The sequence below is a fragment of the Brachyhypopomus gauderio genome, unplaced genomic scaffold, assembly GCF_052324685.1.
Source record: "Brachyhypopomus gauderio isolate BG-103 unplaced genomic scaffold, BGAUD_0.2 sc37, whole genome shotgun sequence".
Classification (NCBI taxonomy): domain Eukaryota; kingdom Metazoa; phylum Chordata; class Actinopteri; order Gymnotiformes; family Hypopomidae; genus Brachyhypopomus; species Brachyhypopomus gauderio.
This window is the reverse complement of record NW_027506867.1, coordinates 3,295,324-3,367,412: the sequence shown is the minus strand read 5'-3', so window position 1 is coordinate 3,367,412 and position 72,089 is coordinate 3,295,324. Positions and strand designations below refer to the sequence as shown.

At 42.6% G+C, this 72,089-nt stretch overlaps 1 protein-coding gene and 3 long non-coding RNA genes across 8 annotated transcripts in view; 2 read left to right on the top strand and 2 right to left on the bottom strand.

Annotated features, from left to right (window-relative positions):
• Positions 1-13,630: 13,630 nt before the first annotated feature.
• On the bottom strand, positions 13,631-37,754 carry LOC143485641 (beta-1,3-galactosyltransferase 2-like). Of its 5 annotated transcripts, XM_076985138.1 has the most exons (5): positions 37,615-37,754; positions 29,094-29,205; positions 16,883-17,032; positions 15,783-15,885; positions 13,631-15,323 (listed from the first exon to the last, which is right to left on the bottom strand). In XM_076985138.1, exon 5 carries the CDS (start codon positions 15,308-15,310, stop codon positions 14,174-14,176), a length of 1,137 nt encoding a protein of 378 aa, XP_076841253.1. In that variant the 5' UTR covers positions 15,311-15,323; positions 15,783-15,885; positions 16,883-17,032; positions 29,094-29,205; positions 37,615-37,754; the 3' UTR covers positions 13,631-14,173. The 5 variants fall into 5 exon arrangements, with proteins under 5 accessions (XP_076841253.1, XP_076841251.1, XP_076841254.1 ...); XM_076985136.1 differs by having other exon boundaries at positions 15,783-17,032; XM_076985139.1 differs by lacking the exon at positions 16,883-17,032.
• A 10,813-nt stretch (positions 37,755-48,567) lies between these two features.
• On the bottom strand, positions 48,568-49,069 carry LOC143485545 (uncharacterized). Its single transcript, XR_013122918.1, has 2 exons — positions 48,919-49,069; positions 48,568-48,601 (listed from the first exon to the last, which is right to left on the bottom strand). It is a non-coding gene; the product is annotated as an uncharacterized LOC143485545 (long non-coding RNA).
• A 1,060-nt stretch (positions 49,070-50,129) lies between these two features.
• Positions 50,130-53,955, top strand: LOC143485640 (uncharacterized). The gene is made up of 4 exons (XR_013122966.1): positions 50,130-50,372; positions 51,528-51,621; positions 51,777-51,865; positions 53,634-53,955. It is a non-coding gene; the product is annotated as an uncharacterized LOC143485640 (long non-coding RNA).
• A 13,246-nt stretch (positions 53,956-67,201) lies between these two features.
• LOC143485688 (uncharacterized) overlaps positions 67,202-72,089 on the top strand; it is a 15,779-nt gene continuing 10,891 nt past the window's right edge. The window contains exons 1-2 of the long non-coding RNA XR_013122984.1: positions 67,202-67,571; positions 68,811-68,913. This is a non-coding gene — a long non-coding RNA (uncharacterized LOC143485688). The remainder of the gene's footprint in view (positions 67,572-68,810; positions 68,914-72,089) is intronic.

Genomic DNA, 72,089 nt, shown 5'->3' with positions numbered 1-72,089 from the left:
GGGTGGGTAGCGGGCCCAGGTTTAATGGTCACGGTTCGCTACTGCAGTATATATGTCAAGGGAAAAACACAGATTCAAAGCAAAGATTTCTAATTTTGACATTTTGAGAGCAATCAGTGAGTGGCATAAAAACAGTATTTTTTTAATGGAGTATCTGTACTTTTACTTAAGTCAGGGGATTTTGTCCTACCTCTGGTATGGACACAATGTATCTGTCATACATCAATACCCAGATGACTCCAACACCCAGAATTCCCCAGTCCGCCTCAGTAGTTACTCTTTCTCTCATTACTAAACATCACCTGGAACTCATTTCATACACACTATATATACAATGACATTCACTTACCTTTGTGAAGTAGGTTATTGCCAACTTCACACACAGTATTGTTTGTTGGAGAGCAAAAAACAAGGATTGTTTCACTGTGCCTGCGACTTAGTTTGACCTGGTTTGTTCTCAATTTTTTTGTCTTTTGGATTGCTTCTGTACCTGATCTACATGTGTCTGCCTCATCGCTCACTGATGCCCTGGCGTTACAGTAACACTATACCTTTGCACCGCTGTTGTTGCACCTCCCTCTCATCATCTCTACCTGATTACTCTGGGTTTACTGATGCTTGCTGGTGTAACGAATTGACCAGACGGAGAGGGATCCAACTGCGGAAGTATACCGCTTTTATTCAAATAGCTCACGTGTACAGAATACGACAGATAGTACTAGTAGACAGATCACTAGTATTAAGGTCTGTAGCAACATTGTCTTCTTGGGGTAGTCGGGTCGGTCCAGGAGGTACAGAGGGGCTAGGCAGGAGGCAAAGTCTGGGGAGTAAGCAAGGATCAAAACACAGGAGATCGAACAGGCAATGGAAACGCTCACTACGCGGCATGAGTCGGCAATACTTTGCGAGTAGGAAGTGGTAGGAGGGTGTATAAGTATGACTGAGAGGGGGCGTGGTGATGAGTGACAGGCGAGGCTGGTTAAGGGAAGATCAGGTGACATTCCTTACATCTGGGCTTTTTTGTTTGTTTTTTGCTGTTATTTTTTATATCCTTATAAATAAAATGTGTAGCAATGCAGTTGGAATAAAAAAATCAAAAATTAATCTTAAAGCTACTGAGATTAAATCCTTAATTCCCATAATTTCTGAACACTTCAATGATCTATGTATTGGAAGCAGATTGAGATAATGGAGTTTATGTTGAATTTTTCCTTTTGCTTTTTGCTTTTGCTTTTTGGGAAAATATTGAAATGAAAAGAATGAAAACAGGCTTGATAGCCTTAATAACTAGACCCAACAAAGGTACTTTATTGATAGATAACAGAACACCAATTACACTACTGAATATAATGTTTAGAATATTTACACTATAACATATTAGTATGGGTATGTGCTAAACATTTAAATACAGATCTAAATAAAATTATAGATGAAACAAACTGGATTTATGGCCAAACACTATATTAGCTGTATTATTAGATTGGTTCTGGATTTCCTGCATTAATCAATTAATCTTGAATCTGTTCCCATCTTTATTTTTTGATAAAATTGGGCACTAATTCTTACTCGATACTGGAAAACCTTGAGATAGTTAATGTTAAAATATTTCAGAAAGACATCAGTGGTTACATCCCCATACTTCTGGAAGATTGTCCATATCAGGAGGGGTGACTCAAGGTTGCTGTCAGGGACAGAGCACATGCAGAATAAAGGAAGTAAAAAAAGACACATCTTGTGAAACATGAATTTAATAAAGTGAAATGTGATCAAACATAACACGTGACACGTGTCATGTCTGTCCCTCTCCTATTGCTCAGGTGTTTCTGGTTTGGATTTGATTTGTTTGATACTTATACTGCCTGTGTTTCAGTCCCTCTTTGTAAGTTAATGTGTTAGTAACCCCTGGTTTATTGTATTCCTGCCCTGTAAGTTGTTCCTGTGTTTCTATGCACCTTGTTCTGAGTTCTTGTATTTGTTATATTTTCTAGTTTTTTGTTATTCGAGTTATCCTGTCTGGTTGATGGTTTCTTATTTTGTTATAGCTTTATTTGAATTAGTTATGCCTCACCGTTCTCGTACCCTCCATGTCCGCATCCCAGTTAATAAACCCTGCTCTCCTCAGCACTTGTGACCGCCTCTTAGCTCGCCAATGTTACAGGTATGCCGTGTGTGTGTGTGTTTTATATTGTATATTTGATTTATTGTAGTTGCCACTCTCCCTTGTTGGTCTTCCACCTATCTCTTGTCCCCTTTGTATATTTGTGCGTTTGTGTATTTAAAACTTTGTGTTTTGCTCTCTGTTGTCCTGTCACTGTTTGTAAATGTATTTCTTGTTATCATTGTTTGTTGTCAATAAATGCTCTGTGCACCACTCTCTTGACTTTCCTAAACATCAATGTTTTAGATACAAAAATGCAATTTAAACAAGGCAAATGTGTAATCCACATGTGGGAATGTTGTCTAATGCAGATTTCCATGCAAACTCTGGTCACTTCATACATATATGGGGCGCCAACAACGGGGGCGTTGCATTACTTCCAATGTGTAAGTGTTAATAATAAAACATCTAAATCTGTTCAGGTTAAATAAGGTGTCCCACAAGGGACAGTCCTAGGACCAGTTCTATTTACACTTTACATGTTACCCTTAGGCGAGATGCATAAGCACAACATCAGTTTCCACTCCTACGCAGACGACACCCAACTATATTTATCGGCTAAACCCGATGATTTAGGTGTAAGCAGTAAAATCGAGAAGTGTGTAGAAGAGATAAAACATTGGATGGCGTGTAACTTTCTAGCACTAAATCCAGATAAAACAGAGCTAATAATAGTTGGGTCTAGGGCAGCGAGAGACAAGATACGTAATGTAGCATTGAATCTACATTCCTTTACTATAACCCCCAGCGCAGAACCCTCTCGTTCAATACACACATTAATAATATAACTAGGGTAGCGTTCTTTCACTTACGCAGCATTGCTAAAATTAGAAATATATTAAATACTAGTGATACGGAAAAGCTAATCCATGCATTCATATCCTCTCGCCTAGATTATTGCAATAGTCTTCTAGCTGGATGTTCTGGTAAATCGATAAACAAACTTCAGCTTGTTCAGAACGCAGCAGCGCGAGTTTTAACGAAAACTAAAAAATTTGATCACATTAGTCCCGTACTATCGTCATTACATTGGCTGCCAGTTAGATTCCGTATTGACTATAAAATACTTTGCTGGATCATTACAATCCAGCACGTTCACTTCGTTCACAGGACGCAGGCTTATTAACTGTTCCTAGGATCAAAATGATCCCAGCAGGTGGAAGAGCCTTTTCTTTTAAAGCTCCACAACTGTGGAATAATCTTCCTGCCTTTATTCAGGACTCAGACACAGTCTCAATGTTTAAAACTCAACTAAAGACTTATCTGTTTAGTTTGGCCTTTGAATAATCTGTTACATATTTACCACATCACATATCTTTCTTCTCCGAGGTTCACTTGGGGAGTAACACTGCAGTTGGAGCCTACAATTCCAGTATCATCGCTCCGACACGGAATGAAAACCTGGCGTTCATCATAAGACATTTACATTGACAATATCAACACCCAGAACTTTCATTCTAGTTACCTTATACTTAGCCTGATTGTGTGATTTATTTGTAACTTGTGTATTAGTCTGTATAATTTGTTTTTGTGTAATTTGTGTGTTAACTGGCCGCCCAATGGAGGATGGGTTCCCTTTTGAGTCTTGGTCCTCCCAAGGTTTCTTCCTATTCCCCACCATCTAGGGAGTTTTTCCTTGCCACTGTTGCCTTTGGCTTGCTCATTAGGGATTTGGACCCATAGTATTGTTAACCTTGTAAATCCTGTAAAGCGCTTTGTGACAACATACAGTTGTGATCAAATTTATTCAACCCCCAATGCTGCGAAGGGTTTTATGGAATTCAGTGCACATTTGTAATTGTGTTCATAATGAAATCTTACAAGGACTTGTTAAAGAACTAAATGCAGCTAAGATAGCATCAATTTTTTTTGTCATAAAGTATTAAATGGCCTTTTTGTGATTTCTTCATTGACACAATTATTCAACCCCTTTACGACTACCACTCCTAAGAACAGAGGTTCATTCCAGTGTTTTCCATCAGGTATTGAAAACATCTGTGGATGTCAACGAGCAGCAATCAAGCATGATAAGCACCAATTAGGCAGATTTAAAAAGACTGTGATACTCAGCTCCTTCTAGACATCTACTGGTGTGTTTCCAAGCATGGTGAAGGCAAGAGAATGGTCCCAGAAGACAAGAGAAGAGGTTATTGCTCTTCACAAGAATGGCAATGGATATAAAAAGATTGCGAAGTTGTTAAATATTCCAAGAGACACTATCGGAAGTATCATTCGCAAGTTCAAGTTAAAGGGCACAGTGGAAACGTTACCTGGTCGTGGCAGAAATAAGATCCTGACCGCGACTGCTGTGCGCTACCTGAAGCGTAATGTGGAGAAAAATCCCCGCGTGACTGCTAAGGAACTGAAAAAAGACCTGTCAGATGTGGGCACTGAAGTTTCAGCTCAGACAATAAGGCGCGCACTGCATAACGAAGACCTCCATGCCAGAACGCCCAGACGCACCCCCTTGCTGACTCCAAAGAACAAGAAAAGTCGACTGCAGTATGCCAAAAGTCATGTGGACAAGCCACAAAGGTTTTGGAACAGTGTACTGTGGTCAGATGAAACTAAATTAGAACTGTTTGGGACAATGGACCAGCGCTATGTTTGGAGAAGGAAGAACCAGGCTTATGAACAAAAGAACACCTTGCCTACTGTCAAGCATGGTGGGGGGTCAATTATGCTTTGGGGCTGTTTTGCTTCTAATGGTACAGGAAAGCTTCAACGTGTGCAGGGTACCATGAATTCCCTTCAGTACCAGGAGATCTTGGAGGAAAATGTGATGGAGTCAGTCACAAACCTGCGGCTTGGGAGACGTTGGACCTTCCAACAGGACAATGATCCGAAGCACACATCCAAGTCCACTAGAGCATGGTTGAACATGAAAGGCTGGAACATTCTAGAGTGGCCATCGCAATCACCAGACTTAAATCCAATTGAGAACCTCTGGTGGGACCTAAAGAAGGCAGTTGCAGTGCGCAAGCCTAAGAATGTGACTGAACTGGAGGCTTTTGCCCATGAAGAATGGGCTAAGATACCCATAGGTCGCTGCAAGACACTTGTGTCAAGCTATGCTTCACGCTTGAAAGCTGTCATAACTGGAAAAGGATGTTGTACTAAGTACTAAAAAATAATGTCACTAGGGGGTTGAATAAAACTGATAATGATGTGAGCACAGTAAAGACATTTGTGGTTATTCCATCATAAATATTATGTTATGTTTGTCTAATTTATAAGTGCCTCTTTGATATAATTGTAAATAAGATGACTGAAATGATCAAAATCAATGTCAAACTGGCCAAAACACTTTATTTCAGTGGGGGTTGAATAAATTTGATCACAACTGTATGTTGTGAAAAGCGCTATACAAATATATTTGATTTGATTTGATTTGATATGAATAACCAGAAATTCCTGTCCACTTTGAAACACTCTAATGGTTTATTCTAAATTTAACCTGATGACTGTCTGAATAATTTTTTGATGTTTCTCATTATTTTTTCTTTCCATTTTAATTGTACCTTATTTGTATTGTGCAGAATTACAGTATGAAAAAATGCATTGTTGGGGCAGAGTTCTAAGTAAGGGGAACATTTATCATATTTATCATTACCTTGATGACATGATGAAGATGGCGCCACGGATGGCAGCCTCGGTGATAGCTCTGTGCGTTTTGTGTTTGTTTTTGTTTTTTGTTTGGTATTGCACGTCAAACACAGTCAGTTGGAGTAGAGAGCAGCTATTGTCCATCAGAGACAATGCTCCACCAACTTTAATTCCAGAGTTTATTGGAATACCTTCAGATTTTTTGGAAATCTTCGGGAGCACTGGCTTTGCTCAGTCTGGCTAGGAAAAGACGGAGAGGCAGGAGAGCCGGAGCGCTCATGCGCTTAACACATCGGGGTTTTCGCACACCGTTACCATCATTATTCCTCTCTAATCTACGATCCCTGCACAACAAAATGGATGAACTGCTTCTCATAAATCAAACCAACAAGGACTTTTCCAATGCATCTGCTCTCTGTTTCACGGAGACCTGGACCTCTGAACTGTGCCCGGACAGCGCGCTACACCTCCCCGGCTTCTAGCTGCACAGAGCGGACAGAGATGCGGAGCTAATCTCTCTAAAGAAATGCCAAAATACCGACAGCATGTCTCCTGTGCCACGAGAGATGGGAATATTCTGGATCACTGTTATACCACTATTAAAAATGCCTGCCGTGCTGTGACACGCGCAGCTCTCGGTCATTCCGACCACGCACTTCTCCACCTCATACCTACATATAGGCAAACACTTAAAACTAACAAACCTGTCATAACTACAGTGAAGAAGTGGACCAGTGACGATGTAGAGAAGCTACAGGGCTGCTTTGAGTCTACTGACTGGTCTGTCTTTGAAGAGGCAACAGGGAGCTTAGACGAATACACAGACACTGTAATGTCATACATCAGTTTCTGTGAAGACAGCTGCATCTCAACCTCAACACGGGTGAAATTCAGCAACAACAAACCATGGTTCTCAGCTGAACTCAAACAACTTCGTAAGGAGAAGGAGGCTGCATTTAGAAGTGGGGACAGAACTCTCTTTCGAGAGGCCAAATACAAGCTGGAGAAAGTCGTTAAAGCAGCAGAGAAGGATTATTCAGCAAGGCTGAAAAACCAGTTTGCTGCCAACGACTCATCATCAGTCTGGAAAGGCCTCCAAGAAATCACCAATTACAAGGCGAGAACATCCCCTCTCTTGAATGACCGTCAACTCTCCAACGACCTGAATGAGTTCTACTGCAGATTTTAACACACAAAAGGAACTGTTAGAACTGCTACTCTCAACTACCAATCCTGCTCCCCCACACTGACTCTCTCACCTCGGCCCCCTGCTCACCTTATCATCAAGGAGCAGGACATCAAGAGGCTTTTCTGCAGAGTGAAGGTGAGAAAAGCCCCTGGCCCAGATCTTGTGTCTCCTTCCACCCTAAAACACTGCTGTGATCAGTTAGCACCCATTTTCACATACATATTCAACAGATCACTGCAGCTCTGCTCTGTTCCTACCTGCTTCAAAACTTCCACCATTGTTCCGATCCCCAAAAAAGCGAACATAACTGGACTTAATGACTACAGGCCAGTTGCACTCACTTCTGCAGTCATGAAGGTATTTGAACGCCTGGTTCTAGCCCACCTGAAAAACATCACAAACCCACTGCTGGACCCCCTACAGTTTGCATACAGAGCAAACAAGTCGGTCGATGACACGGTCAACCTAGCCTTGCACTACATCCTACAGCACCTGGACAGCCCTGGAAGCTATGCAAGACCTCTGTTTGTGAACTTCAGCTCGGCATTCAACACAGCTAGTAGTGCCAGAGCTGCTACAGGCCAAACTGTCACAGCTGTCAGTGCCTGATCCTATATGCCGCTGGATCATGGATTTTCTGACAAACAGGACACAGCAGGTGCGGCTTGGTAAACACACATCAGACATCCGAACCACAAGTATAGGAGTACTGCAAGGTTGCATCCTCTCACCTCTCCTATTCAGTTTATATATACAAACGACTGCGTCTCCAAAGACCAGTCTGTAAAAATCCTGAAGTTTGCAGATGACACCACCGTGATCGGCCTCATAAACAACAGCGATGATTCTACCTACAGACATGAGATTGATCAGCTTATCTCCTGGTGCAACAGTAACCACCTGCTGCTGAACACAGGAAAGACGGTGGAGATGGTGATAGACTTCAGACGCAATGCCTCCCCCCCCCCCACTGATTGTCAATGGCTCTGAGGTTTCCACGGTGGAGTCACTACAGTTCCTGGGTACCACCATATCCAGAGACCTTAAGTGGGAGAGGAACACAGTGACCATTGCCAAGAATGGTCAGCAAGGAATCTACTTTCTGAGACAGCTGAAGAAATTCAACCTCCCGCAGAATCTGATGGTACAGTTCTACACAGCGATCATCGAAGCTGTACTGACTTCATCCATAACCATCTGGTTTGGCTCGTCCACCACGCAGGAACAAACCAGACTGTAGCGCATAGTCAGGACAGCGGAGAAGATCATCGGCTGCAGCCTGCCATCACTTCAGGACATCTACCACAGCAGGGTCAATAGACGGACAAGAAAAATAACCTCTGACCCCTCTCATCCTGGGCATCACATCTTCCAAACACTCCCCTCTGGCAGAAGATTCAGGGCCATCAAAACCAGCACAACCAGGCACGCAAACAGTTTTTTTCCCAGAGCTATAGCACTCAGCAACAGATCCAGCCCCTCTGCACCTTAAAAACCTCTATGCCACTTACCACACTCACCTTCTTCTCCACCTACCTCAATGGGCATGTTGACTTTTGCTGTCAAACAGCATTGTGCAACACATTATACCACCCCGTGGCATTTTACTGTTAATTACTGTTATTACTGTAAATACAACTGTCTATAGCATATTTATTTATTACATATCTATTCTGTACATATCTCTTGTTTTGTTTAGTCTGTGTGTTGTCTTGTCATCTAGTTCTGTGTCAAGTCTTACTTGTGGGACCAACACCAAGACAAATTCCTTGTATGTGCAACATACTTGGCGAAATAAAGTGATTCTGATTCTGATTCTGATGATTTAACAAGGTAATGGGTGCAAGCACATAAAGAGGGGTGACTGGAATGTGCATAAGTACATAGTAGGGGTGTCACAATTTCGATATTTAATCGAAATCGATCAAAATTATGTCACGATCTCGAGCCTCGAAGTCAAAAAGAGGATCGATGATCCCTCCCTCTAAGCCAGTGGTTCCCAAATTTTTTCTGCCGTGCCCCCCTTTAGTAGATGAGAATATTTTTGCGCCCCCCCCTACAAACTCAAACGCATATTGACCAGTGGGGGTTCGCGAGTGTAAGTTGTTGAGGGGGGGTGGCGGCAAGCTCCGCCCACCTCGCGCAAATGGCGAGCGTCACTGCAGTGTTCTCCGAAATGATAGGTGGCGATAGGGGGCAGTGGAGAATAAAAAACCCCTGCAAAACCGGTGAAAGAACATTTTTTACCTGATGGTACACCAGGCATCAAAATAAATAAATAAATATATATACCAGTAGCAAACCGTGACCATTAAACCTGGGCCCGCTACACCCCCCGGAAAAAAATTTCCTCTCCTAATAAACTGCAATAAAGAATAAAGAAAAAACCGAGACGACAGTATAGCTTTAGAAACGCAATAAACAATAACATTTGTACTAGATAATTTGTTAAGCAAAATAAGTTTCCAAACAAAATAAGGTTTCACAGCTCCGTGGTTCTCGGAAGTGGAATATGTAAATGAGGACGTCAAAGGACTGAATCGAAACTAGCTAGCGGCGGTAGGCTAACGACAGCTAGCGTCGCCACAGCAGGCGGAAATTATCATACAGTTAAGCCCGCCCACTAAGAGGGAAGATATGATTGGTCAATTTTACTGTCATTTCAAACTGGTATTGCGCTGAATTATAACTGCCAGGCCATCTGTAAACAAACAGCAGGCATCACAGTCCTGATAGGGGGACACACAGGCTCACAGGCTTCCACTTAACCCCTCACCTTCCAACACAGATTGAATAGACACGGGTGAATAATTTATTTGCTTATATTTTTGTAATTGTTTAGATGTCGATTGTAAAACTGTAAGTAGATAAAATAAAATTGGATAATTATATATATAAAGTTTTAAGAATATTTTAGGCCCTCTGAGAGGGCGTAGAGGGCCCTGACGGTTCCCCACTGGTATATACATAGATCTATATAGATAGAAATATACATCTATGAACCTGCGCGAATGGTGGAGACGTTTATACTAGCCGCGTCACATTCTTTGTAGTTTTGTCCGAAATGATATGTGGTAATATAAAGAAACACCCCTCAAAAAAAGGGGAATGAACATTTACAAATTTTAATGTTGCTTTGTGTTTCAGGTTTGAAAAGTGTTGGAATTTAGGCTAAAGTACATTAAAATGTTGAAATTGTAACTACTCAGGGCAGTCATGGCCTGATGGTAGGGAACTGGTCTTGTGACCGGAGGGTCATGGGTTCGATTCCCAGACCTGAGGCCATGACTGAGGTGCCCTTGAGCAAGGCACCTAACCCCAACTGCTCCCCGGGCGCCAGGCTAGGGTTGCCCACTGCTCTGGGCATGTGTGCACCACAGCCCCCTAGTTATCACTGGTGTGTGTGTGTGTGTGTTAACTGCACAGATGGGTTAAAAGCGGAGGACAAATTTCGATTGCAAAATATGGCACATTTACATTTTTTATTTCGTTTCACAACAAATAGCTGTCTGACTGAACAGTTCTCTTGTATTACGTTAACAAATACGAGCCTCTTGTAAATCCAGGACGAAACATGAGAGAACGTGAAGATGTTAAGATTGGGCGTTTTGAAAATAAACCACCATTAAATAATGAGTATATGTATAAATATTTAACTTATTTAAGATTATCGTGCTGGGAAATACTGAACTGGACCTTGAAAGTTACGTACAAGTGCTTTAATTCCACCTTGTAAAGGTGCATGAACCCTGCAAACACGACTTAGTTTATTGCGCTGAGGCGCGGCGCACGTGAAGTTACAAAATTCGAGAGGTGCACAACCTTGCGAATCGACAGCGCGTGAGGCCCTCGCTGAATTATAACTGCCAGGCCCTCTGTAAACAAACAGCGGGCATCACAGTTCTGATAGGGGGAGACACAGCCTCACAGGCTTCCACTTAACCCCTCACTTTCCAACACAGATTGAATAGACACAGGTGAATAATTTATTTGCTTATATTTTTGTAATTGTTTAGATGTTGATTGTAAAACTGTAAGTAGATAAAATAAAATTGGATAATTATATATATAATGTTTTAAGAATATTTTAGGCCCTGTGAGAGGGTGTAACCTTCCAAGCTTGTTTTACTTTCAAGCTCTGCGCCCCTCCTGCAATAGCTCCGCACCCCCCCCCTAGGGGGCCCGCCCCCCACTTTGGGAACCACTGCTCTAAGCTTTGCAAGCACCCACGCTAAGCAAAGTGACGCAGCACGCTACACAAAGTGACAAAGCGCACTGTAGCCGACGCCGCTAGTTAACTAACCCCGGCAAGACAGAATTATCGCTGATTTACATCTCGCGAGATGCCACACCCCTACCAGAAAGTACAATATAGGTTGCTGTGCGTGAAGTCAGTGCAGGGTTGCCAACTTTTGAAGATCGTTTTGCATAAGATGTGAACCCGGGGGAGGTGGCGAGTGTGAATTGTTGACGGGGGGGGGGGGGGGGGGGGGCGGCGAGCATAAGTTGTTGAATGAAGTATTATATCGCCGGTGGTTGCCGCCAGAGTGAACTAGTAACTCATTGAATCATAGGTGTGGATCAGAGGTAATTAAACTAGATTTTTTTTCGGTGTGAGTGTGGCGTGAGAGCGTGTGAAAATGGTCAAATGCGTGTGTCTCACGCTCAATGCGTGAGAGCTGGCAACCCTGTCAGTGTGAGCTGCTAGAAAGATGGCAGTAAGGGCTTGCTTAGTCCAGAAGATTGGAGATCCAGAACCAGAAGAGTGGAGAGGTTTTTTTTACCCTCCCTTGAAGGAATTGCTGAATTGTTTTGCACATTTGTCATCAGGTGCCTATTATGGCCTTTTGTAAAGAGGAGGTAGTTTGACTGAAAAGTGAAGCAATTGCCCGCGACAATGAATATTTGTACCTGTATGCATAGATGTGCCTACAGGATTTGAGTTTTGCAAATCACTGTATAACATCCTGTAGCATTTTGCTTCACGTTGGAGATCCCTGCATACTTTTATGCATAGTGCATAGTGATGCACACTGAGCAATTACTGTGATATAGAGTGGGTGTTTTGGCTCAAGAGAGCTTGGTTTGTCTTTGCATATTTGTAGATTTTTTTTTGCTTGCAGTTCTTGTTCTTGTCTTTATAATATTTGTAAACTTGTAGCTGCCTTCAGGCCATATGAACCAGTCTGGCTGTCATGTAGTGCCAGTCACCCAGACCTACTGCTACACACACTCACACACACCACATTCCCGGTTATTAATTCCCTGATTATTGATTGATGCTAAGAAATGATAAATCAGTTGATGTGGCCTTAGAGTTACATATTTGGGAAGGAAAAGCACAAAGGTAGTAAGGGATTTGGTGGTTGTTGTGATAGGAGGTGAGGATTAATTGCCTTGTTCATAAATGTTGGCCTGGGAGTTGATTACATCATAAACCTAAGAAACCAATCTCGTCAACTTGGAGGTGGGACTTATATCCATATCCATTAAGTCCATATCTTTGACTTAATGGTGAAATGATGGATATCAGATGAGAATTGAAATGTAGTTGCTATCCTACTTTACAGTAGCTTCACTACTCTCAAAACGATGGCAGACACTTGTTCTGTTTTAGGGTACAAAAGGAGAAATCTGAACCTTCATTTATTTCCAAATTATCTGAAAGTCAGAGGGAATTAGGTATAGTTTAGATGGTATGCTCTCAAACAAGTTGGCAATGCTTCACAATGAGACATTGCTAAAGTGTGTATTAAATAGAGAGGGTAGAAAGGGTAAAAGATGATCCGCTAGAATTCTGGGGATGCGGATCTCTAGTGGCAGGGAGGAAGTGTCCTCAGACCTGACATTTCTATCAGAAAGATTGGCAGCAAGGCAAACAACTCCCTCAAACTCTGGTTGGCGTGGCTTATGCGTGTTGGTTCCTCACACGAGTTTGCAGTGTGAATAATTGATGTGGTGATTTTAAATGGGAGTGCGTGTGGAAATTAAGGAGGTGTGAAGTGTGCTGTATTTTAGTGGGAACAGGCTCCCTGGACTAACCTTGGAGAAAATGCAAGCTACTTACCTGAACCTCCACCTTCATAGTACTCAAGACTTTAATCAGAGCATGGGTGTGTGGTGCTTGCTTTACATATAAACTGGAGCTTACCAGATTACTAAAAGAAATATAATATAAAATATCGTTATTACAGTACCTACATAAACTCTAAACTTTTAGAGTATGGCGTAGGGCTTCTTGCCAGGCCTTTGATTTGTATTCCTCAAATTGGGTAAGATATAGAAGATCTTCTGTATGGTTTTAAGATAGACTTGTACCCACATCTTTGTACACACATGCTTACTGTCTTCATCCAGTCTGGTATGGCTTTTTGTTGGGTACAGTAGGGATTTACTGCAGACAAAATCAATAAAAAAATAAGCTGTAATGATATTGGATAAAAACAAGCAACAGTAATACACCACATCAGAACATGTAACCATATCTGTTGTTGACAGTTAAAGCACAATTTATTATTTATTTTATCATTATTTTTATTAAATCTTTTGACATTTCATGATTTTGATATTTAAAGTAAATATCCAGAGGGAAGTCCTTTGTTGTAAAACCTGACACTACTTCACATATATCATAATTGTAATACTGAGCAAGCATGAGACGGACAGGTGCTGGGAAGACCAAGATTTATTTAAGGCAAATCCAGTATCATAGTCGTGTAAACAGTACAGGGTTAGTTTACCAATACAAAGGAATCTGGCAGACATAAACAGAAAGACAATGAAAAACAGGCTACAAAATACACAGGCTAGGAAACAAACAACAGAGGCTGTATAACTGAAAACATGGGGTTTAAATACACAGACTAATAAGGAAACGAACTTGACACAGGTGCAAACCATGAGGGATGAAGAACTAAATGAGGGGGTGTGATAACTGAGACTGAAACAAAGGAGCACATGCTAAAAGAAGTACTGTAACTGACAGATAGGGAGGGGCCAGTCATAACGATGTTTTTTTGTATGTTTTCCACTTATACTACACCCATTAAGGTTATGATTTTGCAAAAAAAAAAAAAAGTATAATTACATATAAAAACAATACAGATTCAATTTCAAATTAAATTAATTCCCAAAAGGTTTTCCATTAATATAAAATGCATACATCCAAGGCATGCCACATATAAATAGTTGTCCTGAGTAGATCTCTCCCTCTGTGAACATCACACAGGATTCTTTATGTCCTGCCAAAATGTGACCAACTGCTGTGGGGAACCTAGGATGGTGGTAATCACTTTGAGAAAATTACTGCGTTGATAGTTGCCATTAAAATAAGCCTGAAACTGGGAAGGGTTAGGCGGGTTTGACGGTGAGATACCTAGCTGTTTTAGGCACACACCTATGTACGCATCCTCTATGTTAAATGGCTTTATATTTTTTGACACAGCAACAATCTTCTCCGGAAGGTCGTTGGAGAAGACATAACCCATTCCCAACAAGTAAGTAGGGTAGGAATCTTCAGGATATAATTCTTCTGACACATACCACTTGGAGTTCTTGTTCCTGACGACTGGACGATTCCACATAACCATGCCAGTTATATAGTTTTCTGTAGGTGTGTTAGGGTCTAGCAGCATGGTCATCAGATTTTCGAGGTTAAGGAACATGTCCGAGTCAATCTTCATGGAGTAGTTTGACTGAGGGCAGTGTGTGGCCAGCCAGTCCATGATCACCATGGTCTTTATTGTCAAGTTGATGTATGTGTCCATGAAGTTGCTCTGGATGATGTCATGGTGTTGCTGGCTTTCCAACAATAGCTGCTCCTGCAACTTCTCAGCCTGTTCTCCACCAGGTAGACCTAGCATAAACAGGACCTTCACAACTTTGCCCTGCACCACACTCTCATTACCCCAGGTGCTACGGATGGCATCTCTGGCCTGCACCTGCTGAGGAGCCACAGGCACCATGAGAGTCAGGAAGGGCTCCATGTGATCACACGTCTCCGGTTCATCCAGGATGTAATGGTAGTTATGCGGGTAAGCTTCATGGTAATACGTATCTTCCACCTGAGTAATATTTGTAACATCCTGTGTAGTCCTCATAGTGACTTGTGCTTCTGTGGTATTGGTTATCCACTGATTGTAATTTGGCAGAGAGGTTGTACTGAGCAGTGTTTTATTGTTAATATCAGTTCTCATGTAATAAGAATGGATTTGATTGGTGATGTTCCTGAACCATATTCTGGAGTGCCCAATGGAGATATTAGACATGTAGAGAGTGACCAATGCAGCGAAGGTTAGGAACACCAATAATATGAAGATGGTCTTAAACTGGAACCTGCCAGGGTTGATGATGGCCATCTTCTGAGCCAGACTACAAGAAACAGAATAAGATTAATTAATCTTATTTCTTGGGGTGAAACCTTTCTTTGATTTAATTTGCTCTCAGTAACAAGGGGAAACAATCAACAGGTGGACAGGTGAAGAAAGGGCAGGGTAACAACGGAGCAACACAATAAATACAGCAAACACACGTGGTGTACCAAACCACAACATACAGGAGAGTGGGGGAATGTGCTGTTCTATGACACCATTGTAACTGACTTTGACCTTGAATGAGATGCTCATATGTGGAAAAGTCTTTATTTACATGATTAGGTTTTGCAAATACCCACATATTGCCTATATAAAAAATCAGAACCACTCAGTGTTCTACATACCAGTATGAATCGTGCATAATTACAAGTAAACACAGCCTATAAAGATAGTAAACAAAGATGGTAAGAAAAACACCCTCAAGGTCGACCTGGATAATAGCACTGGGGTCTACTACCTGCTGGAGACGTGCAATCTGCTTCAGTACCAGCTCAAATCCATAGCATATGTGGCAGGCTCTACAGCCAGTAACACTGGGCTGCACCTTTACTGATGAAAAACTTAAGAAAAAAAAGAAAAGCAGGTTATTTTATACACTTATTTTACCCACCTAAAGAAGGCTTCACTAGACCCGGAAGTGCTTGCAAACTACAGGCCTATTTCCAACCTTCCTTTTTTTGTTAAAGGTCCTAGAGAAGGCAGTTGCATTGCAACTTCAGAACCATCTCAATGGAAACAACATGTTCCAGTCTGGCTTCACAGCACAGAAACCTTAGGTTCTTAGAGTAACACAATCTACTAATGTCAGCTGATGCAGGGTCACCATCCCTGCTTATTCTTCTTGACCTAAGTGGCTTTTGGTGAATCATTGTGGAACAGTGCATCATTCCATCCTACTGGATCGCCTCTACAACACCATTGGAGGGTATCTTACACAGAGAGGGGGTATCTAATATAAGTCCAGGCAACTTCATGTCATATGAGGCATTCCACAGGGGTCGGTTCTTGGCCCAATTCTTTTTATCATTTACATGTTATCCCTTGGACATATTATTAGTAAACATGGGTTGTCCTTTCATTGTTGGTACTCTTCATCAAGTTTGTTCCTCCTCCATATCCCAGTTTACTTTTGATGGTCAAATTATCACTCTCTCCTCCTCAATCACTAATCTAGGGGTTTGGTTTGATCCACAGCTGACTTTTAATACTCACATAAAACATCTCTGCAAAAACTCATTTCACCACCTCATAGCAACATAGCAAACAGCAAAACTTTGTCCTCTTCTGACTCACAAAGATGCAGAGAAACTTGTCCATGCCTTAATTTCCTCAAGGCTGGACTACTGCAACAGCCTTTTTATTGGGATTTCTGGCAAAGACATCCAGGCATTACAATAAATTCAAAACAGTGCCGCCAGAATCCTAACGACAGTCAGAAAGTATAAACACATCACCCCCATTCTAAAATCACTGCACTGGCTTACTGTATCATCCTGTATAAACTACAAAATCTTTCTGCTTACATACAAATATATTACTGGTCAAGCCCCATCATACCTTCAAGAACTTCTCACCCCCCAAACATCAATCCGCACCCTTAGATCATCAGGCAGCATGCTCCTCCAGGTGCCCCCCATTAGGCTTCGAACAGTGCCTTTTGCTCAGCTGCACCATAACTCTGGAACTGTCTCCCGGTCCAGCTTAGGTCTGCACAGAGCCAGGACACTTTTAAAGCTCTTCTTAAGACTTATCTTTTAAAAAGGCATATAACTGTTGATATTTTATATTTTAATTATTTTAATATACATAGTATTGGATGACTTTTTGTTTTTATTTTTTAGTGCTTAATGTTTGCCTTTGTTGTGGCACTTTGAGATTTTACAAAATGAAAAGTGTGTTACAAATAAAATCTATTATTATTATTATTATCTAGGAGACTCTTTAAAATTAAGAATCTAGTTCCCATTTCATACTAATGATACTGAGGATTCACATATCCTGTATGTAACAATATGGAACACACAACTGCAAAATATCTATTGTTGAATTAACCTAAAAATTCTATATTACAGCAGCAAAAAATAAGTCTTACCCCAGAGGGGTAACACTTAAAGTGTCCATCCACCTGGTATTATATGAACACTTCTAAGAGTTAAGAGTTGGTTAACAATTTGGAGGAAGACATTATCTGCATGAGCTGCTGTGCTGAGAGAGCTGCAGACTTGCGATAAAAATAAAGAAACAAAACAAAACAACCACCATACACAATGGGGCAAAAGGCGAACAGAGGCCGTGGAATAAATTAACGCGAAAGAAAAACTCGACCGTGGAAACCAATGGGATGTAACAGTGTAACGGTGGGGCTGTAGTATCATAGAGGGGCGGACACACATGCGAAGCAGAGCGTACGATCTTAGTGGGGTTTATTACATGTTTGACATGGCCTGAGGACACGCGAGTTGCACGTGAGCGACGAGGCATGATAAACAGAACACACACTTGAATTCAGACAGCAGAAACGACAAAGGTGCTAGACCGGACTAAACACAAGAGTACAACTAACAGTTGCATACACTGACATGAACAGGAATACGTGAAGCAAGAAACAACCATACACGAACACGAAAACTAAATACAAACAGAACGAAGAGAACTTACTAACAGCACAAGGGATCGTACATGAACAAGATACACGCACTCTAGACAAACCTGTAACACAAACCACGTTATCGAACTACATGAACAAGCAACACGCACTCCAACAAACCTGTAACATAAACTATGGAGACAAACTACATGAACTAGATACACGCACTCTAGACAAACCTGTAACATAAACCACGTTATCGAACTACATGAACAAGCAACACGCACTCCAACAAACCTGTAACATAAACTATGGAGACAAACTACATGAACTAGATACACGCACTCAAACAAACCCTAAACATCGACCACATTGCAGAACTACATTAACAAGCAACACGCACTCAAACAAACCCATGACGTAAACCACGTTACACAACACTGAGACCCAACATACCGAAAACCCAAAACACCATAAACCGTAAGTAAACTCGAAGGTAGAAGAAACACAACAACCAAAGAATGACCAGGAGCTGAAATACCGATAATGATGCCCGAAGGTAAGTAGTGACATAGGTTGTATATATACCCACACATACTCATTGAACACTATGATTGTCTAACACGGTACAGCTGGACAGGGAGGGGGCGTGACAACGTAAAAACAACGAGGTACAAGAAAGGGGCGGAGCCAGACATGACAGAACCCCCCCACAAAGGCGCACTCCACCAGGGTGCGCACACAAGAAACCGAAAACCCCCGCCAAAAGAAAACCACCCACCAATGACCAGAAACCAAAACAGGAACGAAGCAACACAAAAACAACCACACAACCAGGCAGAACAAGGACAATCAATGAGGGGAACCATACTCTAGGACACAGGATCAGCCAAACAAGAGAATGCAGACACAGAAGATTTGGGGGTAGGACCAGACACGAATGACAGATGTGGGAGGATAGTAGCTGACGAACCAGGGACCGAAACCGAAAACACAGACGGGCAAGAAGAAGCAGGGACCGGACCAGTGCGTGACTCAGGACCAGAACCAGACCGGAGAACAGGACTGGCAACACGAGAGGCAGAAAACACTGAGGTAAGTATACGACACACGACATGAATGGGCACAGGAACAAGATGGGTTACATAACGAGCAAGACACATAACCACCGGAACAGAGACGATGACACCAGCCACTGGGACAGGCATAGGAACACACACAGACACTGGTATAACAGCACTAACTGGGACCAATACAAATCCTGGAACAGGCGATGAGAAAAGAGGCATAGTCCTTGGGTCGAAACCTATAGGGAGCTCAGACTCACTCAGAGTCTCTCGGGTAGTCTGGTGGGCCTCTGCAGGCCTAAACAGTGTTTCTGCAGCGGGCAGGTAACCCTTGAGCACAGGCCGTGTGGTCCTCTCGACCAGTCCCAAGCCAACATGGACCGCAGTAGCAGGTACGGACCCTTTCCGGGCCTCCGAGTCCAATGCTGACCCCCTCTGAGCCGCGCGAACAGGCTGCGGCAACAGCGGTGGCGGTGACCCCGTCCGGGTTGCAGGAACAGGCGCCGGCGTGGACGACCTCTCCTGGGTCGCGGGAACAGGCGCCGGCGTGGACGACCCCTCCTGGGTCGCGGGAACAGGCGCCGGCGTGGACGACCTCTCCTGGGTCGCGGGAACAGGCGCCGGCGTAGATGACCTCTCCTGGGTCGCGGGAACAGGCGCCGGCGTGGACGACCTCTCCTGGGTCGCCGGGACAGCAGCCGGCGAGGACGACCTCTCCTGGGTCGCCGGGACAGCAGCCGGCGAGGACGACCTCTCCTGGGTCGTCGGTACAGCAGCCGGCGAGGACGACCTCTCCTGGGTCGTCGGTACAGCAGCCGGCGAGGACGACCTCTCCTGGGTCGTCGGTACAGCAGCCGGCGAGGACGACCTCTCCTGGGTCGTCGGGACAGCAGCCGGCGAGGACGACCTCTCCTGGGTCGTCGGTACAGCAGCCGGCGAGGACGACCTCTCCTGGGTCGTCGGTACAGCAGCCGGCGAGGACGACCTCTCCTGGGTCGTCGGTACAGCAGCCGGCGAGGACGACCTCTCCTGGGTCGTCGGTACAGCAGCCGGCGAGGACGACCTCTCCTGGGCCGTCGGTACAGCAGCCGGCGAGGTCGACCTCTCCTGGGCCGTCGGTACAGCAGCCGGCGAGGACGACCTCTCCTGGGTCGTCGGTACAGCAGCCGGCGAGGACGACCTCTCCTGGGCCGTCAGTACAGCAGCCGGCGAGGATGACCTTTCCTGGGTCGCCGGGACAGGAACAGGCGGGGTCCGCTGACGGGCAGCGGGAACTGGCGGCGCTGGCGTCAACCCCGTCCGGGGCGTGAGAACTGGCGAAGCAGGAACCGGCAGCATCGGCGTCGAACCCCTCCGGGTAGCAGGAACAGGCGGCGATGGCTCAGACCTACAAGGCAAGGGAACAGGTGCAGACCCCTCCTGGGTCTGTGGCACACTCGCCAACCTTTCCGTGGCCTCACACACGCAGGCAGGCCACTCCGGGACCTCTGGCGCGGACACAGGACACTTGTGGACCTCTGGCGCGGACGCAGGACACTCGTGGACCTCTGGCGCGGACGCAGGACACTCGTGGACCTCTGGCGCGGACGCTGGCGAAGCAGGAACCGGCGGCGCTGGCGTAGGCAGGGCGTCAGGCGTAGGCAGGGCGTCAGGCGTAGGCAGGGCGGCCAACGGAGCGCTGGAGAACCATCCAGCCCTAAAGGCTGCTACCTCCTCAGGGTTGGACCAATCGCGTTTCCATTGCTTAGCGTTGTATGTACCAAACCGAGCCCGGAGCAGTCCAAAGAATCCCTCCAAGGTTCTCATTTCCTCTGCTCTCTTTGTCATTAATATATGTGCCCATTGTAGAGCTGTTCCTTCAAGGAATTGTAACAGAAATCTAACCTTTACAAAACCTGGTGGCTCTGGGCACAGTAGAGAGGCAAAAAACAAACTGCTTTGCAGAATAAACCCCTCCAGGGGTCCCTCCCCATTATACACATGGGGTGGGCTAATCGACGACGGCAAATCGAACGGTATGCCGTTCTGTAGCCTGTAGTGGAGATCCACAGGAAACATGTTAAACTGTGAATCGTCTTGTACGTATGGTTCAGGAAGTACAGTCTCGTGATACTCGCTCGCTGTGTCCTTACTAGGGGCATCATTCTGTAACGGTGGGGCTGTAGTATCATAGAGGGGCGGACACACATGCGAAGCAGAGCGTACGATCTTAGTGGGGTTTATTACATGTTTGACATGGCCTGAGGACACGCGAGTTGCACGTGAGCGACGAGGCATGATAAACAGAACACACACTTGAATTCAGACAGCAGAAACGACAAAGGTGCTAGACCGGACTAAACACAAGAGTACAACTAACAGTTGCATACACTGACATGAACAGGAATACGTGAAGCAAGAAACAACCATACACGAACACGAAAACTAAATACAAACAGAACGAAGAGAACTTACTAACAGCACAAGGGATCGTACATGAACAAGATACACGCACTCTAGACAAACCTGTAACACAAACCACGTTATCGAACTACATGAACAAGCAACACGCACTCCAACAAACCTGTAACATAAACTATGGAGACAAACTACATGAACTAGATACACGCACTCTAGACAAACCTGTAACATAAACCACGTTATCGAACTACATGAACAAGCAACACGCACTCCAACAAACCTGTAACAAACTATGGAGACAAACTACATGAACTAGATACACGCACTCAAACAAACCCTAAACATCGACCACATTGCAGAACTACATTAACAAGCAACACGCACTCAAACAAACCCATGACGTAAACCACGTTACACAACACTGAGACCCAACATACCGAAAACCCAAAACACCATAAACCGTAAGTAAACTCGAAGGTAGAAGAAACACAACAACCAAAGAATGACCAGGAGCTGAAATACCGATAATGATGCCCGAAGGTAAGTAGTGACATAGGTTGTATATATACCCACACATACTCATTGAACACTATGATTGTCTAACACGGTACAGCTGGACAGGGAGGGGGCGTGACAACGTAAAAACAACGAGGTACAAGAAAGGGGCGGAGCCAGACATGACAACAGACAAAATAAACTCTGTGAAATGTGAAAAAAAACTCTCCTAAAAGAGGGCTGAACAATAGAAACAGCAGAAGAGTAAAACGAAACAAAACTCAGAAAATTCGTAATAAAGGGAAGGAATAAACGCAAAACCAAAACGAACAAAGGACGCCAGAGGAAGTAACTGGCAGGCAGGCAGATGCTGCAACAAAATCAAAAACCATTCCCAAACCAAACCCAGATTGAGAAATAACAGCAAACAAAAACTTGAGGGAGGCCAGGTAGCGGCTCGGGAGTAAAGTACTCGAATAACAAAGGGAAGGAGGGAGAGAACGAAAGAAATACTGGTGACGGAACACCAAATGACTTGAGACAAGGAAGTGGTCGACCAACGAACAGCATGGAGGCTAAGCAATTCAGCAGTGAGATACTACAGCTATCCTCCTTAAGTAAGGGGAAGGACAGCTGTAGATTGTCACTGCTGATTGCGGGAGCCTTGTCTAGAGCTGAATCGGTGATTCTCCGGTGGCAGCAGGAGAAACCACCCTCGAGCTTCGCATTCCGTTTTCCCACAATATATTTTGCTTTTGTTTGCACATTTAGCATCACGTTGTTTGTACCATAATATGTTGGAGATTGGAGGTCATGAACTGCAAGTGGGAGAGTTTAAGCATCTTGATGGTCTTGTTCACATGTGATGGGAATAAGGATCATGTGATGGACCTCAGGTTATGTGCAGCAGCTACAGTAATGGGGTCTCTGTATCAGACTGTACTCTGCTCTGACCGAGTATTACGGCGTGGGATATGAGAACGTCAGCACCTCTCCCTCCGTTGACCTGCTCCCTTCTGAGCACAACAGCGAGAGCGATGACGAGGATAGTGACGCTCAGTGCTCGGATGTCACCATGCGGGTCCCTTCGGAGGAGAGCGGTATGGACTGCTCCCGCTGCCCGACCCCAGAGGAGCCTATGTCGCTTGGCCGCAGCGTCTCCGAGAGTGAGTAGGAGATGGAGACGGTGAGGGGCGAGGCGATGGCATCCTCGGGAGCGCGAAGGGGTCCTGGTACAGCCAGCGGTCCGAGGTGGGGTTTCAGCGCGCCCGTGGAGACACCACGGACCCCAGCCAGCGCGCGGGAGAGAGCCAGGACTCCGGTGGCGCCCAGAAGGAAGGCAGAAGCTCCCAGAGGGAAGCCATCGGGAGCACGGTCAGCGAGAGTCCCGAGCAGCACAACGCCTGCGGGCGGGCGGGCGGAGGTACATCCCGAAGACCGAGGGAACTCCGCCTCCTGTACCGCCCGTTGCGTCTGCGACCCCAGGACAGACCGCGCCTCCGCTTGCACTTTGGCAAGCAGCCGGAGCGATGCCATGGCTGCCTATGCCTGTGTCGATCCCCGTATTGTGTTTCATGTTCCTGTGTGCGTGTTTGTTGCTGTGCCATTGTTTAATTTATTTTCCCTTGTCTTCCCAGGGAAGGTGTTCTAGGGCTGTTCATGGCGGTTCCCACCATCGGGGGAGACGGCTTTCGGAGGCTCGTAATCCCGGCGGCTCCGGACCTGCCTGTCGGTGTAGGTTCAGGGCTTTCCAGCTGCGCGGGACGCTCTGGGAGTAGCAAGCCCCTGGCGGGGGGTTCTGTTACGGTGACAGTCCCGGACCCTTCCCTGTGGGCGTGCCGCTACATTGTCTGCATGTCGTTATGTCCATGTATGTACTTCGTGGGTGTGGGTTGTTTGTGAGCGTGTTCGTGGTCTCACCTGTGCCTTGTCTCGAGATCACAAGGGTCTGTGTTAATCATCTATTTAATGTGCGTTCGCGCAGTGTCTTGTGCTCGTCTTTGTCTAAAGTTTTGTGTCAGCGTGAGTGTGTTTGTTTCGTGCTCGCGCTCCGCCCGGAGCTTACACGTCCGAGTCTCTTAATAAACGTTTTGTGTTGCACCTTGCGACGCTCATCGTGCCTCCTTCCTGCGAGCGTTACAGGGTGCGCTTGTGCAGAGCATGCCCATTAGAACCGGTAGGCAGGACAGTATCTCCTCCAGAGACAGTATCTCCGCCCCAACATTCGTTAGGATACGCCCACCAGTATAGTCACTTTTGACGTTTTACAAAATAAACAAAGGTAAAAGATTTTAATACTGCTGTCGAGAGTTTTGCTGTCAAGAGTTTTGACAGAGCTTTGCTGTTGAGCGCGTTCACATTTGAACGTCTGGTATTAGATGTCTCTTATCGCCACACCCCTTTAAATAATAATAATAATAATAATAATAAATCTTTATTTGTATAGCACCTTTCATACATACATGCAACTCAAAGTGCTTTAAAGTATAAATAAAAAGAAACATTAAAAGGAGATAAGACAAAAGAAAATGTTAAAAGAAATTAAAGATAAAAATATTAAAACATCAAAAGTAAAAAAGTAAAGTAAATAAGATACAACTATTAAGATAATTAGATGTAGAAAATAACAGACAACATAATGTAATAAAGTAAGAGAGTTTCTCAGATCTAAACAGGAATGTTTTGAGACTATGCAGGGATGAAATGCCTCTGAGCTCTTCAGGAAGAGAATTCCAGAGCTTTGGGCCATAGTGGCTAAAAGCACTCTCGCCAATCTTTAATCGGCTTTTAGGAATCACTAGTAGATTACTGTTTGAAGACCTGAGAGATCTGACTGGAACATATCTAACCTGTCTTGCATGTAATCATGATGTGTGATTTGAAGCTGAGCTCATTATCAAAGGTGATCCCCAGGTTCTTAACACATTGTCTGGCATTCAGATTCATTTGATTTAAATAAGTCTGGACATTATTCCTTTGTGAATCACTGCCAAGAACAAGAACCTCTGTCTTCTGTTTATTTAACTGCAGAAAATTGTCAGGCATCCATGTCTGTATATCATCTATGCAGTCAAACAGTGAGCAAATTGATTTTAGGGCTTTAGGTTCTAGCGAAATATAAAGTTGAGTGTCATCTGCATATTGATGATGACTAATACCATGTTTATTAATGATGTGTGGTAACGGAAGCATATATAGTTTGAATAGTAAACGGCCCAAGAATTGATCCTTGGGGGACGCCACAAGTTATTTTTTGACGTGTGGAGGAAGAGGTACCTAATGCTACATAGTAATCACGCCCAGTTAGGTACGATCTAAACCAGTCTATGACAAAGCCACTAAAGCCTACCCGGCTCTGTAGTCGATCAAGAAGTATTTCATGATCAACGGTGTCAAAAGCGGCGCTTAAATCTAGCAGAAAAAGGACTGAGAGTTTGCCTGCATCCTTATTCAATCTCAAGTCATTTACTACCTTAACTAGGGTTGTTTCAGTGCTGTGGAGAGCTCTGAAACCAGATTGAAAAGTGTAATTTATTTGATTTACTTTGACATAGTCATTCAACTGGATTGACACTACTTTTCAATTATTTAGCTAAGAAAGGAAAGGTTAGATATAGGTCGATAATTATTAATTATTGTGGGATCAAGATTTATGTTCTTTAATAGTGGTTTAACCATTGCAGTTTTAAAATTTTAATTTAAAATTTAATTCACCCAATTACAGAGACTGATTAACAATCATTAGAACTTCATTTGCTAATGTGCTCACTCAGAACCTGCTTGAAAAAGCATGTTGGTAAAGGGTCCAGTTCACAAGTAGAGGATTTTAGTGATGAGATCACATCAAGTAGTGTTACCATGTCAACTTCTTGGAAATAAGACATATTAAAGTTAGGCTGAGTAACTGATGTAAGGGTTGATGGTCTATTAGTGCTTGTTGCTATGTTCTGCCTTATACTAGTAATCTTGTCCCTAAAAAATATAGCAAACTCCTCACATTTTTCAACTGAAACAGTCTCAGGGAAGACACAGGAGGTGGGGTTTACTAGCTGATCAATACTTCTGAACAAGACAGCCAAGTTATTATTGGATGAATTGATTAAGGTAGAGAAATAGTTTTTCCTTGCTGATTTCACTTCATTGTTGTAATTCTGCAATGTTGTTTTATAAATATCAAAATGTACTTGCAATTTAGACTCTCAGCCTGCCTACAATCTTGCCTAAGTTTTACAATAGATGGAGTGTTTCTCCAGGGCATCTTTAATTTTATCAGAGATTATTTTACCTTTGGTGCCACAGCATCAATACAGTTCTTAACTCTCTGTGTGAATGTTTCAACTAGCTCATTCCCATTTTCTGAGAGAGGAGGGAGGGACTATATCATGTCTGTGAAGGCCACGGCACTGCCAGCACTGAGATAACGCTTGGTTATTGTGCACTTTTCACTGAGTGTTCTAATAGATAATTACATATTTTTAAAAAAATACACCAAAATGGTCAGAGATTGCAACATCAGTAATTTCAGTATTATTAACCTCTATACGTTTAGAAATGATCAAATCTAAAATGTGGCCATGCTTATGAGTTGGGCCTGATACATGCTGTATGAGATCAAAAGAGTTAAGCATCCTTATGAATTCTGAAGTGATTGAATTTGTGGATATATCCATGTGAATATTAAAATCCCCAGCAATTAAAACATAATCAAAATCAATTAAAATCCTTGAAAGCATTTCTTCAAAATCTTCAAGAAAATCTGCATGTAGTCTGGGAGGATGATAGATAACAATCAAAAGAACTGAATAAGTACTGTTGAGTTGTACTGCCAGATATTCAAACATAGGATGTTCCCCTAATGAGATCTGCTTACAGCGGAATGCTTTATGGTAAAAACATGCAACACCACCACCTCTCTTATTTACTCTGGAGACATTAAAATAGTTAAAGTCGGGAGGCGAGCTTCATCTAGCACTATTGCTCCATTGCTATCAAGCCAAGTCTCTGTTAGAAAAAGAAAGTCCAGATAATAATCTTCAATTAATTTAGCTATTATAAAATACTTGTTTGTGAGTGAGCGGACGTTTAGTAAGGAGACTTTAAAGACTTGGTGTGTTTGATCAGCATCGCCTACATCACTTGTGCACCCTTATGTTTTCTTCTGATTACATTTTTATTTTGATTCTGAGAGCCATGCCACCGGCTATTTAAAAGAACTGGAATGTAACACTGACTAGGACCATGGGTTCCAGTGTGTCAGACCTGAGAATTCAGTGTGCAGGAGAAGTAGGTGAGTTCCTACAAGACTGTAGTGTTGCAAAATCTCTTCAATCTCCTGGAGTTTACCTCTGAGACTGTGGACAGATTCTCTGACAGGAGATGGTGGGCTCCTTGACTGACATTACTGACGTTACTGCTGGCGGTTGGGTGCAGGTTCCGCATGTGAGTGATTCCATACATTAGATTATCCACAAGCATTTGAGTCCCAACCCTGTTAGGGTGAAGCTGATCAGGTTTAAAAAGCTCAGGACGCCTCCAAAAGATGTTGAAATTGTCAATGAAGTTTACCTTCCGATGAGCACAGGCTGTAGTGAGCCAGCTGTTTAGAGCCAGCAGTCTGGTAAAGTGACCACTGCCGCGACGTGCAGTTGGTATCGGTCCAGAAATGAACACTTCACACCGGGAAAACTCCAGAATGTCGAGCAGATGGTTAAAATCCTGTTTCAGAATCTCAGACTGTAGTTTGTAAACATCGCTAGAGCCGACATGTACAATCAGTCTTTCCGTAGCTGGATGATCATGCAATATGTGTGGAATCATGGGTATCACTTCACAGACAGTAACACGAGGAAAGCAAAAGGCCTTAATACTGTTGCTCCATACATCTCTGATGACTGAGTCTCCAATCAGCAGCGATTTGGGCTGTGGCGGTGTTCCTCGTCTCCTTTCACCGTTATTGCCTCGGCGGCTAACATGGTTAGCACCCCGATGGTCAACATGGTTAGCATCCCAATGGCTAACCCTATTAGCATGCTTATTAGTTAGCTGTCGATTGGCACGGATTGCAAGCTGGTTGTTGGGACGTCTCTTAGCATGCTTGTTAGCATGCTGCTGGCTAACACAGTTGGCAGCCTGGTGGTTGGTCCGCGAATGGCCAGAGTTATTTGCATGCTGTTGCTGTTGCTTAGCAGCCAGACTGGAGTTGGATCTCTGATGCTGATTGGGGTGTGTTTGATGTCCTTGATGTCCTGGAGAGGGAGGCAGTATGTTGTGATAAGACTGCTCAATTTCTGCTACTTCAGTTGAGGCGAGAGCTTCATATCTGTTATCGAAAAGAATGTTCTGTTCTGAAGATCGCTGCTTGCCGCCGCTGCTGTGCTGGTTTCTGCTACGTTCCTTCCCCCGAACAAGAGTCCAACCCTTATCATTGTTGTTGTTAACGGGATTAGGAGTTGAGGCCGAGATGAGCTTAGGCTTTGCCCCCAGTACATCCCAGCGACAATGCAGAGAAACGTCTCTTTCTTTGCCAGTCACAGGGACGGTTTTGTCAGTGGTTTGTGTGGCAAGAATCGAGTCCAGATATTCTTCCTCCTCCCTTATAGAATGTAAGGTATGGATTCTTTCCTGAAGTTCCACAACCCTCTGAGACAGTTTGATACACTCAGAGCAAATAGATGATGTGGAAGCATGAGCCATAATCGCAAAAGCACCGGGCACACAAGGCTCAAATATACAAATCCAAAATTAACACCCAAGAAGTTCTGGCAGGTATTTCACAGCTGGAAACAATATCAGTTGCTGATAAAACAGTGCACAAAAACCACTAACTCACAAGGTTGAGGCTCGCAGTGTCGGACTGTCGGAATGTCAAATGCTAAATTATCCTTTATAGATCAATGTAAAAAAGCTTACCAAGTGAAGTAACGAGTAATGGATCCTTTTAACATGTAAAAATAACTTTAACTTGTAGATATAACTCAAATAAATGAAAAAGCAGTAAAGGACAGGCAGAGCTGGCAGAAAAGCGTCTGTACAGGAGGAAAGAAGGAAGTGAAAAAATAACACTTAATAACTTCTATAAAATCTGTTAATTGCAGAGAAAAACACTGGGAGAGATACTAATGCATTGGGGTGTTATAGAATTGACAAAATATAATTGCTCAAAAAACTTATTTTACGTGTAATAAAAATTCAAAGTTTCTCGTCCGGCCCGTTCACTTACATGGGAATGGGCGGGGTTAAAAGTTGTACTGCAGCCAGCCAGTAGAGGGCAGCTGACACACGGAGGCTTCACTTTGCACTCATGTCGTCCAGTCCATTTATATATACGGTCTCTGGGTGAGAATGGCAGAAAGTGCATCAGACTTAACAAATAATTTTTAAAAAGGCTAAACTAAAATCAGCAGCGAAAATGACATAATCGCGGTGGCTCCGCCCATGTGCGAGGGCCTCGCGCGCTGTCGATTCGCGAGGTCGTGCACCTCTTGAATTTTGTAACTTTGCGCGCGCCGCGCCTCAGCGCAATGAACAAAGTTGTGTTTGCAGGGTTCATACACCTTTATAAGGTGGAATTAAAGCACTTGTACGTCACTTTCAAGGTCCAGTTCAATATTTCCCAGCACATTAAACTTAATTAAGTTAAATATTTACACATATACTCGAAATGATTCGAAATAATTCGCTTTTTAATCACATTAAATAATGGTTATTTATTTTCAAACCGCCCAATCTTAACGTCTTCACGTTCTCTCATGTTTCGTCCTGGAATTACAAGAGGCTCGTATTTGTTAGAACTGTTCAGTCAGACAGATATTTGTTGTGAAACAAAGTAGTTACAATTTCAAGCATTTTCAAGTACTTTAGCCTAAATTCCAACACTTTTCAAACCTGAAACACAAAGCAACATTAAAATTCATCAGATAAATGTTTCTTCCCCTGTTTTTGAGGGGTGTTTCTTTATACTACCACACATCGTTTCGGACAAAACTACAAAGAATGTGACGCGGCTAGTATAAACGCCTCCACCATTCGCGCAGATTCATAGATGTATATTTCTATCTATATAGATCTATGTATGTATATATATATATATATATATATATATATATATGTGTGTGTGTGTGTGTGTGTATTGCCTGTTGTAGCGTCATGTAAAAATGTTCTTTCACCGGTTTTGCAGGGGTTTTTTATTCTCCACTGCCACCTATCATTTCGGAGAACACTGCAGTGAAGCTCGCGAAAGTATAAACGCTTCCACCGTTCGTGCAGGGTCCCGTGAGGTGGGTGGAGTCACGCGCTATGGTCACTCACGAAAGTATAAACCAGGCTTTACTTCCAAGCTCCGCGCCCCCCACTTTGGGAACCACTGGGATACAGAATATTTTGGTTATTGCAGAATACTTTAGGTAGTTTTAGCATAAACAAAAGCACAAACTTTAAGACAAAATATCAACTAGCAGCTACCTGCTAACTCTTTTAGCACCATGCTCGGCATATAAACCCTACTAAATATAATTTGTTTTCTAACGTAAAGTGCTATGTTCAAATGTTTATTATTTTACAATATCAATGCATTTAACTGGAAGCTCCAAATACTATGAACTATATCGAGTACCGAATGCGTTGCTAAGGCAGTTGAATGAATGAATGAATGTTTCAATTTATATAGCGCCTTATCTAGATACCCAAGGCGCTTTACAATTGTTAACACAGCTACGTTACAGACAACCAATCACACACCGGCGAGAAGCGGCAGCCAATTGCGCACAGCGTACTCTCTACCGGGATCCACAGCCCCTGGGAGACTGAATGGGGTGCAGGAAGGGAAGAGAGGACAGACCCTAGTGGCAGAGCACCATCCACCACTGGGCACACAAGCACACACACACATTCATGCACACACACTCAGACAACAACTTGTTTTTGTTGAACAGAGAGAGACACAGACACACACTCAGGGAGAGATACAGACTCGGGGAGTTGTCTGGGACTGCCAATTTATCTAACCTCCATGTTTTTGGACTGTGGGAGGAAACCGGAGATCCCGGAGGAAACCCACGCAGACACAGGGAGAACATGGAAACTCCACTCAGATAGGGACTTGAACCCAAGACCCCAGTGCTGAGAGGCAAACTTGCTAACCACCAAGCCACCATGCTGCCCATAAAGGCAGCCAGTTTTCACAAAATAGATACAATGATAACGTCTGACTTATTTTAACATACACAAAGAAACGGTTTGCTGTAAAATATTGTTAGATTTCTCATTAAGATAAATGACCAGTAGGCCTATGAAAATATCTTACCTCTACATGCTTCCTTAAATTGGATGTTAAATTGTAAATTGTTGTTGTTGTCATGGTGACCGGTGTCGGCCAGAGGAGGATGGGTTCCCCCCCTGAGTCTTGGTTCCTCTCAAGGTTTCTTCCTCATGCAAAAAAAACTAGGGAGTTTTTCCTTGCCACTGTCGCCTTTGGCTTGCTCACTAGGGGCTAGGACTCGGCACTTGTAAAGCTGCTTTGTGACAACAACTGTTGTAAAAAAGCGCTATATAAATAAAATTTGATTGATTGATGATTGAATTTTTGGAGGAAGAAATCGTATGATACTGTCACGCCCAGCTCCGCCCCCTCCCTTGTCCTGCCTCGTTTGCCCGTTTCCATAGTTCCCTCAGTCTGTCACACCCCTGTCCTCAGTGTTTCCCACCTGTGCCTTGTTCACTTCCCTGTTTCAGTCTATTTAATCCTGTTTTATCCCTCGTTGTCAGTCATTGTGTTCGTGAGTACTTTGTTGCCCTTCATACTTCATACTCTCTGTCTTATGTCTAGTTTATGTTAATCGTGCATTCTTCACATCATTTCTACACTCTGGCTCTCTGTATGTATTTAGTCAAATCAAATCAAAGTTTATTTGTATAGCGCTTTTCACAACACATGTTGTCACAAAGCGCTTTCAGGATTTAAAAGGTTAACAATACTATGGGTCCAGAACCCTAATGAGCAAGCCAAAGGTGACAGTGGCGAGGAAAAACTCCCTATGATGGTGGGGAATAGGAAGAAACCTCGGGAGAACCAAGACTCAAAAGGGAACCCATCCTCCATTGGGCGGCCCGTTAACACACAAATTACACAAAATACAGACAAATACACAAGTCACACACATATCACACAATCAGACTAAGTAAAGGTAAAAATGAAAGTTCTGGGTTTTGATATTGTCACTGTAAATGTCTGTTGATGAACGCCAGGCTTTCATTCCGTGTCAGAGCAGTGATGCTGGTATTGTAGGCTCCGACTGCAATGTTACTCTCCAGGTGAACCTCAGAGAAAAGATACGTGATGTAGTAAATATGTAACAGATTAATCAAAGGCCAAACTAAACAGATAAGTCTTTAATCGAGTTTTAAACATTGAGACTGTGTCTGAGTCCCGAATAGAGGCAGGAAGATTATTCCACAATTGTGGAGCTTTAAAAGAAAAGGCTCTTCCACCTGCTGTGATCTTTTTGATCCTAGGAACAGTTAATAACCCTGTGTCCTGTGAGCGAAGTGAACGCGCTGGGTTATATTGTTCAATAAGTTCACTAAGATAGTCTGGAGCTAAGCCATGCAGCGTTTTATATGTTAATAAAAGTATTTTATAGTCAATACGGAATCTAATTGGCAGCCAGTGTAATGAGGATGTTGCTGGTTCTCGCGAGAGTTTTGTTTTCGTGTTCTCGTGTTTTTGGACGGCAGCCAGATGAGTCGGTGATTCCCCAGTCGTGTAATACCCGGTTCACACTACACGATTTTACGCTGGTTTTTCAGTCGCCGACTGATCGCCGACAGAAACTGTGGTCGGAGGCAAATCGGTTATCACTCGGCGCTCGCTCAGTCGTGTAGTGTGAACTGCTGAAAGACGCTCGCTGAGTGGTCGCCGACTCGTCGCAGACGACCGGCAGATATCTAGCATGTTTAATATCTAGCAGTCGGCGACTGAGGCCCCGTCCACACGACGCCGGAGATTTTTAAAAACTGAGGTTTTTGTCTCCGTTTCAGCCTCCCGTCCACACGAGAACGGCCTTTTCGGTCACCGAAAACGGAGGTTTTTGAAAACGCCTTCCAAGGTGGAGACTTTTGAAAACTCCGGTCTCGGCGTATTCGTGTGGACGGGGAAAACGCATGTTTAGGAAAACGCTGACGTCACATAGTGAGTCTGCGCATGTCTTTTTTTTGTTTACATTCGCTCAGCTTGTTCAGCATGGATACGCAGCTGATACGCAGCCGTGTGGACAGAGATATTTTTGAAAACGGAGACAAAAACCTCAATTTTTAAAAATCTCCGGCGTCGTGTGAACGTAAATATTTTTGAAAACTCTGATCGTGTGGACGGAGATATTTATTACAACGGAGACAAAAACCTCTGTTTTTAAAAATCCCTGGCGTCGTGTGGACGGGGCATGAGAGTTGGCAGCAGCGTCTAGCTACAGCCAATGGGAACGCGGAGAGAGAACCGCGGCACCGCTGAAGATATCTCTGAAGAATGTAAAAAACTTTCAAGAATGCTTTCAAAACAGTAACCCAGCAAACACACAAAATCCTCACCTTTCTTACAACTTTACTACAACACTGTGTTTAAGTTATTGTGTCAGCACTTGAGAAATAGTGCAATTCAATGGAGAGATGAAATCATTCTGGAAACTTGGGACTATGGAGTGTTTAAACGGTAAAAAAAATAATATTAACAAAAATGTGGAATACATGTACATTGTTTTTTTCTTCTACGTGGTGTTGTTGCTGGTTCTCGCGAGAGTTTCGTTTTCGTGTTCTCGTGTTTTTGGACGGCAGCCAGATGAGTCGGCGATTCCCCAGTCGTGTAATTCGTGAGCCCGCGTTTCTGATCAGTCATGTAGTGTGAAAGCCACAACAACTGAAAGACTCGCGATTACAGCACAACCAGTCGTGTAGTGCGAATGGCACAAAAACCTGACGACTGAAAAGTCGTGTAGTGTGAACCTGGCATCAGTCGCCAACTGGGCTAGATATTAAACATGCTAGATATTTGGCGGGCATCTGCCATGAGTCGGCGATGGCTCGGCGAGCGTCTTTCAGCAGTTCACACTACACGACTGAGCGAGCGCCGAGTGATCGCCGATTTGCCTCCGACCACAGGTTTCTGTCGGCGATCTACAAAAAACAATCGGCGACTGAAAAACCAGCCTAAAATCGTGTAGTGTGAACCTGCTGCTGAAGTTGTTATTTAGTAGGGGGTGGGGCATTCATTACCCAGAATGCCACTTGAGTTCATCTAAGGCACCATTACCGTGTCTAGTAGCTAGAATAGAGAGGTGAGTGAGGTTGCGCTTTATATAGGTGTTCATAAGAGTGAAGAGTTCTTCTCTGGCGTGATATTGATGCACTGCTGGTGTTACTGTTGCTGCAATTTTCTAGCTTCTTTGCAATATGTATGTGGTGATTTCTCTGCATATAACATTTTGATGCGTGTTTTGTATCAGAAATTTATATTGTAATAAACAAAATATTTGGCAGTTAAGCATTACTAAAGAACTTCAAAAATTATTATGTAATTTATTACGTATTACTATTACGTAAATAATAAAAGCCATGGGAGAATGTGCCTACATTGTTGTAGTAAAATCTACTAAAGCACACTGAGTAAAATCTAATTGTATAATTAGTGTACATAACGTGTTGCAAAGTAACATTTACTGAAACATTTGTAGTTAAATACTCTGAGAATTATGAGTAAATATTACTTGAATATGTGCTTTGTTAAATTTACTTGCTGTTTTTTATGTGGAAAAACTTATGTTTTTTGAAGTAAACCATACTCCATTTTTTTTTTCAGTGTACTAGGATTGGGCATTATGATGACAGAATTGTAAAATTGTGGCAGTATATTAACCACGTGATGTGACGCAACATGCCAAATCTGTACTTCGCATTCATTAAAAACATCTGTGGGCGGGGTCAACAGTTGGAGCTCACTGATTGGTTATGGAGTGGTGGTGTTCACTAAGATCAGAGGGGAAAAAGCCACAATGACGATGAGTGTTAGTTGTGAGTCAAGCGAGCTGGTTTCAAAGAAAAACACCACTGCTACAGATTGTAATGTATTGATCAGGCAGAGAGGGATCCAAATGCGGAAGAATACCCCTTTTATTGAAATGAGACACTGGTACAGAAACAGGCAGGTGTATCACTAGCACTAGGATCAGTACCAACAGCGTTTTCTTGACGTGGTCAGGACGGTCCAGAGTCATAACGGGAGCAGAAGTCAGGAGGTACAGAGGGACTAGGCAGGAGACAAGGTCGGGGACGTAAGCGAGGGTCAGAACACAGGAGAGCAGACAGGTAATTGAAAGGCTTGGTATGCGGCATGAGTCGGCAATACTTCGTGACTAAGAAGTGGAATGTGGGCGTATAAGTATAGATACAGGGGGTGTGGTGATGAGCGTCAGGTGAGGCTGGTTAGGTGGAGATCAGGTGGCATTCCTTTCACAGATTGGCAGCATTTTGGATTTGTTTCAAATAAAAAGGAGAGCCAGCAAACTCATATGAGTCAGTGTGTAAGATCTGCTTACAAAAATTATCCGCCAAAGATGGAAACACATCAACATGCATTCTCATATTAAAACGAAGCACCCTTCAATTACAATTCAGCAGGTGCTAGAAAAGTCCCGAATCAGTTACCACTTTAATTGGAGCTTTTGCCAAAGCGCGGTTGATAGGTGTTGTGTGTTGTTATTATAATAATTATTAATTTGACTAATATTATTACACAACAATTAAATTATGATTTAACAATTAAATTATGATTATCTGGATTTTATTTTCACGTTTATTTGTAATAAATAAAAACATACGCAAATACGCATGCACTGGGGCGCTCCTAGCATTTGCCTATATTGCCTAATGGAAGGGCCGGCCCTGATTGTGGCATTGGTAAGCCAATAAAGAAGAATGCCCTCCAGGGCCTTTCCCCAGCTGTGATGGCACTCCCCCTCGAGAGCATGGACAAGGGAGTTGTCAGTAGGTTGTGACATCTCTGCATCACTGAAGTACAGACAAAGGACAGGTGTACTGAGATTAAGTTTACAGTAATGACACCTCCTGTCAAGCTGTATGAAGGGGTTAAACAATAGGAATTGGTAATATGCTTAGAATGTGTATCTTCAATAAATTTGTGTTTGAAATTATTGGATTCATTATTATTCATTAATATTTTTGCAAAATTAAAAATATATTAATCATATTCATATATCAAATTTTAAATTTCATGTGTGTTTTTCTGGGGGGTGGGGGGTTGTTTGTGTTTTGCAAAATCAATTAAGTCAACTAAAATCTAAGATTCAATATTGCCCAGAGCTTTATTTTATTTATACATTTTAAAAGGTTAGTAGATTTACATAAAGTATGTGTAGCAAATTGCAGTAACATTTAATTTCAGTATTGGACAAGAAGTTGATAGCTAAATACTGTAGGCTATTGGTTTTTAGCCCTATGGATACCGGTAGTGATAACTGTGTGGTAGGCTATTCATAAACGTTAAACTCCTCCAAAATGAAAACTATAACGGTAGCTGTTCTTAAAATCTTCTACGTCTTCTCTCATCTTCTAATAGTCTGACATTTTGAAACTTCAAAGCAAGCGCTAATCTCTGGTGGTTACACGTTCATGTGACCGCATAGTATGCTTTGATTTTGTCGCATACTGGAAAGGTACAAGGACCAATATGCAGTATTCAGTATATACAGAGTGCAGGAAGTTGTAGGCTATTTCAACAAGAGCCACTTTCTTTTCTTTACAAGCTAATTTTATGTTTCAGCTTCAAATTCAAGTTGACATTTTCAGAAATCATTTTAGTTAGTTGTAAAAGCATGACAAAAGTATCATTCAGCATGACAAAAGTAATTCATCATCATTAAAAATGCATTTATAATGCATTATAAATACAGCATTCATATATGTTATCAGATGTTATATAAAACTGTTATATAAAAATGTTTTTTCCAATGTATATGTCTATATTTGATATATGTTGTTAATTAAGAAAGAAGCCATAATGATGTCAAAAATGACATAGCATAACAAGCACAAGCATAACAAGACAGACAAGGTGAGCTGCTTCTAGACACATCCAGATTTTCCAACTTTTTGTGTGAAAGACATCTAGTCACTAATGTCTTATTGAATTTGCATGTTTGTTACAATATTTACAATGGGCTTGATAAATATTGGGTATACTGTGGAAAACTCAACACAGCTAACAAACATATTTTTAAAAACAAGATAAACCTGCTCTGAAAAGGTCGAATGGCATCAAACATTCAGTTATGCATGGCATTTTAGCTGATTTGAATGTAAATTGGCAATAGAGATAAGTATACCTAAATGCTGATTAAGATGGATACTGTTTTCTGGATGAAACAAGTTTAACGAATGAAAGTGATAATAATCTAAATATTCTAGTCAGGTACAGCTCTAGAACCCATTATACTACAATATTCTGACTGAAACCTAAATCATGAATTTACATTACTACATTACTAAACTAATGAACAATTCACCACTAATTAATGCTTAAAATAAGGTGATGCTTATAAATAAGGTGAATATTTAAGTTATGTCTACATATTTAAACCTTCGTTTAACATAACAGTCCATTATAATAAACATATTTATTATAACATTAACCATTTACAAAGGATTTTGAACAAGCTGAAGAATAGAGACTAGCTCACCTTAGCCAGCTGCCTATGATCGAGACTCCGTGTCCCTGTGCGTGGATGGGAGGAAAGACAAATCTGTAGGAGTGCACTAGGTCACAGGACCCCACGACACTCTCTGAGATGAGTGCTTTGAGAATGACATTCTGAGTGCTTTGAGAATGAATTCCAGAATTATGGGTTTGACCTACCATTTTATCTGGTTCAGGTGTCTGTTAGGGAGGAGCTGAGAGGAGAGGAGAGGTGTGTGCTGTTCACCAGGTACACACAAACTTATGCAAGCAACCACTCAGGTAATAATGCATTAATAATTTACAACCTAGACCCGGAGATTAAGAATTTAATTTAATTCAATAATTTTATATAATAGTTAAACTGATGGCAGTTTAAAAAATATGGACAATTTTGTGTAGAATTATTACTTTCAGTAATATTTAATCACCTCATGCGGCAGCACATAGAGCAAAGGAATTGGGTGCAACTTTGCATAAACCTTCTGATTTCCCTGACTGCCAGAAACCAAACACTTAGTTAGAACAAACATGTCACGTGGGGCTACGCCCCCTCTCTAGCGTCACTCCGGTCCCCTGTTCCATGTGCCTGTGTTTTCCTTGTCTGTTTATCTCGCCCTGTTTCTATGCTTTCCCTGCTGTCAGTCCGGTCCGTGTCTTCTGTTGTTCGCCTTGTCTTGTCTGTCCCTCCTTCCTTGATTTCAGGTGTTTCTAGTTTGTCTTGATTTGTTTGGTACTTGTACTCCCTGTGTTTGAGTCCCTCTTTGGAAGTCATTGTGTTAGTAATCCTGGTTGTTCGTGTTACTGCCTTGTAAGTTGTTCTGTGTTTATCGGCCTTGTTCTGAGTTTATCGGCCTTGTTCTTGTAATTGTTTTATCCTCTGTCTTTTGTACTCTGAGTCATCCTGTCTGGTTATTAGTTCTTGGTTTGTGATAGTTGTATTTTATTAGTATGCATCGTCACCCTCTTACCCCCTATGTTAATACTCCAGCCATTAAACCCTGCTCTCCTCAACATTTGTGTCCCCCTCTAGGCTCTCAATCGTTACACAATGACTTCCCTTCCAAGGACACAGCTAGAGAGCAGGGCTCTGATAAGTCTTTGTGCTGGGACAGACCACAGACTGCTCCCATGCAGTTTGAGTCTTCCATGTCGCAGTCTTGGCTAACCAGAGACAACAACTCCCCTGGCGCCGTGGGTACATGTTATTCTCCATATGACAAACAGGTCATTGCTAATATCTTTCGCTTGGCCGCCTGTTGTCAAGAGAATCCTGCAAGGCGCCAAGACCTTACCCGCCTTACCCCGAGATGCAGGAATGAGAAACCTGCTGCTAAAGGCGAGGTAGGTCGTTTGGAACAGACAGTTAACCCAAGGCAGAACTCTCGGCGTGCTCTTAAGTACCATTGGGAGCTCCCTGTATCCCACGTGAGGGGGAGCTGGCATGGTAGGGGCAGCCGAGAGGGGAATGTGTCTGTCTGTTCTACCAGGGTTTCCTGGACTGCTACAGAGGCCAACACCACAGCCCCAGACCTCCCTCCACTTATCCCGCCAGCTACTCCACACAAGACCCCCAAGAAATTTTTTTGGGGGGGGGGGGGGGGGGTAGTGGCCACGTCGGCTTGGCGGCTCCGCCCCCCGAGGACGTCGGCTTGGCGGCTCCGCCCCCCGAGTGTGCCGGCTTGGCAGCTCCGCCCCCCGAGTGTGCCAGCTTGGCGGCTCCGCCCCCTGAGTGTGCCAGCTTGGCGGCTCCGCCCCCCCGAGTGTATCTCCTCGCCTCAGCGGCCTGTTCCCGCAACCCGGAGGGGGTCGTCCACGCCGGTTCCTGTCCCCGTGACCCGGAGGGGGTCTTCCACGCCGGTTCCTGTCCCCGCGACCCGGAGGGGGTCGTCCACGCCGGTTCCTGTTCCCACTGCCCGTCTGCCTGCCGGCCATGCCTGCTCCCGCTGCCCATCAGCGGACCCTGCCTGTTTCCCCAGAGACTGTGTTGCCCACGTGTGGGCCTGGACTATGTGTATGCTCCTTATGGTTGTTTGTCCCCTGTGCCCATGTTCCCCTTGCTCCCCAGTCCTGTCCCTGGTTTTGTATTGGTTCCTGTCCCCGTGGTTGTGTCTGTCAAGGTCTGTATTCCCGTCCGGTCCCCGTGTCTGTTCCCCAAATTATCACCCATCTTGTTCCTGTCCCCGTGTCTGTTGTTCTTGGTATATTCACCTCTGTGTTTACCTCAGCCCAGTTCCCTGGCTCTGTTCCCATGTCTGCTCCCAGTCCTGTCTTGTCCGGCCCTGCTCCTGTACCTCAACCTGGTCCTGTCCGGTCTCCCCTGCTCCCTAGTCCTGTTCATAGTGTATTGCCCCTGCCCTGTTCCAGGCCAGTCTCCGCTCATTCTCTCTCTGCCATGCCCTGGGTCCCGCTTCCCATTTTGCCCGGCCCTGTCGATCCAGTCTGTCCAGTAGTGTCCTGTTTCTGTTCCACTATCCCTGTCCCTCGCCGTGCCCTGTAGTTCCCTGTCTTGTCCTGGTCTGTTCCCCTGTCCTGTCTGCCTTTGCGTGCCCCGGAGTGGCACGCTTTGAGGAAGGGTACTGTCACGTGGGGCTACGCCCCCTCTCTAGCGTCACTCCGGTCCCCTGTTCCATGTGCCTGTGTTTTCCTTTTCTGTTTATCTCGCCCTGTTTCTATGCTTTCCCTGCTGTCAGTCCTGTCCATGTCTTCTGTGTAACCTTGTTTAGATATGTTCCCCAGTTAGTCCGGTTCGTGTCTTCTGTTGTTCACCTTGTCTTGTCTGTCCCTCCTTCCTTGATTTCAGGTGTTTCTAGTTTGTCTTGATTTGTTTGGTACTTGTACTCCCTGTGTTTGAGTCCCTCTTTGGAAGTCATTGTGTTAGTAATCCTGGTTGTTTGTATTCCTGCCTTGTAAGATGTTTTTGTGTAATACTGAAGTTTTGTGTGCAGCAGCAGAGTTAGAGATAACATTGCTTATCCATTTCTATGCACCCAAGGTTGAATCCCAGGGAAACTGATAACTGCTCCTGAGAAGCAGGCATCCTTAGTTTTTCTACACACACACACTTTTGACTATAAAGAAACTGGACTGAGAGAGGTAGTTCAGAGTTGCCGCATGAAGCATAAGCTTCACATTATACTTTTATACTAGGGCTGTCATTCGATTAAAAAGATAACTAATTAATCGCAGTTTTCTGTAATTAATCGCGGTTAATCGCAAACTTTTAATAATTATATTTAAATGAACACTGAAATAATGAAAATAAAACCAACACTAATTATATTCAAATGCTTTGTTTAATTGCATCTTTTACTTTGAACACAGATTGTCTCTTGTGAACTTTACTGAATTGTCATTTGAATTTCAACAATATCAGTACAAAATCTAACAGAGATATAAAAAAAATGTTTTCAAAGAGTTCACTCTTCCTTTGTTTCACCAATATGGTATAATGACTCAGCTTATTCCTCCTTTACATTTAGCTAGTTACTGAGACAGACCAGTTTGTTTCCATTGTCAGGGGACAAAGCAGCTCTTTTCTTTTGAATGATGTGACCTGACACTGAAAACAACCTCTCACAAGGCACTGTGGTTGCAGGGGTTGACAGATATTTGCGTGCAATGGGTGCCAGCCTTGCATGTGCTCCTTCTCTCTTTGACCACCACTGTAGTGGACAGCCCTCCATATCTATCTTGGACTCAGCTTTGTAGCGGTCCAGACCTTGTTCTATGGACTCTTCCTCTTCATCTGTATCCGTGTCAGAAAAAACCTGCAAGGCGGCAGACATCCTTCTCTTCTTTGGAGGCGATTTTTCTGCAGATGGCTGTTGTGAAGTGATGTCTCCTATCATAAGGTTGTGTAATAAAGCCCACACTTCACCCTTTTCATCTTTGGGAAGACACTTTAAATCTTTAAACCTGGGATCAAGTGCAGTAGCGATCTTCAGGCATGTGAGGTTGGTGGTGTCCTTCCGTTTAGCAAGGTCTGTGGTAAAGATGGTCTTGAACCTCACTACATATATTGGATCATCATCCGATGGCTCCATAACTCTAAACAAGTGGCATAACGCTGGCAACACCACTGAACAGGAGACATACTGCTCTCCTCCGAGCAATTCAGTCACATATCTGCAAAGAAAACATAAGATGAATTAAATGTTAGTAAATTAATTAGAGACACTGAACAGACTTTCCTGTCTATAAACATACCCCCATCGAGGATCAAAGGAGAGACGGACAGGGAGTGCGCACACGCACGCACAAATGCGCGAGCAAACACAGAAAATATAGGCAGAGAAAACCCACACACACCACAGGAGTGGGGAGGAGGAGTAAATATTAAGTTACCTGCAAGGTTCAAGTACTTCCTCTAGCTTTTGCAGTTTGGCAAGCTCCTGTTCGCTCAACATGGCAACACTGCTGCTGTGCAGAGCCAGTGTTGTGGTCAGCGAAGAACTGTTTCGCTGGATTCGCTTCACCATCTCTAGCGTAGAATTCCACCTCGTCACAACATCCTGAACGAGTGACTCTTGCTTCTGTCCAAGTGAAGCTTGCTGCTGTCTTAATTCATTTGCGTTTAATGGACTATGCTTAAAAAGTCCGACAATCTTGCGGCATTTAGCCAGAACACTTTCGAATCCGCTGTCGCGAAGTGAAACCGTGATCGTTCTTTGCAGAGCATGGGCCGTGCACAGCAGGTGTTCAAATGGTAGTAGCCTTGCGGCAGCAACCATATTACGAGCACTGTCAGTGCCGAGTGTGGTCAACTTTCCCGTGATATTCCATTCTTTTGCGATATCCAAATAATGATCAGCGCATGCCTCTGCGTAGTTTCGCGTTTCAGTTTTACTTACAGTTAGTGCAAACGACTGCAAATTCCATTGTTTGTCCGTGAAGTGCGCAGTAACGCCCAAGTAGTTATCGTTATTAACAGAAGTCCAGTGGTCCCCTGTGAGAGCGACATGCATTATTTGCTCGAGGTTTTTCGTCCTCAGTGCCTTCTCGCTTTCATACAAAGAGTGCATTCTTGAAACTATGGTTCCTCTCGAGGGTAGATTATAAGAGGTGTCTCCTGATGCAATTCGAATTATGTCTCTTAGTCCATCGTCTTCTACTATGGTTATTGGGCGGCAGTTTTTAGCTATCCAGGTAACCAAAGCAGCAGTTAGCTTCTCACTTACAGGTTTCGTTATTCGTTCACGAGCACCACACTCCTGTAATGTAAACTGGCGAGGCCCTGAAGAGGTCGTTTCGGTAGGGTGTTTTGCGTTGAGGTGATATGTCAAAGACGAATTACTTCTGTGGTAATGAAACTCCGCTTTGCAAAGAGTGCATATTACTTCCATCAGGCGTCTTTTTGAAGTAAAACTTTCCGCCCAAAACTCCAGCCGTGTCCTTCTCCATGTTTAGCCAAATTGGCGGCGGCATACCACGTCATAGGTCAGGTGCTATAGGGAAAAAACCCAGCTGCGTTAACTGCGTTATTTTTTTTTTACGCGTTAAATATTTTTAATTAATCGTCACAGTTAACGCGTTAATTTTGACAGCACTATATTATACTTTTTAAATTTTGTAATTCTTTTGTTAAAGGCATTTGTTCGGTCCTGTAGACTGAGACGTTAGGACCTCAGTTCAACAAGATCAACCGTGACTGGAATCCAGCTTGTAAACAAGAAGATGGAGAGTATGTCAGTGACTCATTCAACTGACCAAAGTCCATACAGAAGTGCCAGCACAATGTGCCAACAGCCCAGCAGACGTCAGAAACAAAGCGATATACAGCAGCAAGCCATGCTGACTATGGTCAAGACCAGCCAAGATTATATCAGTAGCAGAGGAAGAGGCCGAAACAGAGGGCGCAGTCGGGGCAAAGATGGAGGACATGGTGGACAAAGAAACAAAGACACATGCTACAATTGCGACAAATAAGGACATTTTGCTAGAAAAACCTAGCAAGCTTGAGCAAAATCCTGGTGAGGACTTTAATGATATATGTTGATGAGTTTTTTTTACACAATATTTACTCTGACCTTTTTGAATCCTGGACCTGATATAACTCGAAGTTTGAAAAAACTAAAACAAATGCAAGAACGAATGAAAATCAAACTAAACCTAAGCTTTAAAAATAAATAAAAACTAGAAAACATGCTCTAAAAATGAATAAAAACCAACTGAGTTAGAAAAAAAGTCACAATTAAAAACTAAACTATAATGAAAAATCTAAAACTATTATAACCTTGCTCCAAAGTGGCCCAAATGGGTTATTTTTGTTTTATAAAAGGGGAAATCAGAAAGAGGTGACAGGCAGAGGTGACTTCTGCGTTAACCACAGAGTTTCACATTAAACCAGTGGTTCTCAAACTTTTTCTATCATTCTCCACCTCAGAAAAAGTGGAAATTCCATGCCCCACCTGTCCCATATCAACCAAACAAATTAGTTGACGGGGTGGGGGGTAGCGATCGTGATTTGTTAACGGGGAGGGGGCGATCTTCGAGGGGGGGGGGCGAACATAATTTGTTGACCGGGGGGGGCCGGTACAAATTCATTAAAGGGCGCCGAATCTAGCCCTGGTTAATGCTGTTCCGCAGACATAAACATCCGGGGCTTATGCAAAACAAAAAGGCATTAAAGCGGTTTATACTTGATGCGGCGCGAGGGTCCGCGCAGAGAAAATGACGTAATCGCTGTGGCTCTGCCCGTGCGCGAAGGCCTCGCGCGCTGTCGATTTGCGAGGTCGTGCACCTCTCAAATTTTGTAACTTCGCGCGCACCGCGCCTCAGCGCAATGAACAAAGTCATGTTTGCTGGGCTCATACACCTATACAAGGTGGAATTAAAGCACTTGTACGTCACTTTCAAGGTCCAGTTCAATATTTCCCAGCACGTTAAACCTAATTAAGTTAAATATTTATACATATACTCGAAATGATTCGAAATAATTCACTTTTAATCACATTATTTAATGGTGGTTTATTTTCAAAACGCCCAATCTTAACGTCTTCACGTTCTCTCATGTTTCGTCCTGGAATTTGTTAACGTAATACAAGAGAACTGTTCAGTCAGATAGTTATTTGTTGTGAAACGAAGTAGTTACAATTTCAAGCATTTTAAAGTATTTTTCAAACCTGAAACACAAAACAACATTAAAATTTGTCATAAAGCTTCATTCCCCTGTTGTTGAGGGGTGTTTCTTTATACTACCACATATCGTTTTGGAGAACACTGCACGCGGAAAGTATAAACGCTTCCACCGGTCGCGCGAGGTGGGCGGAGTGACGCGCTACGGTCACTCGCGAAAGTATAAACCAGGCTTTAAAAAGGTTCATTTCTTCCAATTGCTTGCGCCCCACCTGCAATACCCATGCGCCCCACACTTTGAGAAACGCTGCATTAAACCAAGTGACACTCCATTCCACATCATACATATCTGATGGACCAGCAGTATTGTGCCAATTCACAGCTTTTCTGAACTAATTCAAGTTCAGTTCATACATGCTCAAACTGAACAGTTCACATTCAAAGTTGACAATTTTTATTCTGAACTAGTTCAAAGTTCAGTTCATTTTACTTTTTTCGTGAGATATTCAAATAATTTTTTTTATTGTAGTGCTTTCTTTCACTCTTGTCATTGGTCTGTCATTCTCTCTCTCTCTCTTTCTCTCTCTCTCTCTCTGTCTCGCTCCTCCAGCCCTCCGCGCTCTCGTCATTGCCTGCTACACGGCGTTGCTATGCCTAACCCGCTCTGCAATTCATCAAGGGTAACGTCGTGCTGAAACCAGTATGTTATTAACTAGCCAGTATGTTAACTTTTCTCAGCCGGACACTACGTTGCCGGCAATGCATTGCGCACACAATGTCAAAACCATTTCTGTCTGGTGATACATGATTTAAGAGGCACCAGCGAGAATACAGGAGGGAGGAACATTCTCTCGTTGCGTTTCAAAAGAGAAAACAGATGTCACTCAGTTTTCAATGAAAAACAAATTCCTACGTTCATTTACAGTGATGTCATGTCTGCAGTTCATGACACATAATGTGAACTAATTCACGTTCAAGTTCTTTATTTAAAAATGTGTTGAGTTCAGTTCAACGTTCACGAAAAAATTTGCATGTTCAATGAATGCATTCTTTTGAACTCGTTCACGCACAACACTGTGGACCAGATACAGAGTATGAGACCAGGTTCTATGCAGAGTTTCATGACTTAATAATCATGACTAACTTAATCTGGTACGACACATGGGCAGCAGGCCTAGTGAGATTGAGTGAAGGACATATAAATCTCTATTGTGTCCCTTGGGCCACGCCCCACAAACCACTAGCTAGCATACTGGATGACCCTGCCTGGAGTAAGGTAGAACTGTAGGCGTGGTGAGGAAGGCAAAGGGCTGGGTTCCCACCTCTCAACTGCGAGTGCTATGTAGTGCAAGCACCATTTTTTTGGAAATTAGTGGTGCCCTATAAATTACCATGCACCAGAGGAGTGGAATTATTTGACTAAAATGACAAAACACAAACAAAGGCCATATGCATGACCCTCCTCTCAGTGGAAGAATTATAATTTTGAAAGCCCTGTGGGCTAAGGGAAAAAACGAAGTGGGCCTCAATAAAGGATGTGAGCCAGTGCGCATTGTTCCCAAATCTGATTATAGACCCAAACAACAGCAATACCCATTGAAACCTGAAGCTGTGGAAGGCATCAGGCCCGTTTTCCAATAACTATGAGAGGCTGGCGTGATAGTGCCATGCAAAAACTCGCCAGAAAGAACTCCAGTTTTCCCAGTTAAGAAGCCAGGGCGAGAGGAATGGAGGTTTGTTCAGGATTTGCAAGCTGTCAATGCGGAAGTACACCCTAGAGCAGGGCCGGCCCTTCCATTAGGCAAGTGCTAGGGGCGCCGTCTGTCCAGGGGGGCGCTTGCGTGCATGCGTTTTTTTTTTGTTGTTGTTTTTTTTTACAAATGAACAATTAATAAATGTGAAAACAAGCAAAGTCCACAATCATAATTTCATTTTTTAATAATTAGTGAAATTAATAATTATTATAATAACACACGACACCTATCACCCATGCGCCAACCCGCCCTCCCCCGCGCGCTCTGCGCACCTCGTTACTGTTTATCTGTGGGGGGAAAAGATGCCACAGAGTGAGTGACATTTCCTCGTAAAGACGTCAAAAAGGCAGAAGTCCTCTGGTGCCTTAAGTAGAAAAAAGGAGAAAAGTGGAAGAAGAAATGCGGCAAAAAACAGGTAATATAATGGTAAAATGTTTAACACTATACCATTGGCGAACCGTCAGGGACTTCAACGCCTTATCTGAAGGTTAATTGATCTTAAAAAGGATGCTTTATCTATTATATGTAATATATGTTAATAACGCTTCACCAATAATTTGTATTTTTCCTATAAATCGGCTTTCAAATCCACTTTTCATGCTTGTGCTGGAAAAAACTTGGCACTGAAATAAAAAATCAACCAATCAGAATATTTCACACCGTTGTTTCTAGGTAAAATAGAAAAAAGCCCTCCCCCAGGAATTTTCCATTTATCTGTCACATACCCTTGCCTTTTACGTTGAGAGCTTTTATTATGGATTGGCAGTTTTATCAACCAATCATATTATTGAATTAGAATCGTGGGGGCGTGCTCCAATGGTCTCATTTTTATTTGAAACAAATCCAAAATGTTTCCAATCTGTAGCTGTTGTGTTTTTCTTTGAAACCAGCTCGCGTGACTCACAACTAACACTCAATCGTCATTGTGGCTTTTTCCCCTCTCTATGATCTTAGTGAAAACCGCCACTCCATAACCAATCAGTGAGCTCCAACTGCTGACCCGCCCACAGATCGTTTTAATGGATGCGCCAAATGCCCCATTTTTCAAAGTACAGATTTGGCACGTTGCGTCACGTCACTTGGTTATTATACTGCCACAATTTTACAATCTAATAAATATATATTAAAACTCTGTTCATTGCAGATGCACTTTTGAAATAATAATGTTGCAGTAGGCAAATAGCCCTGATTTGCACTGGTGGTAGTTGTTTTTTAAATTATTTATTATTCATATTTAAATGTTGTTCTCTGCACTACGTTATGTAAAATAGTTTAAAAATATTTTTTGTGCAACACCTTTATATTTATTGCTTGTTATATGGTAATAGTTAAGTCATTTGCTTTTTATTAGTTTCTTTAATAGTGATACAATCAACCCGATGATTGATGATGCAGGGGGCGCCAACCAAAATTTCGCCTAGGGCACCACATTGGTCAGGGCCGGCTCTGCCCTAGAGCCAGTACTTACTACTGTTTACTGAAGATTACGTTGAATGATTAAGAGAATCAAAGGGAGAGAATGTGAAGGAAATATTGATTATAATCATGTGTGTGATTCATGTTAATCATGTCCATGCAGACTCTATACAGGCATGAAAATCTGTCACCTTTCGGCGAAATTCGCCGTTTTGAAGTTGAAAAGGGTGACCTACGCGAATCCTTTAGATCCAAGGACTTTTTTTTTTTTGTGGTGCGGGGGTTCGGGAGATTTACATCTCTACATTACATCTCTACAACATAATTTTATATATATATATATATATATATATATATATATATATATATATATATATATATATATATATATCATATTGACTTAATAAGCAAACAGAGCACTTCCGAAATCGGCTATTTCAATGGCACAGTTGGCCACCCAATATCAGAAACAGGTAGATTTGTCCCACCCAAAAATTAAACCACAGAAAAAGCAGAAACTGTTTAAAAACTTTTTTTTCTAAAAGCACGGTTTGGCAGCGCTGTGTTTGTAGTTTGCAACTTGTCAGGTACTCTGGGTCTTTTGCTTTCTTAAGGCTTGTGTTGAGATGCCTGTTCAGAAATATCCCGCACTCATAGCCAGAGCCGGCCCTGACCAATGTGGTGCCCTAGGCGAGATTTTGGTTGGTGCCCCCTGTATCATCAATCATCGGGTTGATTGTGTCACTATTAAAGAAACAAATAAAAAGCAAATGACTTAAATATTACCATATAACAAGCAATAAATATAAAGGTGTTGCACAAAAAATATTTTAAAACTATTTTACATAACGTAGTGCAGAGAACAACTTTTAAATATTAATAATAAATTAAAATAAAAAAATAAAAAAATAAAATTAAAAACAACAACTACCACCAGTGCAAATCAGGGCAATTTGCCTACTGCAACATTATTATTTCAAAAGTGCATCCGCAATGAACAGAGGAGCATATGTGTGTTTTAGTATATTTTTATTTTAAGCTAAGCTAATCATAACACCTACTAGGATTGGGCAGTATGATGACAGTGGCGGTTTTCACTAAGATCATACAGAGGGGAAAAAGCCACAATGACGATTGAGTGTTAGTTGTGAGTCAAGCGAGCTGGTTTCAAAGAAAAACACAACAGCTACAGATTGGCAACATTTTGGATTTGTTTCAAACACGCCCCCACGATTCTAATTCGATAATATGATCGGTTGATAAAACTGCCAATCTATAATAAAAGCTCTCAATGTAAAAGGGCCTTTCTCTCTTTTACCTAGAAACAACGGTGTGAAATATTCTGATTGGTTGATTTTTTTATTTCACCGCTGAGGTTTTTTTCAAGCACAAGTACGAAAAGTGGATTTGAAAGCCGATTTATAGAAAAAATACAAATTACTGGTGAAGCGTTATTAACATATATTACATATAATAGATAAAGGATCCTTTTTAAGATCAATTAACCTTCAGAGAAGGCGTTGAAGTCCCTGACGCCAATGGTATAGTGTTAATTCACCACATATTACCATTATATTACCTGTTTTTTGCCGCCTTTCCTCTTCCACGTTTCTCCTTTTTCTACCCTGGGCACCAGAGGGCTTCTGACTTTTTGACGTCTTTACAGGGAGATGTCACTCAGTGGCTGCATCTCAATTCAGGGGCTGCAGCCTACGTAGATCGCGTAGACCGCAGCCCACGGTGGCCACACACTTCGAAGGCCGGGTAGGCTGCATCTCACGGCTGTTAAATGAGACAGTCTAGTCTTCGCAAGACGTATGTTTGCGTGACCACACTCTGCTCCATTACATACGTTACATACGTGTTAGCAAGCTGTCCGACAAATATCACATCACCCACAAATGCCTAAAAGAAAATGCGTTGAACATGTATTCACATGTTTGGCGGGAAGTATAACTTCATAACAAAATTCAATGTATTTTTTATAAACGTTACTCTTTAGTAAATACTCAAAGCACATGTTTACCTGCAATATCATTAATAACTGGCATGTTATTTAGCATCTCACTGCAGTATAAATGTCCATATTTTAAAAATACCGACATTTAAAAACGAATTATTCGGCCCGTACACTAGACTCCGCCTGTTTATTGTTCATAGAGCAATGAATCCTGGGATATGGTGGGACGCGAAGGATACTCAGATGCATCCTTCGTTTTCAGGGTTTTGAAGGCTACATTCGTCGGCCGCATAAGAAGTGGTCCGTCCGAAACCGAGTACTACAGTACTATATAGTACGCGAGAAGCAGTACGCGAGCAACCTAGTACGTCCGAAACCACAGTATGCATTAAACCAGTACGCGAAACGTACCCGGATGACGTACTGCATCGGCAGCCATTTTTAAGTATGTGATTGCAGCACACTGTCCTATCCCATGATGCAACTGGAGCAGCGGAGGTGTTCGAAGTTAGAAAAATAAAATGGCGGAAAGCGGCGAGCCAGCAATTTACAAGTGTAAGTAGATACAACCACAAAATAAAACATTTAAAAAATATGACGATGTGCAAACCAAGTGCAACCCAAGTGACGTTACAAGTAGTGTCACTGAGAATGAAAAATACAATTTGTTAGATTACATATATATAGTTTTTAAATTTTTTATTAACACAGCTAGCGAGTCCAAGCTGAGGTAATCTTGTTAGCTCGCTAGTTAACCCGTCAGCTAATACCGATTAACTCATATATCCGATAACGCGAAAAATGTGCGATATTAATGTCGGTTTTGTTAGATTTATATGCATATGCGAATATCCGAATGGAGCTGTGGATTTCTGTATTTTTTTAGTGTTTATGACCATCAGCGAGTCCAAGCTGATGTAATATTGTTACAGGCATGAAAATCTGTCACCTTTCGGCGACATTCGCCGTTTTGAAGTTGAAAAGGGTGACCTACGTGAATCGTGTAGATCCGAGGAGTTTTTTTGGGGTGGGGAGATATTTTTATATAAAATCATATTGACTTAAGTAAACAGCACTTCCGAAATCGGCCATTTCTGCCCGGATACATCATCATAGAGGCCAAATACGAACGTTCTTCATTCGTGTTGTGGCGCAGGACCTAGTGCTGTCTACACCGGGGACACGGCAGAAGAGCGAACATTTACCACTACATTTACCAGATCGTACATTTACCACTACATTTACCAGATCGTACATTTACCTCTACATTTACCAGATCGTACATTTACCTCTACATTTACCAGATCGTACATTTTCATGCCTGTTGTTAGCTCGCTAGTTGACCCGTCAAGCTAATACTAATTGTACCGATTAACTCGCAACAAATCTGAAGCGCATCCGTCAATTTTAGACCATTTTGCTCGCAATGATTTTAAGACATGACTAGCTTAATCTGGTTTACAAGTGGTTTGCAGGTCGAATTCCTTTATGTTCATTTTCTTTTATTTTAAACCTTGGTTGTTTGTCATACTGATATAACGACGTTCGTGCATTCACCTCACCTTTTTAGTAATACTATTGAAAGGCTAACCTATTCTTACCATATTCTATACTATAAAAATATATCTAGCTTTGTGATTATTGATTTTTGTAACTTTGCTACACTGATACAGTAACCATAAATTTTAAAGCTAAAGTTTATTATTGCAGGGACCGATGAAGACACCAAGGACCTTATCCGGTGGAGGGTGGCCAATGCGCATCTCTTCACCGGTAAAAGAAATGCAGCAGTACGAGGTTTTGAGTAAGTAACTTTGGTTAAATTAATACATCTGCATTACAGGTCATGTACACTATTAATTACAAAAGGCTGTATGTAATAGAGATATAGTATTAACAGTTTTAAAAAACAGTGTATGCATTTTACTGTAGTTAACAGTTATGTCTATTATCTTGCAGAGCCTTCGTCTTGGAGAAAAAATTGCCAAAGGCAATCTCTCCACTTTATGTAAAAAAAAAAGTGGGAGAACCTTAAGCAAAAATATAAGGTAAGTCTCTTCCTGATAGTTTATCAGATTAAAATAATTCAGTGAAGGTTTAGTTATAATACAAGGTGTTGTCCCCCGTTCCCTCTTCCGTGTTTTTATGAATTTTGTAGGAACTGAAGTGCCCCCCCACTGGGGTGAGTACAGAGGGTGGTGTAGCAACAGCAGCATCCTGGAAATGGTATGCTGCCATGGATGAGGCAATAGGTGGGAGGCCATCAATTAGTCCACCCACCCTTATTGCCTCATCTGGCCAGGGTGCTGCTGTTGAGCCACTGCCCTCTGTAAAGGAACCCCTTGCCAAGAAGAGGCGGGGGAATTTAATGGACTATTTGAGGGAGTTGGAAGAGAGGGAAAATGAGAGGGAGAGAGAGGCTGAGGAAAGAGACGAGAGAAGACAGAGAGAGGCTGAGGAGAGGGAGGAAAGAAGATGGAGAGAGGCTGAGGAGAGGGAGGAAAGAAGATGGAGAGAGGCTGAAAAGAGAGAGGAAAGAAGAGAGAGGGAAACAATAGCACGAGAAGAGAAGAGAGATGCAGAAGCTAGAATAAGAGAGGAAAGGAGGGATAGGGAGGCAAGAGAGAGAGAGAGGAAAGATTTTTAAATGTATTGGAGATTTTAGCTAAAAAATAAATAGTTGTATATCAGCTTTCAAGTCTTTTGGTGTTATTATATATTGTGAGAATGATGACAGTAATACATTTGCAACTAGAAATAGTTAGGTTGTAGATTTAATTGAAATATGTTTAGATTTTGTGTCTTATACAAGTCTTATACTATAGGTATACTATAGGTAGGGCATAGTTTTCAAGCTTATGCATAAAGTATGTGTGTGATCTTTTTGTCCCAAACAACTTCATTAATTAACCAAGTTTTAGTCTTCTGATCAGTAGCCACACTGAGTAGAAATTCTCATAGATCTTTTGAATGTATTGATGGAGAAAGCTTTCTGTTTAAACTTTAATGCTAAATGATATTCATAACCTAAAGGTAATACATCATTTACACCCAACAAGTCTGAGTACAATTTGGAATGATTTTAATTTGGCATCAAATCAACATAAATCAGCGTTTGAAAGTTGGAAAACGTGTCTGACTCCCGGACCATCAGGGCTCACTCCACACAAAGCCCTGTCCTTTCTCCCCTGCTCTTCTCCTTCTACACAAACAGCTGTGCCTCCGTGAAGCAGCCAAACTCTTGAGGTTTGCTGATACCACCATCACTAGTCTAATCTCTGGTGGGGATGAGTCAGCCTACAGCAGGGAGATAGAGAAACTAATACAGGTGCATCTCAGTAAATTATATCAAAAAGTTAATCAATTTCAGTAATTAAATACAAAAAAACTAAACGCATATATTATATAGATTCATCACAAACAAGGTGATCTATTTCAAGTGTTTATTTTTGTTAATGTTGATGATTACAGCCAATGAATATCTAAAAAATTCATTGAAAACTTGATTAGACCAACTAAAAATAATGATTAATTCAGAAATGCTGGCCTACTGAATGCAGGCGCCAAATGGAAATTACAAAACTGTATTGGTCGTCGTGCCGCATGTACAATTAGAATATGGAAACTCTTTTGGCGAAAGTGTGGGTGGCTCTTAAAAGAGCCGTTGGGTTTTAAAGCGATGTTTTAAACACTCAAAGAGAAAGGCCTAAATATAATCATGCTCGTGCAGAGCTAAAACACAATGTTGTGGTGCTGAGACAGCTGCAGCCAGAATCTCTCGTGCATCTTCCCCTGATGTTTGTTCTGTGCCGACAGGCTCTGGTGGGTCAGTGTCATCAGCCTCTGGAACATCTGGGTCTATGATGTCGCCGTGAGCAATGCAGAGGTTGTGGAGCACAGCGCAGCATGCCACAACCTCGGGTGCGAAGACAGGGCTCACCTCAAGGGCTTTAAAGAAAATGGATCGCCAGCGGGTCTTCAGCATTCCAAATGTTCTTTCAATTATGTTCCTGGCCCGAGAGAGTCTGCTGTTGAAACGAGCCTGTACAGGGTTCTGCACAGGCTCTCGATAAGGGGTCAGGAGCTGGATTGGTGCGCTGATGCACGGATAACCCCCATCACCAAGGATGCACCTTCCTCTAGGACTTTAGATTTTGCTAAAAGGATAAAGATGGCTGTAGTTAATACTTATTTAAGAAAAAGGAAGAGCACAGGGTAACATATAAGAGTGGTGGACGATGCACACAGGTAGACTATATACTCTGTAGGAGACGAAACCTGAAAGAGGTTAGTGATTGCAAGGTGTTACCAGGGAGAGTGTAGCTAAACAGCATAGGATGGTGATATGTAGGATGAATTTGGAGGTGAAGAAGAGGAAGAGAGTGAGAGCGGAACCTAGGATCAGGTGGTGGAAGTTAAAGGATGAGGACTGTGGTGTAAAATTCAGGGATGAGGTGAGGCAGGTACTGGGTAATGGTGGTGGTGTTCTGGTTACCTAGGATGAGACTTCAAATGTAGTGAGGGATGTGGCTAGGAAGGTACTTGGTGTGACCTCAGGACAGAGGAAGATAGACATGGAGTCGTGGTGGTGGAATGAGGAAGTTCAGGAAAGTTTGAGAGTTGGCTAAAAAGAATTGAGATTTTCAGCGAGATGAAGAAAGTAGACAGAGGTACAAGGAGATGTGTCGTAAGGCAATGAGAGCAGTGGCAGAAGCTAAAGAGAAGGCATATAGCAAGCTGTATGAGAAGTTGGACACTAAGGAAGGGGAAAAGGATCTGTACAGATTGGCCAGACAGAGAAACCGTGATGGGCAGGATGTGCAGTAGGTTAGGATGATAAAGGATAAAGATGAAAATGTGTTGTCTGGTGAGGAGAGTGTCTTGGGAAGGTGGAAGGGGTATTTTGAGGAACTGATGAATCAAAAGAATGAAAGGGAAAGAAGGTTAGAAGAGGTAGAGGTTGTGAATCAGGAAGTGCTTCAGGTGAGCAAGGAGGAAGTAAGGGGTGCAATTCGGAGAATGAAGTGTGGTAAGGCAGTTGGACCAGATGTTATTCCAGTGGAGACATGGAAATGTTTGGGAGAGACGGCAGTGGAGTTTTTGACTGAGTTATTTAACATAATCTTGGAAGGTCAGAAGATGCCTGAGGAGTGGAGATGAAGCATAATGCTGCCGATTTTCAAGAATAAGGGTGATGTTCAGAGCTGTAGTAATTACAGGGGAATAAAGTTGATCAGTCTCAGCCTGAAAATCTGGGAAAGAGTAGTGGAAGCTAGGCTTAGAGGAGAGGTAGAGATCTGTGAGCAGCAGTATGGTTTCATGCCAGCTAAGTGCACCACAGATGCTATGTTTGCTTTGAGAGTGTTAATAGAGAAGTAGGAAGGATAGAATGAGTTACATTGTGTTTGTTGACTTAGAGAAAGCTTATGATAGAGTACCAAGACAGGAGCTGTGGTATTGTATGAGGAAGTCAGGAGTAGCAGAAAAGTGTGTGAGGGTAGGAATGACAGATGGGTTTAAAGTAGGGGTAGGACTACATCAGAGATCAGCCCTGAGTCCCTTCCTGTTCGCAATTGTCATGGACGGACTGAAAGACGAGGTTAGGCAGAAGTCCTCTTGGACTATGATGTTTGCTGATGACATTGTGATCTGTAGTGAGAGTAGAGAGCAGGTGGAGGTGAGCTTGGAAAGATGGAGATATGCTTTGGAGAGCAGGGAAATGAAAGTGAGCAGGAGTAAAACAGAGTACATGTGTGTGAATGAGAGGGCAAACGGTGGACAGGTCCAGTTACAAGGAGTTGATTTGGTGAAGGTTGACGAGTTTACCTACTTAGGGTCGAGGGTACAGAGTAATGGAGGAAGTGAAAGAGAGGTAAAGAAGAGAGTGCAGGCAAGGTGGTGTGGATGGCATAAAGTGGACATGTACAGAGGAGGGAGGAGAGGTATATTGGTAGGAGGGTGTTGAGGATGGAACTTCCAGGCAAGAGGAGGAGAGGTAGACCTAAGAGGAGGTTTATGGATGCAGTGGTAGAGGATATGAGAGTGGCTGGTGTGTCAGTGGAGGACACTCAGTACAGGGCCAGATGGAGGAGTTTGATCCGCTGTGGCGACCCCTAAATGGGAATTGCGGAAAGAAGAAGAAGATTGATGCTGATAAACTATATATAGATTACCATTTCCCTCAGTAACTTTAATACTATCTGCATCACATTTACATTGAGAATACAAGGGGAACCAAATGTCCCAGTCTCTGGTAAAACCTGTTCCCCCGTGTGTTCTCAGTGTTAAAGGAGGTACAGGATGAATAAATGTTACTGAATGAATTGATTATAGACAGATATAAATAATCAGCATAATTTCTGTATTTTATATCAGCTCCAGCTTTATTCTTCAAGGGGAACCAAATTTCCCAGTCTCTGGTTGAATATGTTCCCCCATGTGTTCTCAGTGTAAAGGTGGTACAGATAGTTGTAAAGTCACTGAATGAAGTGATTATACACAGATACAGATAATCAGCACTATTATTGTACTTTATATAATCTCCAGCAGTTATTCTACATGGGGAATCATTTTTCACAGGGCTCTGGTTAAATCCGTTCCCCCTGTGTTCTTAGTGTAAAAGCACTGTGCAGTGGATAAAACTTGTTATATACAAGGATAAGAGTCAAATACACCCCCACCTTAATTGTTGTGCCTTACATGTACACTTTCTGTCATTTAAGAGGGGGGAACCATTTTTCACAGGGCTCCAGTTAAATCCGTTCCCCCTGTTCTTGTAAAAGCACTGTGCAGTGAATAAAACTTGTTATTTACAAGGATAAGAGTAAAATACACACCCACTCTACTTTTTGTGCCTTACATGTACACTTTCTGTCATTTAAGAGGGGGGAACCATTTTTCACAGGGCTCCGGTTAAATCCGTTCCCCGTTTTCTTAGTGTAAAAGCACTGTGCAGTGGATAAAACTTGTTATATACAAGGATAAGAGTCAAATATAACCCCACCTTAATTGTTGTGCCTTACATGTACACTTTCTGTCATTTAAGAGGAGGGAACCATTTTTCACAGGGCTCCGGTTAAATCCGTTCCCCCTGTGTTCTTAGTGTAAAAGCACTTTGCAGTGAATAAAACTTGGTATTTACAAGGATAAGAGTCAAATACACCCCCACCTTAATTGTTGTGCCTTACATGTACACTTTCTGTCATTTAAGAGGGGGGAACCATTTTTCACAGGGCTCCGGTTAAATCCGTTCCCCCTGTTCTTAGTGTAAAAGCACTGTGCATTGGATAAAACTTGCTCTGTAAAGCAAAAACAATATACCACATGCTCAAGTGATTTAAATATTGCGTGAAGCCAAATGGGATAACATTTGTCGTGTAATACATTTTTATTTGTATTTAGAAATAAAATTTGTATTTAGACAAAAGTCCTTTTAGGCTGTAGAACATCCTGGACACAGCAAACAACAAATAAGTCTGTTAAAAAACAACATTTAAAGTGTGAACAATACACGTCTCTTTATGTTTCAATAAATAATTTAAATAGTTTAAAAAACGCATTAAATCTTGCTAGCATGCAAGTGAACTAAAAATGCAAGAGGCTGAAAAAGTAGCGTAAACAATTAAACGTCGGAGTAATTTTTGTACATTTAATCCTCTGCTAAAACACCTGAGCTTTACAGCACAGTTAGTCAAAAGCACACAAAGTTAACTTTAGCTAGAGAAACAAAACCAACCCGAATAATAACGTGTACACATCGAGTAAAGGCGATAACCCAGCAGCAGACTAATGCGTGATTTCGTTGATTTCGCGCATGCGCCGTTTGGGGGGAACAGGGGGAACTGAATTGAGCGTAACACCGGCCCTGCTCATAGCGTCACTGACCCGAGCTCTCGCCTCGCTGCAGCGTCGGGTAGTTTGCGGTCAGCGATAAGAGCAATGAATAGCCAACCATATGACCATATATAAATGGTCTATAAAATAGCTTTATTGTAACGTGCTATTAACAGACTAGGAGAGTTTGGGTTTATATTAACGCTTGTCAGAAAGCTCTCTGAAACGTAGTTACATTACTCTCTGGCCACGTCCCAAACGGCAGACTGCTACTACACTACACGTGTAAAAAATAAAATATAATAAATAAAACAAATAAACGAATAAATAAAAGGACACCATGGTTTGAAGTGCTTTCAGTAGTGCAGTATGTAATGTTCCAGAGTGTGCTGTTTGGGACACAGCCTTACTGTCCAACATTAATGTTAGTCTTGTCTAGTCAGGAAACCTTAACATACATTTTTTTGTCATTTCATTTCAACATGTCACCAAATAAAAAAATAAAACCACAGGACACAACATTCCCGAGTTTTTTTTAAAAAGAGTGGAAATAGTTTAAGTATACAACAGAGTTCAGAAATAATAATAATAATCAAACTTGTTGTATTTTGTTTATTATTTGCAGTTTACCGTAATCCCCCCCGCTCACTCACTCACTCTCTTCCTCGTTCTGTCTTTCTCTCTCTCTCTCTGTGTGTGGTAACAAAGGGAAACATTACAACGATGGAGTTGCAGTTAGCCTGTGGCATAAGGTTTATTTTGACCTTTTTGTATTTCGCCGGTCTGGTCGCTCCTGACTGCAGATACCCTCTCACAAGTGTTATAAAAAAAACAAAATAAAGTGACAAAATATATGTATAGATGGTCTGTTTCCAGTGGCGTTCTATGTTCACGTCCACTACACACTCCCCTATAAAAAAAAAATGTTTCTTAGGCTACAGGTCTAGGTCTGTCCTTTGCTTACCATGCCCAGACGGCTGGCCATCCCCTAGGTGCTAGTCCTGTACTAATCCATAACCTATGCTCCCACCTAGGTCCCCCTTGACCCACCCCCATGTATTACATTGGTCTTTGCAAATGTAAAAATTGTATCCTAGTGTTTTCCAAATCCTAAGTACCATGAAAAAGCATGGGGTGTCTGTCTGAACACTGGACACTCAAAGTTGTTATTTTGCTCTTCTTCCAAATTTATTATTTCCGACCTCCCTGCCTCATCCTTCTCCTGTGAGGCCAGCACTCCCCACAATATTAATGGGAGCACCACTTCCATTCTTGCTTTCACCTGTCTGAGTGTTTCCGGGGCTCGGTACTGATTGGTGGGTGAGCTGCTGTGCTTGGAGTGCGGGCACGCCCAATCTGCACTCCTCCCAATTAGCTGAGGCACTCGATCACCCTCCTTTTATACTATATTGTAGGGGTGTGACGAGTCACTCAGCTCACGAGACACAATATTGGGTTCACGAGACGAGATTTTAAGAGCACTAAAATTTCAAATTATATGACTTTTATTTAACTGAGTTACACATGCATTTTGAAATGTTTTATTATAACTCTTAACATGCATTATGTAAGCATGAAACGTCTTCCTCTACAAATTGAAATTAAAATAAAATTTCATAAAAGTTAAAATAAAATAATTAAGATTCAATATTTCTCCTTTTTTCAAGTGCAAACAATATTAAAGTGAGTCCCCGCTTAATGAAGGTTAGAGACTGAAAAGTCCGTCGTAAAGCAGTTTTCGTTGTTAAGCGTGAACCTAGAATTAAATACGCTTTGAACGTAAATACAGTATAGAAAAAACTAACAATGTTCTCATGTGTGCAGTGTGAGAGAGCGATCGCGTTGCCGAGATGGGCTTATCGTACACAACACTCCACAACACTCCACTGTGCTGCCACTTCTCCTCTGCGCACCACTCAAAATAAAAAGTCGGTGGTAACTCCGATCTGTCGTTAACCAGACCCGTCGTTAAGCGGGGACTCACTGTATTATGTGCAAAACAAAAAGTTCTTCTCTGTCAATACAGAGTGCAAATAGTGCAAACAGAGCTTGACCAAATATGTCACTGAATTTGCAGCAACTACACTGCCATGTTCATTTTTAAGAATATTAGCATGTCCACATATTAGCATCCCCATACTGCTCCCGATATCCTTTGCTGTTTCAACTTGCCAAAGCGCCTTTCTGTCCCTGCCACCTCTGTTCAAGTGAGATATGTTGATTTGAGTACTGAGCTGGTGCTGTAAATGTCTCTGTATTGTGCTCGTATTGGCCGCGGTGTACGGCATTATTTTCATACAATGTTTGCATATGGTCCGTGTCTTATCAGTCACTCTCTTGCCATTTATCATTTCTGCCGGGTTCCCAAAATGCTGCCAAACAAACGATTTGAAAGTGGCGGGGGCATCTTCAATAGTAATACCTGTATTTTCCGACATCATTCTGATGTGACACGCGACACGAGATCTCGTCACACCCCTACTATATTGATTTCAACCATGTTTGGTTTGTAAATCTGAACGTTGTTGTGCAGGATGCTGCACAGACACCCATGTTCCCCAAACTCAGGTTTACAAATTCAGGTTCCCCTTTGTCTAAAGGCACTGATATGTGGACTGAGACGTGTGCTGTCAGTATTCATTGAGCATACTCTTCTCGTGTTTGTTTGCTCTGGCTCTGGGACCATCCTCCAGTGGCTGTCATGTACCGGTATCCAAATTGCTCTATCAGCCACTTTTATCGCCTCTTCCACTGTCTTCCAACTCTTCCTTCTGAAGTCCTTCATGACCACCCAGTCTGCTGGTGTCAGGTCATGCTGCATTCCTTCCAATGTCTTTGGCAGGGCCTCCTTCACAGACCTGTGAACTTGCGAAAAAGCAGACGACGGGTTCGCACAATAATTCAAACTTTTTGTTGTGCTCGCATGTGGCAGGCACTGATGGTCATTCTCTCTTCATACCTGTTGGAAGTTTTTTTTTTTTTTGTGAATAATTTGTGAACTGTTATCCTCCATACTCCATACATCATACACATTCATAATCATCATGCCTCATTGAGTCAATATTTCATGCAGGGACCCCTTTCCTGTCTGCTGTGGGAGAATCATTGTCAGTACATTTAATACACATGATGTTTTATTGGTTGTCTCGTCTGCACGCTCATTTCCTAGAGAGACAGAATCCTTGTTGTTAGTTAGTACTTCACATTTACACACGTTTCAGGAGGAGGAGCATCGAGAAGTTCAGCTATTAATTTGTGATGTGTGATAATCTTGCCCTGTGACATTTTTCATGCTCCAGTTGGAGCAACCAGTTCATCTGCCTGTGCTGAATAATGCTCTGGCAATGCTCCTGATTTGATTGTGTTGTCTTGCAAAACAACTGCAAATCCTACACAATTTTTTCCTGTTGCTGTGTCCTGCGATGCTGGTCCGTCCACAAACAGCTCCACTCTGGATTATCTAAGAGAATTTCCCTCAAACTTGGTCGAGGTGGGAACAAATTTCAGCTACTGCCATCACACAGTATACTGTATATTATAAATGCATAATTATATCAAAACAACACTTGTCTTCACACTAAGACCAACGTCTGTTTTTATACGCTAGGATCTAGTGTTAGATGGCCTGGATAGCATTTAAATGGTGTAGCATTTATTGGCGCCAGAATGGAACAGCACCGCAGTTTGTGGAACAGGGAAAAACAAAATTGGTGAATTTTTTTACCAACATTAAAAGGATAGTAATGTGATTTTGATAGCCTAAACTACTGTATCAAGGTGTATGTATTATTAAGCAAGGTTATGTGTGCGTTTCACAATTAATGTGTGTGTGTGTGTGTGTGTGTGTGTGTGTTTATTTTAGGTGCAGGTGTTTCTCCCCAGAGATGGAGCAGTATTTCTGGACCTTTAGGGATCTCCTAAGTAGGTAGAAGCCCCATGTTGTTATGGGGTGAGCGGGTCTTGAAGAGCCCCCATGAGAGGTGAGGGCTCCCCTTATGTTCGGGGACTAGTTGTGTTGACTAGTATGTAGCAGTTGATTTCTGGTTATTGTATCCTTTATTTGGATTATGTCACGGGTTTTGCATTGGTTCACTTTATTCATTAAATCCTTCATTTTCAATGAGACTGGTGTGATCGTGTCTTTCTTTTACTTGCGCACCATTACTGGTCACATCTGAACTTAATTTCTACAATGGTTTTAATATTCAAAGTTCATACAGTGTTAGAGATGAAAGTTTGTACATTGTACCTTCTTTCACAATGTTTTAGTTCAACTTTGAAGGACCTCAACTGAATGGGAATATATTCTAATTTTAACATTTTAATAGTGTTAATAACTAAATATTTAGGGAGTGAAATTAACTACTGAAATAGTAAAAAAAATAAATAACTCAAAGAAAGTGTTACTTTAACTCTGTTTTGAGAGTTAACAAAGTAACTCTCACCAAGTGTTAAATGTTTTAACTATTTTGAAAGTGTTAATTTAACTCTGTAGAGTGTGGAGCTATATAAACCCTCAGAAAGTGTTAAAATGAACTCCGTGGGAGTCAATTCAACACTGGTCTTTTTGCTGTGTAGTACGGAGCCCGTAAGGTGACATGTAAAAAATAAAATAACGCGTGGCCACGACTTACTAACGCGTGCGAACGACTTACTAACGCGTGCGAACGAGATATTTAAGGCGTGGGAACGAGATATTTAAGGCGTGGGAACGAGATATTTAAGGCGTGGGAACGAGATCATTAAGGCGTGGGAACGAGATACTAATGTCGCCTTTCACGCGCGGCAACAAAGTTAATTTTTTCACAGCAAAACAAGCAGATCCCAGGGTTGTTCGTGAACTGACTGCCAAGGAGGGGATGTACACTAACTGACTGCCCAAGGAAGATAAACCTGGCTTTATATAAAGTAATACTTAATTATCTCGTTCGCACGCGTTAATTATCTCTTTCGCACGCGTTAATTATCTTGTTCGCACGCGTTAGTAAGGCGTTCACACGCGTTAGTAAGTCGTGGCCACGCGTTAGTAAGGCGTTCGCACGCGTTAGTAAGTCGTTCGCACGCGTTAGTAAGTCGTGGCCACGCATTATTATTTTTTTACATGATGTCACTTTACGGGCTCCGTAGTGTAGTGTGGGTCACCGTCCTGTTCTGTTGGCAAAGTAGTAGTTAAGAACTATACATCTTTTAACTGTGATATTTGGCATTCCTAATAATACAATGTGATAGCCAGCGGCCGCTGTCATGTGTAACCTACAACAACACATGACACGTTCACTGCTTTCTCAGCAGCGGCTGCCGCTCTGAAACAGGGAGGGAGCCCTGCTGTCACAGGATCTAATCAAGATATTGGTCCCAGTACAGTACAGTATAGAACACAGTATAACATCATGTGGATGTACCAATACAAAAGTCATACTACCTTACTTCTCATCTGCTGTCTCTGGGAAATCTGGATTAGGTAAACCCAATGTTGGTGTTTGCTGTAATGCTCTCTTTAGCTGTCCGAAGGCCTTTTCTGCTTCTCATGTCCAACTAAGTGCTCTGTGGGCTAGTCAGCCCCTCCTGTGAGCTACTGTGCTCAGCGGGGCCTGGAGGCATGCATGGTCTGCAGTAGGAGCACATTCCTAAAATATAATGAATTGCAATTTGGTCCAGTTTGTTGACTTTTGAATGTTTTAAATGTCCACAGCTTTCTGGGGTAGTAGGATGACCCAGGAATTTTAATCTGCACACATTGCACATCTTTGTGCTTTTTCAGTTGCTAAATTCTTTAACAACTTAGTCATGTTGCATTGACACTGGCCTCATATGGCAAACAAATGAAACATTACTGAGCTCGGGTTTAATTCCAACAACTGCAGGCTGCATTGCAGTGCCTCTTTGTATATGGTTTGACATTAACAAATATATAAAAGGAGTATGAGGTCGACCACTGAAACAAACTCCACACACACACACACACACTATTTTGGATACTGGAATGAATGTGGCTCAACAGCAGTAACGAGTTAACGAAAGCATTTCTTCATTGCCAAGCATAGGGAAAAATTTGTGTCCTACCTGACTCTTCGGGACCGTCACCAGCCGACCCCTCCTCCCGTCAGTCATCATCCTCTTTCCGCTTGTTTCTCGTGCTTGGTCTTCTTCTGTGGGTATTTTCTCGTGCCCAGTGTCCGCTTTCCCCACAGATATAACATGCATCATCATCACCTAATCATCCTTCTGGCTTTTCTCTTTCCCACGGCTTTTCTCTCTGTTCTTCTTTCCTCGCTTTTTCCAATATGTGTGATTGTCTCGTCTCGATATTTCATGATTTGCCATCATCTGAGCCATTGCCAAGTGCCTGACTTGTTTTATTAACTTTTGTAACTCTGTTGATGTCCATGTTGTGTAGACCTGTGTTGGTCTGTGAGAGAGGAGTGTCCAGTCTTGGCTTGTAGCCTGCGCTGTAGCCTGTGCAGTCTGTGCTCTGCTGTCATTGCTGTTGCTGCTGTCTGGGGGGGTCGTTGATTTCGTCGGTGCCGGTGTGTCGTTAACGGATCAGGGTCGTCTGGGATGTTCATCCAGGTCGGGATCTGTTAGACACTCAGAAAACTGGAGAGTTTGAAGTTTTTCCCTAGCCTCCCCCTCCATTTTATCAGTGACTTGTAGGCCAGTTACCTTGCCTCTGCCTCCCACATCTCAAATACTTCCCATTTAACCTTGTAGCCCTTAGTCTGATTTTTCTCTAAGTCTAAGTTTAATGCAGCTATTTGGATTGTACTGAAACTTCCTCCATCTGGGAAACCACAATATGAAACCCATATTTGAAATTCATTCTTAATGGGCCCATAGTGTTCTCTCATATATCCCACCTTAGCGTAATCTCCTGGCACATTACCTGTGGGGCAATCTCCCCTCACAACGTCAGTGGCCTGACTGTGACGTTTACTTTGACACATACCCATTGTCACATCCAGCCCCTCCCTCCTCCCTGGTCCTGCCTAGTTTCCCCGTTCCCATGGTTTCTCCCTTTGTCTGTCACGCCTCTGTCTTTAGTGCCCGCACCAGAGTCTCGTTACACTCCCCCGTTTCAGTGTATATAATCCCTGTGGTGTTTCACTCGTGTCGGTCATTGTTTGTACGTGAGTCCCTCATTACTTCTCTGTCTTGCTTTATTATCTGTTGATTCCATTACGCCTGTTCTCGCTCTTGGTTTAGCCTCTTGTCCTAGTTGTTGGTTTGTTTGTTTCGCTCTGTTCGGTATTCAGGTTTTCGTTGTGTTGTGTGGTTTCCCATCGTTAATGGTTGTCGGTTGTTTTGTTCTTGCGTTACCCGTTTAGTTTTTCGTTAATGGTTAGGTATTGTTTGTACCCCGTTAGCCCTGTAGTCGTTGCTCCCGTTGTTATATTGTCCCCATATGTTTAAGTGGCTTGTTGGTTTGTTATGTGCTCATGTCTATTATCGTTTCCTGGTTGTCTTACTTACCCATTTGTCTGTATCTTCCCCTCTGTGTTTAGCATAGTCTCGTTCTGCCTAGTGTGTTGTAGTCTTGTGTTTTGTTACTCCATCTTTAATAAATACACCGAAATCTGCATTTGCGTCACTCCCACCGTTCCTAATAGTTACACCCATCCTCACTTAGAGCACGCTGGCTCAAACCACACAGATTGTTCTTACCACTCTCCCTGCTCCGTTACTGGGCACTCCTCAGCAGGCAGTTTCGCGACGTCAGCATCCGAGGGTGACACTCCTCGTCACACAATTACACCCCATGTAATCACTCTAATGCTGCATGCAGCCGCAAGAGGAGTTGATCACCCGGCACTCGAGATTTCTCTGTTACAAAAGTAACTGCCCCCCTGGGTATCACTTGCTCTGCACACTGCAGAGAGAGAGATAACCTCAGACCTGTGACTTGACTTAAAACCAAATCTCTGTACTCACCAGGTTCTAATTTGGTGTTTCTTTTCCGGGAAAACTCTGGCGCAGAGGAAACGGTCACCTGCGGGTCCCGCTCAACACAATTTGTCGTTGGCTTGCTGAAGTAACTTCTTCAGGAGTCTGTGCACTCAGATCTCCCTCGCAGGTGCCATCGTGGAGTCCCATCTGGGGTGTCAAATTTGTCGTGGAAATTTGAACCTTAATGTTGAGCAAGAACGGTCAACAGCAGTTGGGTGTGGTATCAAAGTAAAATGCAAAGTTTATTAAAGACAAGAGATAGAAAAAATAGAAAGATGGATTGATCCAGAGATCTCTGTTACACACACTCAAGAGAGTGCTGCCCCCTCTCACAGACCATAGTTTTATACTATTCTGCTACATGATTACATCATATTTCCATGACATGAGTGAAGGATGAGGCTCACATGAGGTGAGGCAACCCGTCCCCTGCCAGGGTCCTCTGGCCAAGGCCTCCTTGTTCCTCCGGTTCGCCAGGCGTCAGACACGTCAGATATACTACCATTCTGACGTCTGAAGACCTTATCTACAGGCCCAAAACCTTCAGGACTGTCTTCAACTCACAAGGAGTGCTCACACACAATTTTACCACTAGCAATAGAGAGGAAAAGAGAGAGAGAGAGAGAGAGAGAGAGAGAGAGAGAGAGAGAGAGACTAACTACTGCAAAGCATACAGTCATCAAAATGTCCTAGGCCTAATATATAATATATAGTGACTTGGACATTTTTTTCAACATTACTTAATCACATTTAAAATAGTTTTATTAGATGCAGCAAAATGTAACTAAAAAAGATGCCTTAATTGTCAAATTTGATCAATCCAGTCCAAAGATATTCACATTTAAATCAGCCCAATTTTTTAAATGCAATTAACCTAAAACGAAAGTAAATCTTGTGATCAAGAGAAGTGCGCTAGTTTTAGCATGTAGCTAGTCCGTGCCCGCCGTAATCATGGTTCATCGGACCAACACGTTGTCTTGGGACCCTTAAAAAACTACCTTAAACTGTAGACTGGCATAAAACTTAAGGAAACAATAAACAAGAATATAATGTAACGGTCCAGTTATCTATTAATATCTTTTGAACAGTCCCACAAGGTTTTTGAACGGTCCAAACGCGAAGTTAAATTTCAAGCAGGCTCAAAAAGAAACAGAAGCACAAAATGCAAATTCTTCTAATGGGATGAGAGAAAGCAGTCATTCAATTATATCATATTACAAAAACTCTGGGAAGAACCTCCTACAACATGATGAAAACAGCGATTTTTTTACAGTGCGCTTGCAATTACTGATTTCGCTTAGACAGTGCGACCGGAGAAAAATGGCCGCGGCTCAATCATTATCATGCGGGGATATCCAAGTCCCTATAATATATGCTTAATATACCTTAATAAAGTGATTACTACTGTGAAGCATGGGGTTGGAAGCATCATGCTTTTGTACATGGGAAAGGACGACTGCATTGTATTAAGGAGAGGATGAGCATTGAAGATGGGTCATGGCTGGGTCTTTCAACATGACAATGACCCAAACCACACAGCCAGGATAACCAAGGAGTGGCTCTGTAAGAAGCCTAGCCAGGCTCCAGAACTAAACCCTACAGAAAATCTTTGGAGGGAGCTCATACCGTGTTTCTCAGCGACAGCCCAGAAACCGGGCTGATCTGGAGAAGATCTGTGTGGAGGAATGGGCCAAAATCCCTGCTTGCAGTGTGTGCAAACCTGGTGAAAAGGAAACTACAGGAAAGGTTTGACCTCTGTAACACTATACTTTTCCACCACTGTTGTTGTAACGCGTCGCCTCCGAACACAGTGGTGACGCGCTGGTTTTAACGTGATGTGGATTCAAGTGCAAACCTAAAACTAAATGCCAAAAACAGCCAACGGAAACCTCCGCGATCGCGGGAAAACAAAAACAAAAACCCCGAAGGGATGACAGCAGAACGGCACGGAGGAATCTCGACGTGCGAATAAACCAGGTAAGTAAACAAACAAAAAACACGCGGAAAAGAAGTCAACGCGTCACTGAAGAGAAACAGGGGAAAAAACAAAAACTACACGGAGGACTGCTCAACGTGTCACACGGGAAAAAATAAGAAACGAGAGAAAGAAAAGATGAGACTTAGGTAACAAGACCTAAAGCCTCTACCTGGTACCTGTCAGCCTGTCTACCAGAACACTGGAAGACAAACCGACGCAGAAACAGTGAGAGAGACAAACAGAAAACGAGAGAGACCAACCTGAGAACACTCAGGGGTGAAACGAGAAAAGTAATCACTGCACGAGGGCAAGAGATACTGGCTTAGGCTGCGAGTGAAAAACTAACAACTTCGAAGTCGCTCGTATTAAATAGGCTGCTTACAGCTGCAAACTATTGGGCTTGATTGCCCCTGGTTCTAGCTCGCGTGCTCCGCCTAGTGGCAGCAGGAGGCACGCGCCTGGGTCGAACCCTGACAGTTGTTGCATCTCCTCTCATCATCTCTGCCTGATTACTCTGAGTTTACTAATGCTTGCTGGGTTTTTTGTTTGTTTGTTTTTTTTTATATCCTTATAAAAAATGCATAGCAATGCAAGTTGGAATTAAAAAATCTAAAATTAATCTTATGGCTACTGAGATTAAACCTGTAATGGGGTGACAGAAGCAACAGATGTGGAATATAGTGCCGTAGAATCTTTAATGCCCAGAGCACAGCAATGACAATCACACTGAAGTGGAGCAAAGTACAGTCACACGCACACAGCACTAGGCACGAGACAAAGGAGCTTAAGGGGCAAAGTTCGTAACCTGGCAGCCGGGAGGGAGACAGCGGATGACATCGCAAGCAGGTATTCTCCTCTATGCTCAGGGAATGCACAGCATTGTTGTGCTGGACCTGTGGGCTAAAGTAGGGTGTGAGACAGATGAGAGACAGGTGCCGGTGATTAGAGTGTAAGTAGATGAATTGGAAAGGGGGAGTGGTTGTGTTGTGGAATGTGACGTGGCCGGCTCCCCTGGGGGCCTGGCCTACCGTGACAAAACCTTTAATTCCCATAATATCTAAGTCATTTCAATTACTTATGTATTGGAAGCAGATTGTTCAATAAAAATATTTCCTGGAGCTAATGGACTTTATGTTGAATTTTTCCTTTTGCTTTTTGGGAAATTATTAAAATGAAAAGAATGAAAACAGGCTTGATAGCCTTAATAACTAGACTGAACAAAGATACTTTATTGACAGATATTCCATCTTCCATATTTCTGGAAGATGTTCCATATCAAGAGGTGTGACTCAAGGTTGCTGTCGCGGGCGGAGCACATGCAGAATACAGGAAGCAAAAAAGGCAAGTCTCGTGAAACATGAATTTAATAATGTGATAAGTGCTCAAACATAAATCATGACACATTTGATTTTTAAAAACTGTTTGTAAATATATTTCTTGTCATCATTGTTTGTTGTCAAATGCTCTGTGCACCACACTCAACTTTCCTGAAGAATGTTTTGCCATTTTAACAAGGCAAATGTGTAATCCATAAGTGGGAATGTTGTCTAATGCAATTTCCTGAAAACTCTGGTCACGTCATACATTATTTATATATTTTTTCCTGCTCTGGATATTCAAACCTAAAAAGTAATTTAATAATATTGCAGATGGTGCAGTGTGAGCAGAAAAAGAGAAAATATGTCAAATTATTTTGTGACATGCAAACACAGACAAATCAAACAATGAGCCCTCTCCTCTGAGCATCACTAGTGCGACGTATGAGTAGAGTCAGCAGGAGGCAGAGGCTGTAAACTAAAGGCTTTATTGTCCACGGTTATCACAACAGAAAGACTCAGGCCAAACGGCACTAGTAAAATGGCAGGTGACACTTAGCACAGTCCAGTATACATTATACAGTATACAAGGTGGCGCGTCTGCGTTTACGCTGCCGCCGCTCTGGTTTTCCGGTGCTTTAACACTGGGCCCTGGGCAAGAAAGCATTTCATCTTGTACTTGTACAATGTATGACCAATAAAATCTGAATCTGAATCTGTAAGACAATCCAGTAGCTGGACTGCAAAACCTGTGGGCTTAAGTGCTGCGTGTGTAAATGGAGGCCAGGTGCTAATAATGAGGATTGTGACAAGTGGTTTGGTGCAAGAGGGCATGTGACAGACTGACGTGGATGTGTGTGTAGGTGAATCAGTGCGCACATGCGCCCTCTGGTGGCTAGCAGCTGTTTTTGCCATACAGAAGGTTCATGTGTCACAGGAGGAGAGAGGGAGATGAAGGCGAGGGTGGCAGAGGTACGTATTTAAAATCCATAGTTAAACGCGTAACAGTAAATGAATAGGGATACTCAAGAGTCTTTAAAGCATTGGCAAACTGGACAGCAGCAATATAAAGATCACAGCCAGAGGACTGGGATGCAGCTCCTGGGTTAACTGCATCTCTCAAAGCTGTCATCTGTTCATCTGTCAGTGGGCATTCTGTGTGTGGGTCAATGATATCTGAGTGGTCTGGAAGTCCGCTGTTGTCCCACTCAATATTGGGACTCTCCATTCCCTACAAATAAGTTGTATACACTTATGTGGATAAAAATTACCACTTCCAAATTGTTTATGCATAAACCACACTATTTGTTAAAATCATATGGTTGACAATGTGAAGACAATTATGCTGTTTATCAACCAATGCTGCTGATATTAATCATTGAGGCTTACTGTAATAATAGGGGGAAGTGAAATAGCTTTGTGTGTGTACACTCTGGCTGCAGGAACTGGGTGATGTGAATGACCCAGCACCTACAGTTGATTAGGGGTCATGTGGCTCTCTGTTCTTATTGGATGATTGTCCCAACCACTGCAAAAAGTATCTAGGTCTTCCTGCAGACGTGGTAGGAACACATAGTGGCAACAGAAGGTGTGTGTGATGTTGGAAATGCTGAGCCCTCTCCTTCCAGGTAATGGAGAACATCATAGTAGATGCTTGTTACAGCTACCCATAGATCTCACCATAGCATTTCAATCCTAGAATATGATCAAATGGAAAGACCTTGTATTAAAAAAACAAAACAACTTGCACTCAACTTCTGAAACTTCTACTTAAAAGTCTTAAACGTACTCAAAGTCATTCACAAGCGCGTGCTCAGAAAAAGAGTTTCCCACTAGCTCCCATTACGGTTAAGAAAGGGTTTTACAAAATTTTTCAAAACTCACTTGAACATTACCTAGTTTATCTAATAATGTGTGGCACAAATTAATCTGCCTCACACGTACAGTTCCTTCGTGTACCATTCAGAAATGTTCCGGGTCATAGTGCATGTGGAAAAGGGGCTTATATTTTCACACCCTATGAAAATGGACATACTACAGTAAATCTTGCATATTACAGTAATCCAGATAGCAGCGGTATTTTATCGGTAATGGAGTGGCCAGCGCAGTCACCAGATCTCAACCCCATTGAGCTGTTGTGGGAGCAGCTTGACCGTATGGTACGAAAAAAGTGCCCATTAACCCAATCAAACTTGTGGGAGCGGCTTCTGGAAGCATGGGGTGAAATTTCTCCAGATTACCTCAGCAAATTAACAGCTAGAATGCCAAAGGTCTGCAATGCTGTAATTGCTGCTAAGGGAGCATTCTCTGACGAAAGCAAAGTTTAAAGTAGAAAATTATTTCAAATAAAAAAAAAACATTATTTCTACCTTGTCAATGTCTGGACTATGTTTCTATTCATTTTGCAATTTGATAAATATTTGATAAATAAAAGTATGAGATTTCAGGGAAAACACAAAATTGTCTAGGTGACCCCAAACTTTTGAATGGTAGTGGGTGTGTATACACATTCTCATGACTGACAGGCGAATTGGAGTTCTATATATATATATATATATATATATATATATATATATATATATATATATATATATATATATATATATAGAACTCCAATTCGCCTGTCAGTCATGAGAATCGAACAAACGCCCATTTTGTCTGAAGCTCTCTTTGCTAACCATTACCCCACGGACACCATGATTACCCTGCTTAATGAAGACAGTTCAGAATGAAAACGGTTACTCTGGTGAGGAAGTAATAAACGAATGTAATGATTTTATGATAAATATAATATATAGCACAGTGTGGACTGACGGACAGACACACACATACCCAGCTATGTTGACTACATAGACTACGCCTTTTTTGGCGGGTGGAAAACAAGCTGGAACGAGTAAAAAAAAATATCAGTCCAGCGCAAACCTCTGATGTGCAACACGTTGTTTACTGTCTCTTACTGAATCTTAAAAACACCACAAAAGACAAATAAAGGAGTAAATACACTCACCGAAGAGGAGCCGATCCCGTGCGCCAGGATAACTCTCCCTCTGTCTGCCTGTGACTTCAAACATCGCCGTCATGTGACCAGTGGAGCGTAATGTGATTGGTTGGATGTTGGTTCGATTGGAGACTTGAATCGATCGCTCATTCTTTGTGTCCCAGATATTTACTCTGAATATCTTTGAACTCGTATTTTTGCAC

Excerpts from the sequence above, each read along its gene's own strand:
- LOC143485641 (XM_076985136.1), bottom strand. The coding sequence starts at position 15,310 with ATGGCCATCATCAACCCTGGCAGGTTCCAGTTTAAGACCATCTTCATA.